This window comes from Arvicola amphibius, chromosome 4, assembly GCF_903992535.2.
Source record: "Arvicola amphibius chromosome 4, mArvAmp1.2, whole genome shotgun sequence".
In the NCBI taxonomy this organism is placed as follows: Eukaryota; Metazoa; Chordata; class Mammalia; order Rodentia; family Cricetidae; genus Arvicola; species Arvicola amphibius.
In genome coordinates, this window is record NC_052050.1 from 146,399,989 (window position 1) to 146,471,577 (window position 71,589).

At 46.2% G+C, this 71,589-nt stretch overlaps 1 protein-coding gene across 10 annotated transcripts; it reads left to right on the forward strand.

Moving 5' to 3' along the window:
• Positions 1–667: 667 nt before the first annotated feature.
• On the forward strand, positions 668–45,843 carry Ido2 (indoleamine 2,3-dioxygenase 2). 10 transcript variants are annotated; one of them, XM_038327581.1, is made up of 10 exons: positions 668–992; positions 13,457–13,552; positions 19,725–19,844; positions 22,476–22,594; positions 24,155–24,169; positions 25,407–25,506; positions 26,700–26,817; positions 34,720–34,771; positions 40,723–40,871; positions 42,076–45,843. In XM_038327581.1, the coding sequence occupies exons 1-10, from the start codon at positions 873–875 to the stop codon at positions 42,420–42,422; spliced, it is 1,236 nt and encodes a 411-aa protein (XP_038183509.1). In that variant the 5' UTR covers positions 668–872; the 3' UTR covers positions 42,423–45,843. The 10 variants fall into 10 exon arrangements, with proteins under 10 accessions (XP_038183509.1, XP_038183517.1, XP_038183511.1 ...); XM_038327580.1 differs by having other exon boundaries at positions 691–992; positions 42,073–45,843; XM_038327586.1 differs by having other exon boundaries at positions 975–992; positions 19,722–19,844; positions 42,073–45,843.
• The last annotated feature ends 25,746 nt before the right edge of the window (positions 45,844–71,589 follow it).

Genomic DNA, 71,589 nt, shown 5'->3' on the forward strand with positions numbered 1-71,589 from the left:
CCTCCCTCCCTCCCTCCCTCCCTCCCTCCCTCCCTCCCTCCCTCCCTCCCTCCCTCTCCCCCTCTCCCTCTCCCTCTCCCTCTCTCTCTCTCTCTCTCTCTCTCTCTCTCTCTCTCTCTCTCTCTCTCACACACACACACACACACACACACACACACACACAAAACAAAGCAAGCAAACTATGGAGCGATCATGTTAGCAACTTCTTTACTGTCCCTCCCTTGTGTATACATATCAAGAGGTCTGCCCTGAAATCTTACACATACAAGTAACTCTAAACTGACTGAGAGGTTGTATTTATCTATTTATGTGTGTATATGTAATGGCAACAAAGAAAAAGAGGCCATGAATTAGAGAGGGAGCATGGGAGGGCTTGGAGGGAGGGAACCAAAAGGGGAGATGATAAAGTTTAATTTCAATAAGCACATAAATTTTTAAAAAGAAGAATGTAGTAACTCCATATCAATATAAATAAAGATAAAAAGCCAGTAAGTTGTAAGAATTCCTCAGGAACTGAACGCTTGAGTGTTGGGTGTGGATCTGAGCAACCACAACTGAGAGTCAGGTTAATCTTTCCCTTCCCAGAGTTCAGCTCTTCATGTCCGGGTTTAAAGGAAACTTTCTCGTAGTTTATGAATAAGGCAGGGAAAGCAGGGAGGCTCTTAGAGTCAGTCTATTTGCTTATGTGTTTTAATTCTTAATCTTCACTGTTTACCTGGCGTTGTCTGAGAACAGGTTTGTGGCCATCCTGGAATTCAACCTCTGGGCAAGGTTCTTCCCTGCTGCCGCCAAAGCAGCACACAGCTGGACTAAGTCAAAAGCGGGCAGCTGGGACATTTCTCCTAGTCAGTCATTTTCCTCAGCGCAGGCAGATGGATACCTCAGGCGAGAATATGGAGCCTCAAAGGCAGACTTTGAAGCCAGTGATGCCTCTGTCTTTGGGAAGATACCACATTTCTGAGGAGTATGGCTTTCTACTTCAGAATCCTCTGGTAAGGACCTCTGTGTCCCGGCTGGCCCAAATATCTTGATCGTTTGATTTTATTTTATAGGAGGTTATTGTAAGGGTCAGTATAATACAAAGTCACCAGCCAGAGGAGGATGCTGGAAATACGGTCCTGTGATTCCCAGGGGACAGCACAAAGATCAGCAGTGTTTGCCTGCTGATTCCTTAAATATATCCCATATATTTAATGTATATAAGGAATCTATATAGTGAAACCTGACTCATCAGAAGCAAAGGTGTGATGTGGGTTCTCCTCTGTATGTTGTGAATATATTTTATTACAATTAGTTAATAAAAAAGCTGCTTTGGGCCCATGTGCTGTCAGAGAGAAGGCAAGTAGGGCCCTGGACAGCTAAGTGAGGCACATGACCTCCCCCAGGGTGTAATGCAGAATAATGGAATGGCCTCACTGGAGATCCACTCTGCTCTGGAGACAAGATTGCCATGACTCCAGCAGAGAGAATGAGCAGCTGACGTGCTCAGTGCACTGTGTTGGTACAAATTAGTTTATCTTGCTTGCCGGCGGCAACAGAGACAATGGGGGGGGGGGAATCTTTGGTGTTTTCAGAGCTGATAAAAAAGATTTGATGGTATCAGGAATCTCTGAAATAAGGAAGGAACTTTGGAAAACACACGGTCCTAGCTTTCAATCCTACTGCGCATGCTCCTATTTACCTGCCAGTTTGTATCAGGCTGTTCTCATTTAACGTAGTCTGAGCTTGGAAGATGTGTCTGGGCAAAGTCCTAGTGGCAAAGCCAAGTTTCTTGTTATCTTTTAGAAATTGGCCATAAGTGAGTATAAGGCTGTTCATTTAAAAGTCTAGGGATTCAATGTCGTGGTCACTGTAACTGATAAAATCAGCATGGACATCCTGCCTCTAGCCAGTTCTTCCCTTAATGTTGTTTAAAAATACCAGGAACTCAAATACCTATTGCAAAGAGACTTCTGTTTGCTCTGATTTGAAACAGTGCATCACTGCGTAGCCCAGGCTGGCCTCTAGCCTCAGCTTCCTCAAAGCAGGGATCACTGACAAGCTTCCTCACTTAGTCTTTTAATGTTACTGGAGAGAGCAAACTGGTGGGAAGAACTAAGTTCTCTACAGAAAGCTGTTACCTGTGACCTCAGTCCCTCTTCTGCAAGCTGGCCGGGTAGAGGGGTATTTGTTCTAATGGGGTAAGAGGGTCTGTACCTTTAGGCCAGATCTCACAGCCTAAATTAAGCCACGCCTTCCTGCAGCTCTCTCTCTCTCTCTCTCTCTCTCTCTCTCTCTCTCTCTCTCTCTCTCTCTCTCTCTCTCTCTCTCTCTCTCTCTCTCTCTTTGGAACAGAGCTAAAAAGCAGTCTGTACTCTGACAGGCTAGCTTTTGTTTGTTTGTTTGTTTTGTTTGCTTGTTTGTTTGTTTGTTTTTGAGACAGGATTTCTCTGTAGCTTTGGAACCTGTCCTGGAACTAGCTCTTGTAGACCAGGCTGGCCTAGAACTCACAGAGATCCGCCCACATCTGCCTCCCGAGTGCTGAGATTAAAGGCGTGCACCACCAGCGCCTGGCAGACGTGATAGCTTTTTTACTATGCTGGCTCCTCCAGGCTCCTTGTCACACAGTCTATGCTAAACTAAAGCACCTGACACGACTTCCCAAAGTCCCATCAGGTTATTAAAAGGTGCATATCTTCTTTGTTCTGAGAATTGATTTGAAAGTCCTCGGGAGATTTCCTGAGGGAGGGGCTCTGAAGGTTGTGTCTCCAAAAGGCTCCTTTGTGTCACCAGCCACCCCATCCCTCTCATAGTCTCTCACGGTCTTTTTTCTCTGTCTCTTTGCCTCCTTCCCATGTGTGTGTGTGTGTGTGTGTGTGTGTGTGTGTGTGTGTGTGTATGTGAGTGTGTGTGTGTGTGTCTGTATTTGGAAGGCAGGAGGCTCACAAGTTCCAGGCCAGCCTGGACTACATTGCTAGACCCTGTGACCCTGTCTCAAGACAGAAACAAACCAAAAGGTCAACCAAAGTACCACAAAGCACACAGGACTGTGCATGCACGACTTCGCTCCAGTACATTCCCATCCTTCCAAGTTCACGGGAGAGGAAGTGCTGATGAGACATGCCCTTGGCATCACTAAGACTGTGGGCTGAGTCGGAAAGATAACAGTGCATTCAGGGAAACACCAGGTCAGGCTTTTCTATCGCTTTCCTTTTTATAAATATCGGGACTAGAAGCGTCAACTTCTCTTCCCATTTGTTAGGAAGGGTCTATGCTGTGGTTTGGCGGATGGATATCCCCTGAAAGAAATCCCCAGTCTTGCTCACACAGAAAAGAAAAATTCCTGGCTCCACCCTGTAACTCGCTTATAGTCCAGTGCTTTCAGTATGATTCTTTTGTTTCTCTTTTAATTTTCCTTCTTTTGTGTGAGGGTTTTAAATGTCTTCTCTGGTAAAGGAGAAGAAAGGAACTTTGATTAGAATCAGGCTCTGGCTGACCTAAAGGACAAGACAGACTCACTGGACAAATAGTGTCACAACACATTCAACACATCAATTGAATGTTGGGAAAGAGTAGTGGAGGGAACCCAATTCTCTGCTCCAGGGCAGAGCCAAAATCTGTTCTTCTCAGGCCAAGGGTGGTGAGGAGGGTACCCTTCAGGCATCTCTTTCAGGGGGTCTTTGGGTTTCCTTACAACAAATCCTTACCAGGAAGTCTCTCTAAACTAAACATAGTTAGCTAATGGATGAGAAGGCAGTCTGGTTTAGGGGCGGTAGATTACGTTATACAGGCCCTAGCAGAATGGTTCTGTAAACCAAAGACTTCCTATTTTCAGTGTCCCTGTGGAAAATCGCTCCTCATATCTATGAAATGACACAAAAATTCTTTGATAAGACGTCTGTTCTCTGTGCACGTCAGGGAGATGAAGAACGCAAGATCAGTTTGCCAAAGAGGCAGCAAGAGGCAGGGCTGCAGTCTGGCTGAGAGTCGCAATGCCAGGCTCTGGAAAATGACCTAACACCCTTCATAAACACAATGTGACTGCTGTTTGAGACATTCCCTCGCACAGCACTAAGGGCAGGGTAGATGAGAGCGGTGGTTCCTGAACGGGGTGTTGATACCATTAGGGGAGTTTTCACAAACAACCCAAACGTTGAGCCCCTCCCACCCTGTTTATTCAGGCTCCAGATTCATGATGGGCTATCGCGATGCAGTGGATGGCTGACTGAGAGAACAAGCTAGACAAACCAGCTATGAAGGTGCCACAGCCAACAGAACCACCTAGAAGGGCTGGAAAGTAGTTTACATGCAAAACTAACACCAACTAGATAAACCGATAATAAAATCCTTATTGTAGATATGCGAGCGAGAACAGCCAGAGGCACCTGGAATAGCCCAGAGCAGAGAGAGAAAGAAGTGGATTGAGCATGGCCAACAGACTTTACATGGCGAGGGCTGTCTGGGAGAGAGGGGAGAAGGCAGGGTATTGAGAATAGGGAAAGCATAGCGAGAGAAACAGGAACAGAGCAGAGCTGGGCTAGGGGACAATTAGCAAGAATAGCAAGGTCATAGGGAGAGGGCAGGGGAGCTGCGAGCAGGAGGGAGTTTAGGGTAGGGGCAGGGGTGAGAAGGGCTAGGGCACGGGCATGGTCTTTGACGTGGATAACAGGTTCTTGTGATACTGAAGGGGCCTGGTGCCACAGGTGATGTTCCTTCTGCTGGAGGTAAGGGCAGAGGCTCCTTCAGGCAGAGGGGAACCAGTTTCTCAAGTTCTTGAGGAATGTTGGCTTTTATCTCACCACCAGAAATCTTTCTGTAGTCCAGGTTGAGCTCATTTCTGGATGTTTGGACTGCTTTTTTTGGAGTCTGGGGAATTGGAGTTCCCTTTAGACTTGACAGTCAGAAGACATTGTACAGGTACCACCAAGTAGACAGACAGACTGACAGGCATGGCCTTGAGGATACCCTCCAGAAAACAAACACGTGCCTTCACCTTCAGAAGAAATTCTAAGCACTTGGTTGAAGCATCGGGCCACAACTGGTTGGAAGAAAGGGTAGAAGATGAATTGCCACGGAAGACTGTACTTTTCAGACAAGACAGAAAGGAGGAACTAGCGCTGCCCTGCAATGGGAGGTCAGCACAGATGGCCTCTGGAGCACATCTGACTCGGGACGCTGGGGCCTTGAGTCACAATCAATCCAGAGTAGGTGTGGAGGCAAAGAGGCCAGATTGCATAATGGCTGACATTGACCAAGCCTGGGATGCACGCGGTAATAAAGGGGACTATAATGACTGAAGTGTGGGTTTTGGGGGCTGGTAATACTGCAACCAAAAATTTGGAGAGACAGCGGAGAAATAGGCAGTCAGACCCTAATAAAGAACAAAACAAAACAGAAAGAAACAAACCTCAGGACATGACTGCCCCTAGGTATGGGGGAGGAGAACGTTTATTGGAGATTAAAGGAAGAACATAGGTGGGGGCAGAGACATTTAGGAGAGCCCAGAGTGGACATGGTCCTGTGCCCTGTGAAGAGACGGGGGAGGGGAAGGAAAGGGGAAAGTAAGGGAACCAGGTACAGCAGCCAGGAGGCCCCAAAGAGAGAACTGGTAATCAAAATGGCTGAATTACATAGGGAAGGTCATCGGGGGGTGGTGGGAGGACAGCCTATCCCTTAGGCTAAAGAGAATTTAGGGTAGGGGGCAGGGTATGGGGGGGCTTTAATAGGTAGGCACTGAGGAATGCTGGGGGAAGCTGGTAGCTAGGTCTGCTTTGATATGTTAAAGACTCACCTCAGACATTTGTCCCAGGTTTGAAACCTAACAGTATTCTGCTGTCTTATAGTATATAAAAGATTATAACACGACCACATGGTCCTTGGCCTGGAACCAATTGCTCATCCTTGAGCAGTTGAACTTACTGTCACACAGTACTTTTGCCCTCTGGAAACAGCCATTGGTAATGAACTTGACTCTGTCTCCTTGCCTCCTGGCCCATTTCATCTTTCCCACTCTGGCCCGGCTATAATAAAAGGCTCTGCGTACAATCAGAGTGACTCACTCAGAGGGTGTTCTAATTTGTGTTTGGTTTCTGTGATAAGATGCCAACCAAAAGCAACTTTGGGAGGAAGGGGGTTTATCTGGCTTATAAATCCCTATGGCAATAGATTACATAGGAGGAGTTCCCGCAGGGCTCTGGATGCAGGAACTGAAGCAAAACTTGAACTCTTACTCTCACGGTCAGCTACCCTTTTATACCTTCCAGGACCAACTGTCCAGGGGGTGGCACTGCCCACAGTGGGCCAGACCTTCCCACATCAATCGCTAACAAGAGAATGCCCTTGCCTATCAGCCACTTTGAAAGGGGCAATCCCTCCACGAGGCCCCCTCTGACGTGTGTCAAACTGGCAAAAACTAACCGGCACAGCTGGCGGGCATGGTAGCACATAAGCCCAGCACTCAGGAGACAAAGGTAGGCAGATCTTCATGAGTTTTAGGCCAATCTGGTCTACATAGTGAGCTCCAGGCCAACCAGGGCTACATAATAAAACCTTGTCTCAAATAATAATGATGATGATAATAATAATAATAATAAAAAGGAAAGAGATTAAGAAAATATAATGCATGACTCGTGGCTATAATGCTTTGTAAGGCATTTGATTGTGTGTTAGCCCGGCAAACACATGTCAGCATCCCTTCTCACAGTGACACTCTTGGGCTCTCTGAATCAAGTCCACGATTCTGGTTCTTCAGCACTAACGATCTAAGTGTATTCTTGGCACACATTTCATATTGTATGTAGAACTTTGTAAAGGTTTTTTTTTTTTTCTTTAAGTTTACTTTGAAAGATAAGTAAGCATAAGACAGGTCATTTATTGCAATGAGGAAAGAAATGTGAGTCGTCTGTGTGTCGTGGTGTGCACCTGAAATCCCAGCACTCTGCGGGCTGAGGACAGAGGCTGTGTCTCCAACACCAAAAATAAAGGAAAAGGAAGGGTGAAGAGAAACACACACACACACACACACACAGAGAGAGAGAGAGAGAGGGGGGGGGGGCAAGGGGCCAAAGACTATTTATCCCTGTTCATCCCATATCTCCATCTCTGTTTTTTTTTTTTTTTTTTTTTTTTTTTTTTTTTTTTTTTTTTTTTTTTTTTTTTAATGAAAGACAAGAAGCATTTAAAACTTACAGTTTTCTTTCCTTGGCACCAACTCTGTATCCTACATCTCTCCCCTCCCCTGTGTGTTTATTCTGAACAAAGACTGGAAGGTTTCTGTGAACTTGTGTCAGAAGGGGTTTGGCTGGGCCACCAAACACATGAGCCACACAGGGAGAGGTAACCTCACCGAGCCTTAGCCTTCGCTTCTCTATTCCCATTGCTGTATCAAAATGTCCTGAAAAAGGGGACGGAGGGAAGAAAGGGTTCATTTTAGTTCACAGTTCAAGGGTACAGGTCATCCTGAGGGGAGGCTGTGGCAGCTTGAGCTGGAGGTCATGCAATATCTGGCAATGTTGCATCCACAGCCAAGAGTCGGAGAGAGATGGATGCTAGCTCTAGGTAAGGGTCTCCTCTGTATAGAGTCTAGGGTCCCAAAGGCGGAATGGTGCCACAGTTCAGATAGGTCTTCACCTCAGTGAGTCTACTCCAGATAACCTCTTACAAGTGAGTTTGTCTTCCCAGTGATTCCCAGAGCCTGTCAGACTGACAATCAATATTAACTGTTTTACTTTCCGGGTTTCATTGTGGGAACCGTGGAACAGGAGTCTCATTATACAAACACAGATGGACCAAAGGCAAGCATTGGTACAAATAGAAATAATGTAAAGAAATGGCTTCGAGAAGAGAGGAATTTTCCAAGCATGGTTTTAGACCAGGAAAATGAATGAAATATAGGTCTGTTTGACGATTCCATTACAAATGGCCATTTAAAACACACACAAAATCTAACGAATGACTTGGAATCACAGGCTAGGAGGCTAAGGCAGGGGGATTCCCCTGAATTTGAGGACACCCTAGCTGGGATACATTGAGTTTCAGTCTAGCCAGGACTACACAGTGGCATTTTGTTTCAAAACAGAAGGAAGAAACAAAACTCCAATGACTAAAAGCTGTCAAAGGAGTTTTGAACTTGCAGAAAACTAGAAATTTAAAACTAGCATAGTAACAAGTTGATAATGATCCGGGTGCCGCACAGGTCATAGCACACCAGGAAAAACACGACCCACACTGGAACCTTCCAGGCGGCCTCATTCTAGACGGGAGGGGGGGGGGCAATAACGGAGCAGAGTTTGTGCTTTTTCAATGCCCCGTTAGCAATTTTGACCCCAAAGACCATGACCTTGCCTTCTCTAGGAACTGGGGAGCTACTAATAAGACTGAACAGCCATTGAGAAGCAAAGACTTTTAGTTTTGGTAGGAAGGGGCGATGTGAGAGGCAAACCCACAAGTTAATTTCATGCTCTGTTATCATTACAGGCATAGGATCAAAGAGGTGGGGCAGGGTTGGGGATAGGCTAGTAACTGAAAGGCATAATACTGGGAGAGATTTTCAATTCTTTTCTGATACTAGATGGAGAGAAAAGGAGAGGGAGAGGGAGAGGGAGAGAAGGAGGGAAGGAGGAGGGGAGGGAGGGAGGGAGGGAGGGAGCGAGGGGGAGAGAGAGGGAGAGAGAGAGAGAGAGAGAGAGAGAGAGAGAGAGAGAGGGAGAGAGAGAGAGAGAGAGAGAGAGAGAGAGAGAGAGAGAGAGAGAGAGAGAGAATGCAGATGCCACAGCGGGGCTTCTGGAGTTCTGGAGGTCAGTGGACAACTGTCCCAGGAACTGGTTCTCTCCTGCCACCTCATGGGGCCCAGGATGAACTCAGGCCCTCATCCTACCTGTGGGGGCACTGGTCTAGCCTTCTTTTTCTAACTTCTATGGCTCTTTCTGGCCATTCCCCTAGCAACTGTTAACTGTGATGTTACCGAGAGTGTCATGGGGCTTGGGACGTAGCATTTATTATAATGAAGTTAGAGGTGTTTAGTAGCCGCTCTGGCCCTTTATCCAAGACCCAGCTAGTTTTGATCAACCTACCTGAAGAGTCACCTCCAGCTTACAGCTCCCTTGTTATAAAAAGGAAACGAAATTAGAGCTGGGCAGAAGTTCTCCAGGTCAGCTAGGCAGTTCTGAGGCTTCTCTTCCACCCCCTGCACTGAAAGCACTCTTTATTTTTTGTTTTTGTTTGCTTTTTAATTAATTAATTAATTAATTAATGTTATTCCTTGCTGTTGCTGCATATATTAGGCAGGTGCTCTTCAATGAGCTAACACTTCCCATCATGCCCATCTTCATAGAGACCTTAGGTTTTAGTCAGGGGCTAACCAGACCACATTCTATGTCATCTCACAAGTACTAACAGGCCCCATCATGGGGAATTTGTAGGTGTCTGACAAACTTCCAGGGCCTTGTGGATTTCAGAAAATTCCAAATCCCAGAAGCCCCAAAGGTCTTTATCTTCCTCTCTACATAGCCTCTCTGCGTAGCTGATTCTGGACTCTCTGATGCTGTGTGGAGACATAAAACAGTCTGTCTGAATTTGTAAAAGAAATTTCCCCGGACAACCAGACTTGAGAGGAACTTGGAGACCTTAGACCTCAGACATCAAAGGGCTAAGGCATATCCCTCAGGGGGAAAAAGTTTAATTAATCAATTAAATGAATGCGACAGGTACAGTACAAACTGACATCAGAGAGGACGCCTGCGCCCTAATGAGACCCTTGCCTGCTGCTATTGTCTCCAACGCTGCAACATGAAATCCTGCAGTGAAGAGTAACTAACATAATTCTGGGCTTTTCTCAGTCTCTAATGGAAAGGTTGGCAGGCAGAATGCACTTTAAATGACTTGTAGTACTGTTTGAGAGGGTGTTCAGTACTCTCCTGGGGAAGAATTGAAGAGGCCAGGGAGCCTAGCAACACCTGTGGTTGAGGGAGGCATCTCCTCAGGCAATGTCAGCCTTAGCTGGGGGTCACTGGCTGCAGGGCTCCACTAGAGTGGAGTATGTGTCTGGGATGAGGGCCAAGTGTCTGTGGGTTGGACAGTCCCCAAGGGATACAGTTATTGTGGTCTCTGACCACACTTGGACGGCTCCCTGGCTGTGTTTGTTTGCAGGAGTCCAAACACAAGACGTTGGAAATGAAGAGAGGCAGCAGCTCTCTGGGCTCTAATGGGATAAACAGGCTGCAGCCTAGAGTCTCACTACTAAGAAATAAACTATTTAAGGTTTCTCACAGAAACTAGGAAGGCAGAATCAAGGTGGGCTTAATTTAGCTCGGAGTGGAGGATTCCTTATTTAGGTGCCAAAGAAGGGAAGGTATGGGTAATACTGACAGTTTTTCCTCAGTCTTGTTTACTCCAGGGGCATCTGAGTCCTCCTGACTTCACATGTGTGCTTTTCTGTTTCAGGGTAAACAGAAGGTATGCTAGTCTGTTCTAAAATGTAAGGATCATACCAGTGAGATGAAATAAGTCACCAGTTCACAGGTCTATCCGCATAAATATCTCTCTCTCTCTCCTCTCTCTTTCTCTCCCTATCTTTCTCTCTATCTCATCTCTCTCTCTCTCTCTCATCTCTCTATCACCTATCTAATCTATCTATCTATCTATCTATCTATCTATCTATCTATCTATCTATCATCTCTATCTATCTATCTATCTATCTATCTATCTATCTATCTATCTATCATCTATCATCTCTCTCTATCTATCATCATCTCTCTATCTATCATCTATCTAATCTATCATCTATCTATCTATCTATCTATCTATCTATCTTCTATCATCCATCTATGTCTATCTCTATCATACATCTATCATCTATCTATCTTCTATCTCTCTGCCATCTATTTATCAGTCTTTATCTATCTCTGTCTCTTTCTCTAGTACTAAGGGTGAGAGTCAAGCTCACAGTCCTAGGCAAGTGCTCTGCCCCTGAGCAATCGACTAGCCTCTGCTTCTATTCCTGCTATTCTTTTCTTATATCGGTTTCAACTCAGCTGCCTTCAGCTTTGCCCCTGTAGCTGTCTCCCAGAGAATAGGACACCATCAGTGACCATCAGTGACTTCTGCCCAGGACAAAGGCTGGAGTGGGGTGAGGGTGAGTGGACCAGCACAGACTCTGCCTCCCAGAAGTAGGCAAGTCATAGACAAGTCATGAGGCTAATGACTGAGTCTGATGCCAGTCTTCCCCAGCAACATCCCCATATTTAAGGAGCTACAACCACCCTTCCTGATGTAGTTCGATTCAAGGCTTCCAGTTTGGAATTACTTCAGAGTCAGAGAAAGAAAAGAAATGACTAATTGAAGTCCAGACATTTCAGAGTTTATGGCAAGATGTTGGTAATACTGCAGTTGCAGGTTGACCAGGAGTTTGAGCACAGAATCCTGGGAGATGCAGGTGTTCATGGGAAAAGCCTCTCCCTCCCCCCCGCCCAAGTGATATGTGGGTCTCTTGTTGATCTCTATTTCTCCAAATGTGTACTGTAGAACTTCCTGGCCGTGTTGTGATGATGCTCAGGGTCAGCCCCCGCTCCTCTCCCTGATTCTTAGCGCAATGCTTACCCCTCTCTAGTCCTGCCAACTTGTTCAACTTCATTCCAGTGAGCTGAGAAACTGGGTCTCCAGGAAACCAAGCCTCTAGCTCCTGCTTCTGTTTCTGCCAGGATGCATCTCCCTCCTGCCTCCTCCCTCAAGGATGCAGCTCCCTTTTCTCCAGGCCCCTTCTTCCCTTCTCCATGCCCTGCTGCCCTTGAGTGCCCCCCTCTCCTTCTTCCCATTGCTCCTCCGCTGCACTTACTTAGAAGACCTCTGGAAAGCAGGTTCCCTTCCACTGACATGGTTCCTAAAAAGTTCAGCCACATATTCGCAGAGTTCCCTAACACAGGAGCATTTAAATCCAGCTTCCGAGACCCTGACTTCAAGTTCTACAGCAGCAACAACAACTGGAGAAACTAGCTCGCACTTCCTTCTGATGCTTTAAGGGGTAGCCTTATTTATTTATTTATTTTTGGTGGTTTTTCAAGACAAGGTTTCTCTGTAGCTTTGGAGCCTGTCCTGGAACTAGCTCTTGTAGACCAGGCTTGCCCCAAACTCCCAGAGATCCGCCTGCCTCTGCCTCCCAAGTGCTGGGATTAAAGGCGTGCGCCACCACTGCCCCATTGGGTAGCCTTATTTTTAATTCTATATCGATGCCTTTGATCTTCTGATTATTGCCTTTCCTCTCTTACATTCCGACTTCCGTGTGGTCTCTCTCTATGGCTCAGTGAACTTTCAGAACTTTATCTATGCCGGCAGAGTCAATTACTGTAGCTGCCGTGTAAACACTCCCCGGGGTGCTAACCTAGACTTTTTTCTTCTTTCAGTTTGCATAAGCTTCTGAAGTGCCTGCCACGCGCTCTGGTTTTCCTTTTAGCGACTTTCCCTCTGAACCTCACACTGCTTGGCCGACGGCTTTACTTTCTACAGACGTGTAAGCTCCACCCTTTGAGAACTAGCTTTCTGCCTGCTCTGTCTTCCACTTGCATTTCCTGTTTGTGTCCCCACCCGTCACACAGCCACTCTGTTCACCAACACGGTCTTCAACTCATTTCTCCGTGGCTCAGTGGCCATACGTGAATTAGGACAACCGGTTCACTGAAAAGCCACTGGGCTCCATCCAGGTTTGGCAAACATTTTCTGACGGGCCACGTAAACTTCCTTTGCACAGCAGGCAGCTTTTTTTGCTGCCGTTTCCCAGCTCTAGCATGCAAATGTTGCCACAGACAAATGGGAGCGGATGGGTCTCGGTGCAAACTGACTCACGGAAATAGATGCCTCCAGACCAGGTGGCTCAAGAGCCTGTAATTCTAGCTGTGCTGGTGGCTGAAGCAGGAGGTTTGCGAGGTCAATGGCCGCCTGGGCAATTCACAGAGACTTCCTCAAAATAAAAATAAAACTATAAACTTGAGGGCTTATATCCGCAACCCAGTACTCACGAGGCTGATGCAGAGTATTTTGAGTTCAAGGTCAACCTGGGCTACATAGCAAAACTCTGTCTCAAAAGACTAAAAATACAAAAAAGCAAAAATGAAGAAAAGAAAAAAAGTCACTTTTGGACTTCAAAACCAGGCCCTATGCTCATGAGTCTGTGAAAAAGTCCCTTTTCATTCCCTCAGCAGGTGAAGCATTAACCACTTCTGCTCTCTGCAGAGTCCCAAGCCCTTATACCCACAAGAGCGTGTGGTTTGCATCAGGACCCGGTTGCCTGCACTTCCCCCTCCCTTGCTAAATGATGTGAGCACAGATTCTTGTCATCTGGATATCTGTGCGGCTAGTCTCTCCTCAGGCTAGGCTTGTAGTGTGCTCTGTTTGCACACGTGGGCTGACTCGAATTCTCCCAAAGAGCATTCTGAAGCTGCTGTCCAGAGAGATCTGAAACACTGAGCTGTTTCTCTTTGAAATGCAGAAAGAACTTCCCGATCAGTACAGGCCTTGGATGGAAATTGCCAGTGAACTTCCTCACTTAATCGAGAGCCACCAGCTCCGGGCCCACGTGTACAAGGTACATTGTTTTGGTCTTCTCTTCACACCACCCCCTTGCTGTCACCCTCCTTTCCTTCCCCGGATTTGTGGGAGTTAGGACCATTGACCGGGCAAAGGGAACCGATCATTGTTGCTGAGATTGTTCTCCTTAGCTCGCACAGAACAACACCTGCAACATACCAAGTCCTCATCGTGTTTGCGTAAAAAAAGATCATAGATGAGCATTTAAAATAAATGAAGGGGAAATAGGAAGACATGCATGGCCTTGTCTCTGCTCACGTGGTGGGTGATCTGCCACCTCTGAGTGGCAGATCTTATCGAGTAACATAACATTGATATAGCGTGTGATATACTGGCTGAATCAAAGTCTTTCTGACTTATAAATTCAGGGTCAGTCACGGCTCTGGAGAAATAATGAAATCCATAAACATCACACTACAATTTGCATGCACATATATGAGGTACATCTGTGACAGAGTGGGCAGATACAGAAGAGTATGACTTCTCGGTCCCAGGAGAATTGGAGTCACGCCCCTCTGGAAGGCATACTAGGAGAAAATGCTTTGATTCAGAAATTTCATAGTAGGCACAAAACCTGGAGAGATCCTCCTAATCTCGCTCCCTTGTTTGAGAAATGGAGAAAGCCTTCGTCTTATTGTGGTGAGCATCGATGGATTTTGTAAGCACCCCTTCACAGCTCCTGCCATATAACATCACCCCTACATCTGCATGGGACCTCCCCCTTTTATAGCTCCTGCCGTGTGACAGCACCCACATCTGCATAGCACCCCCACATCTGCACGGAACCTCCCCTTTCTTGTCCACATCTATAAGAAGCAGTCGTAGGATTTCGGAGCTACGAGACAGCCCTCCACCTCTCAGGACCTTCTTTGTTGGTATTTAACGTCTGATGGTGAGCTGACTGAAAAGTACTTATCGAATGGCTTCACGGGACAATCAGAAATCAGGATGGGCATCTGGCCCCAGTAACACCCTAGATAAACACCCTCCCTCACCCAAACCCGGTCCTCACCCAATGAAGCTGAGGGCTGAAACCGACCCATGCAAGAAAATACAACTCCAAGTTATTTTATTTTATTTTTGCACAAAGCTCATGCAAAGCCTGCTGGGAAAGGGCTCACAAGAGGTGGCTCTCACACACTGTGGACACACTACCCTAACAAAGACATCAAAGGAAGGAAATAAGATGGAGACTGCTATCAGCAAAGAACTAACGCTGACCTATGACCCCCGAGAAAACCTGCAGTGAGCATACTACCCCAATCAAGCTGTGGGCTTGGAGCATGTACACACCGTCCCCCCAAACTCCTCACAGGATGTTTCACCCTGAAAGGGAATGCCTCATGCTTCTGTCTGCAGCTGAAAACCAGAACCCACAAACGTGTTAGATGTGCATTGGCGGGGAAGGTCTCCCAATGGGACGAAACCCACAAACCAAGGCTTCTGTCCTCGCCCACTCTCCTTTAAACTGATTATCTAGCCACCAGCCACAGGCCAGCTCTGTGTAACAAGCAAGGTACCAGCATCAGTGGAGATGTTAAATACGCATGTTCTTTGCTGCCGCTAGTCCATTTGTATGACTCGATCTTGCAAAAATACTCACTCAAAAAAAAAACAAGACCAACTTAAGAATGAATACACAAGGCTGTTTGTCGTAGTCATTTTAAATAGCGATAGCAATAAAAAAATAAAAGACGAAAGGGTAAAAGGCGGAGCCCCTGAATCTCCCTTAGCTCACATGTTTGTTATGTAAATGAAAACGCACAGCTATTAAGAGGTCAGACACACGCATGTGTCTCTCTGCCACTCTTACACATCTTTGCCGTATGGTTTACCGAGTGACAGAGAGTGTCTGGTAGGCTATATGTGAACAATTATTGAACATCTACTCATGTGGATATGTGCTTATCATTTATAGGTATGTAAATGATAGAAATAGAGACATAGCTGTTTACTTTCTGAGAGGGTCTTAACAGTAGCCCAGGCTGGCTGCAAATTTGAGGTCTTCCTGTCTCAGCCTCCCGGATGCCGGAACTGTATGTGTTTCTTCAAAAAAAAAAAAAATACTCTTTCCATTCTGCATAGAAACAAATATCCTATCTTATGCGCATTCATCCCACTAGATGTTGTAGCAGAGGATGCTTTGCAATAGGCGAGAGAAGTGCTGAGAGCAAGTACCCGGTGTGTCTAAGGAATACTCAATACTTCAGTGCTGTGCACAAGTACCTGATGTGTCTAAGGAATACTCAATACTTCAGTGCTGTGCACAAGTACCCGGTGTGTCTAAGGAATACTCAATACTTCAGTGCTGTGCACAAGTACCTGATGTGTCTCGGGAATACTCAATACTTCAGTGCTGTGCACAAGTACCCGGTGTATCTAAGGAATACTCAATACTTCAGTGCTGTGCACAAGTACCGGGCGTGTCTTGGGAATACTCAGTACTTCAGTGCTGTGCACAAGTGCCCGGTGTGTCTCGGGAACACTCAGCACTTCAGTGTTGAGGTCAGCAGAGAGGCACAGCTGGGTGGGAGAGCCCTTGAGTATCTACTGCGCTCTGAGGGAAGAATATTGAGATTAAATTTGCCAGGTTAAATAAATAATTAAATAACGTCTTATGATATTTGGTTAAATACACAATCCAATAATGCCCTTAGGAGTCAGTGTACCCACAAACAGCAGTAATATATTTTCCACTCAGTGGGAATAATTGGCAGTTCAAAAATATAATTAACACAAGACCTCAGACATTGGGCCAGCACACTAAATTTCTAATATCAGTTTCATCCCAGGTGCGGTACAGATGCCAAAGAGACCATTTTCTGATGTTAAAGTATGCTTACACACTTGGTATGCACAGATATGTATGTGCCTGGCATTTTACAGCCACTCTAAATGATTTGTAAGTTTAAAAAGGTGTTTTTTACATCCTGGTATTGGCATAAAGACAGACAGGAGGACCAGTGGAACCAAATCGAAGACCCAGATATCAATCCACACACCTACGAGCACCTGATTTTTGACAAAGAAGCAAAAAACATAAAATGGAAAAAAGGAAGCATAGTCAACAAATGGTGCTGGCATAACTGGATATCAACATGCAAATAGATCCATATCTATCACCATGCACAAAACTCAAGTCCAAATGGATCAAAGACCTCAACATAAAACCAACAACATGGAACCTCATAGACACGAAAGTGAGAAGTACACTTGAATGCTTTGGTACAGGAGACCACTTCCTAAATATAACCCCAGCAGCACAGGCACTGAGAAAAACAGTTAATAAATGGGGCCTCCTGAAACTGAGAATCTTCTGTGAAGCAAAGGACATGGTGAACAAGACAAAATGGCAGCCTGCAGAATTGGAAAAGATCTTCACCAACCCCACATTGGACAGAGGGTTGTTCTCCAAAATACACAAAGAACTCAAGAAATTGGTCATCAAAATAACAAATAATTCAATAAAAAAATGGGTACCAACCTAAACAGAGAACTTTCAACAGAGGAATCTTAAATGGCTGAAAGACACTTAAGGAAATGCTCAACATCCTTAGTCGTCAGAGAAATGCAAATCAAAACAACTCTGAGATCCCATCTTACGTTTGTAAGAATAGCCAAGATCAAAAACACTGATGACAACTTAGGTTGGAAAGGATGTAGGGTAAAGGGAACACTCCTCCATTGCTGGTGGGAGTGCAAACTGGTACAGTCCCTTTGGATATCAGTATGGTGATTTCTCAGAAAACTAGGAAACAACCTTCCTCAAGATCCAGCAATACCACTTTTGAGTATATATCCAAAGGATGCTCAATTGTGCCACAAGGACGTGCGCTCAACTATGTTCATCACATTTTTTTGTCATAGCCAGAACCTGGAAACAACATAAATGCCCCTCAACCAAATAATGGATAAGGAAAATGTGGTACATTAACACAATGGAGTACTACATAGCAGAAAAAAATAATGACATCTTGAAATTCGCAGGCAAATGGATGGATCTAGAAAATATCATATTGAACGAGGTAATCCAGACCCAGAAAGACAAATATCATATGTACTCACTCATAAGTGGCTTTTAGACATAAAGCAAAGAAAACCAGCCTACAATTCACAATCCCAGAGAACCTAGACAACAAAGAGGATCCTAAGAGAGATATACATGGATCTAATCTACATGGGAAGTAGAAAAAGACAAGATCTCCTGAGTAAATTGGGAGCATGGGTACCTTGGGAGAGGGTTGAAGGGGAGGGGAGAGGAAGGAGGATATGGGAGAAAAGTATATAGCTCAATAAAAAATTATATACAATTATAATATATAATATATTTTATTATCATTATAATATATAATATATAATTATATATGATATATATGTGCATTTTAGAGACACCATTGCTTCTTATGAAGATTACAGTTGGACAGTTAGAGCTGTCAATAAGGCAAGTGAATGGCAGCCTTTCTTAAACATCAAGTTTGCACAAGCAAACCAACGTGGAGCTAAAGAAGCAGCCTTTCCAACAACAAACAAATGCTAGGAAAAGAAGTAATTAAAATAAACTCTCTCTCTCTCTCTCTCTCTCTCTCTCTCTCTCTCTCTCTCTCTCTGTGTGTGTGTATGTGTGTGTGTGTGTGTGTATAGCAATCTCTAGTTTCTCTCCCCCCAAACACACACACATGAAAATGTCGTAATGAAACCCGTTTCTTTGTGTTCTACACAAAACTGAGATAAGAGCAGAGCTGACTTTGAAAACGAACGGTGGAAAATTCTGGAATGTGTGGTCACTACGTTCAGCTCCGGAAGATAAAGGGTGTGTAGTCCCTAGCCATCAGTGGCTGTTTGTGACGGCAAAGGGATTAACTACAAAGATAGTGTTTCCCTTTCAGTTCCTATAGTTTCTTTTTGAATCATCTGTATGTTTAGAAGGCGAGGCCAGCAACTCTGCAATGTTCAGAAAACATTGTTCCCAAGGACATCGTTCCTTTACTGAGGCTGCCCTGTAGGTGCCTTCTTCAACAGCTGAGACTCGTCCGAGGACAAAGTGAGGAGACAAAACAGATTTTCAAGAGTTTGAAAGACTTCTATATTGATTACATGTTAAATATATGTTTTATACAGTGACTCAACAAAGTACATTTTTAAAATTAATGTTACTTCTTTGTTGCTTTAAAAAAACTGGCTGCTGGAAATTTTCAAATAAAACCTGTGACTCATGATTCAAGGGAGCTGGGTTGTGGTCAGTCCGCAGAACCACTTCATTCCTTCCTGATTCTGTGACGTTAGCAAATGCCTCTGCGACAGTCTTGTCCTTTGGATCCTGCATGGGGGTTTCAGCGTCATTTTTCAGACACTCTTTATTCAATTAAGCGTCCTGTAGAGAGTACCAGGTAGCTACTGTCGTCATTGGCTGCACCACCACACCACAAACCGCAGGCAGACCCTGCCCCCTAGCGGCGGGAGGAGGAAGGGCTCTGCACCCCCCTCTCGGTCCATCCCACCCCTAGGGAGCCAGGGTCCTGAGGAGTTTCAAGAGGTGCCCACCTTCTGAGGCGCCTGTGGGGCAAAGGGAGCGAAGTGCAGAGTGTCAGAGGGATGAGCGGATGAGCAGATGGCACCCGGGTTAGATAAAGAAGCTGGCGTGGCTCGACTGCGTACTGGCGCCGCTTTCCAGGGTGACCTTTCCGTGTCACCAGAAGTTGGGGTTTCCCACGAGAACGAGGTGGGGACAGAGCTGGGTGGAAAGCCCCACCACTTCATCTTGCTGGGTTGTGGGTAATTTACCAGGGCCCCGAGCAAGCCTTATACCCAGCTGAGCCATGATTTAGTAGGGAGTTTACATTCCCTAGCCCACTGGATCTTACTCTTCTCAAAGCTGTTACAAGGTTAAGGGGTTTGAGAAGCTGCACGCGGGGGCGGGGGTACTTAGCTCAACCTTGATGCTTACTCTGCGACCTTCAAAGCAACAGATGGAGATCGGGTTCTGGCACCCTAGGACGGGGCATCTCCCACATTGCATCGTTGCTGGGTTAAGTGGGTGTGCACGAAGCTATTTAGATGATTGTTGAAAGCCAAACGGCTCCAATAGCTGCAGAACCCTCAAGTCACGGAACCCCTGCCTTAGTCCCTCACCCTTTAGTCTTCAGCTGCTGATCTTAACCTCTCTTCAGTAGATGCCCCTCCTGGACTGCAGGTTCCTAAAGGGTCATCGTGAGCAACGCCTCGCACACCTGGTGCTGGCCGCTATCACCATGGGATTCGTTTGGCAAGAAGGAGAGACCCAGCCCCCAAAGGTGAGGGGTAAGGAGAAGCCTATTAGGTGATCCTCGGGTCCCTGCACCAAGAATCAAGCCACCAGTCCGAAGTTCCACTGCACAGACTCCAGAAAATTCGAAGTAGGCAAGGGAAGGGTTAGGACTTCTCCCCGCTGCTATAGAGCTGATTTTCTTTTAGACTAATGGCCAGTTCCAAAGGCTCTTGACACCCCCATTCCAACAATGTGGGACAATCTTCCTTAGATCCCAGGAACTCATAAAACACCTTGAATATTTTTTTTTATTTTCAAATACATTGGTTATCATGATTTTCATAATCACCCTATTGTCCAGTCACCCAGAGAGCTGTCCCAAGTTCAAGGTCAATTCCTTTGCCCAGAGCAGCTGGAAGACAGTGGGAAGACCAGAGTAACTGATTCCGCTGAAACAGATGGCTTTCCCCCAGTGACACATAGGGATGTGGTCACTCCTTTATTTCCTAATACCACTTTCTGCCCAGCAAGCTGTTCATTTATCAGTCCTTTATCTAGCTCTGTGTGACTTTCGAGTTTCAGTCTGTCTGTTAGGGCATCAAACCCCAGTTCTCGAGCTTCCATTTTCTCTTTCTTTCTTTCTTTCTTTCTTTCTTTCTTTCTTTCTTTCTTTCTTCCCCTTCCTTCCTTCCTTCCTTCCTTCCTTCCTTCCTTCCTTCCTTCCTAAAAGTCTATTTATTTTATTTAATTATTTTTTTTGAGTCAAGGTCTTACAAAGTAGTCCAAAATAGACTAGGACTTTCTTTTTAGTCCAAGCTGTTCTCAAATTCATGATCCTCTTGCCTCAGCCCACCAAGTGTTGGGCTTATAGGCACGCGCCACGCTGTCCAGTTATGAGCCCCTCCTTTGTATTGTTTGTGTTGGCTGACAGTGCTGGGATAGAATCCAGGGTCTCTGTGTGCTGAGTTAATACTTCACCGTTCAACAGGAGCTCCAGATATTTCCTCTTCCCTTTTCCTCGGTTTCTCTTTCCCAGAAATCAAGGTGTGGCTCTTATTCCAGGATCGCCCGTGTGTGAGACGCCTGAGCGATGCTTTGCCAGGCACATCACATCTCTCGTCCCACAAGGAAACGCCGGAGACTGGGAGGAAAGGACAGCTCCTCTCGATTTCAACACGGCAGCATATTGTATCTCATCTTCAGAGCTCAAGTGTCTAATGTCCAGTGTTGAAGACTTGAAAACCTAGGCTTGTGACATCTTAATGAGTTCCTTTGCCATATGCTCCCTAAACTGTTCTTCTGAATCAGGAGGGGGGCTCAAGAAGGGGTGAGGGAAGCAACATCCAGCCCCCAAGGCCACCCCAGCCTCATGACCCTTACCTATATCTTGTAAGTCCTTCCTGATCCTCCAGCTGAGGGACCACTTCACCTCTTCCCATCCTCTCCAGCCCCTGCCTCCTGCAGAAGCGTGCCATGGAGTTCCACGCTCTGCAAACTCCGCAATGGTACCTTTCCTACAACACACTTCTCTCCCAGCTCTGAGGAAGGAAGAACGGCAGACAAAGATCTATAAATTGTCCTCGGTCCCAGGCTGGGGAGCCGCTCAGTGGGTAAATGACTTCCAAGCAGGCCTGACACTGGCACTTTGGTCCCCAAACCCTACGTGAAAACTGGCATGGCAATAGTAAACAAGAGAGCACTGGGTCTCACACAAGGTGGAAGGTGAGGGTCGGCACTTGAAGTTGTCCACGGACTTCTGCACGTTCAACTTGGCATGAATGTGCCTACATTCACCTATCTCTGTTTCTCTGTCCATGTCTGTCTGTCTGTCTCTGTCTCTCTGTCTCTTATTCTGTATCAGTCTCTCTCTCACACCCTACATCTACATTTCTATTCCATTTCTGCATCGTAGGCATCAATGCCTGTATCTGTATATCTGCATATCTACCTACTATCTATGTACATGCTATCTATCTACCATCTATCTATCTATCTATCTATCTATCTATCTATCTATCACCTATCTATCTATCTATCTATCTATCTATCTATCTATCTATCTATCTCTATCATCATCTATTTATCTACCTACTATCTATCTACCTACCTACCTACCATCTATCTATCTATCTATCTATCATCTATCTATCATCTATCTATCTACTATCTATCTATCTATCTATCTATCTATCTATCTATCTACTATCTATCTTTCTTTCTATCTATCTATCTATCTATCTATCATCTCCTATCTATTTATCATCTCTCTATCATCTATTTATCAATCTATCAATCTATCATCTCTCTATCATCTATCTATCACATATCTATTTTTATCTGTCTATCATATATATTATAATCTATCATCTATCTAAAGATCAATTTACATTGCTAGTTCTTAGGTCTGTAACTAAACATTTTGGTGATGCTCTGCTTTACATAGTCTTCAGAGGTTCTGTGCGCTGTGTGTACATATGCTCCATTTCTGAATTTTGCATCTCTTGCCATGTGTTCTCATAGACAGCATTCCCACTGGGTCTCTCCCAGGAAGTGTCTGTAGGGTACAGATGTGGACTACTCAGGGAACTCATTGGTCCCCAGGTTGCTTATCACAGCCAACTGTGGTGACTTCCTCTGCCAATAGAATATACAGATTGTCTGCATTCCTGTCCTGAAGGTGCTGCCAAGAACTCTTGCCATTCCTTTTGTTGAAGTCTCCAGGAAGTTGGGGCTCCCTCCCATCCTGGTCCACTCTGACCTGGTGCTGACAAACTGGACCAAAAGGAACCCAGAAGGGTAAGGAGGGAAAGGGTTCTTTAGACACCAACGGACAGAGATTCAGGATTGGGAGGACCTGGAACTTCAGCTGTCCTCAGATAAAACGGCTCACGGGCTTAGGGCTGCTTTATAGTGAGCTGTGTGTTCACACTTATCCTTTGCTCTAGGGCTCCATGAAAGAGTGGATACACACATTTAAACTGCAGATGTTCCTTCTTTGTGGGCTCTAAACACATTGGCCTCAGATGCTTTTTCCTGTTGCTTCCACTTCACATCTGGATTTCTGAATTTCAGCCTCCTGTGTAACCACACTGTGCTGGGTTTTTGGTTGTTGTTGTTGTTTTCTTTCCTCCCTCCCTCCCTCCCTCCCTCCCTTCCTCCCTCCCTCCCTCCCTCCCTCTCTCTTTCTTTCTTTTCTCAGCCCGTGGTGTATTCCCCCTTCTGCCCTCCATTCCAGTCAGGTCAGGATTGGCTGTCCAAGAGTGATCAATGTGGTTCTGAACGAGTGATTCTAGGTGTGTGGGAATCTGCTGTATGCCATTGATTCCGCCTAGTCTAAACCACTTCACAGCTGAGTTGAGCCTAGAAGCGTTTGTCTTCTAACTTTTAAACAAGCACCAAATCCGTGGAGACTTCATTTTCATAGTGAAATTTATTTCAGCTTGTAGACCCAAGACAGCGTCTACTTTTGTGATAAATTAAAACCGCAAAGGAGAAGTTGAGCTGGACAGAGAGATCTTCCTTGGCATGATGGTATAGGTAGCCATGGCTTGATCTTTGACCAGTTCTAAAGTAATAAAAAACTGGTACACATTGAAAGCTATCAAACCTAGCCTAGGATTAGTCAATTGAGATGAGTGAGATAATAAATATTATGGACATGGATTATTGTGGTGACTGCGTTGCATTGACTAAGCTGGGTTTATGATTCAAGGGAAAAGGAAAAAGAAAGTTTAAAGGGGAATGTGTCTGCTCTGGGCTGAGAATAAGGTAAAAAGCAACCACCCAACAAGTGAGGTGCAGGACCGGGGCTCCCCAGTCGTCCTTTTAGATGAACGTATTCCTGACATCTTCTAAGATGTCTACATAGAGCTTAGGGCTTTGCAGAAATGAAAGAAAGAGAAATGAAACACTCCTGAAGCAATTCAATATCAGGTCAAAGCGGCTCATGACGATGTCAAAGAGCAACACAAACAGGGTCTCTAGAATTCCAGGAGAACAGTGGGGAAAGCTTGGCGAGGGGACAGATGCTGATCGAACAGCTGGGTAGGATCGGAGTAACTAACCTGGGGCTGTGGCGAGGGCCAGCTAAAGAGCTGCAAGAATGAGCGCGCACCTGCGCAGACACAAGGCACTGGCACCGAGAGCTGAGATCCTGTGCGCGCTGTCACTCAGTGGCTCTTTGTCCAATCACAACCCGTGGTGTACTAGGTGCACGCCCATGAGTATGTTTGCACGGGCATTGCCTATGAGGGTGTGAGCCTGGGTACCGGGGACTCCAAGAATTATTTCTGGTCACCAACCGAGTTGTTCTTTTCTTGTTCTCTTTGTCATTGCCGATAACCGGAATGTGACCAGACCATGGGAAATCAGGTAAGATGTCCCCATAGAACCACTGGGGCCTTTCAAGGCTTTTGAGGAAACAACAGGGGAAGCGTGGCAAGTTCTGTGGATAGCACAGCATCAACTAAGAACTCATGAAAAGGCAAAGAAATATGTTAAAAACTCAGTAGTCCGAGCATTAGCTCTGAGAAAGGCTACCTTGTAGGGGTAAAGGAATTAATTTTTCATAACCATATGTCTACAATAAAAAGTGCAGTGTAAGAAAACAGCGAATTATGACTCTGTGGCGGAGCCTAACAGTCTCACAGGGCTTTCTCATCTGTGTACCATGTCTGTGAAAGGCCAGATGCAAGCAGACCACAGTGATAGGAAAGTCCCGTTGAAAGCCCTTGTCATCCCGTGGACTGGAGCCCTTGAGGGCAGGTCTGGTCTGCAGCCAGAGGCTCCACCTTCCATGGGCAGCAAAGCGGGCAGGGAAGCCACTCTTGCACCGTGTGTGCATTCCCCTCAACTCTGTGAAGGGTACAGGTGGGAGGTGAAGACATCGTTCCCCAAACTGACACACCTCTGCTGAACCGATGGCAATGCGTGACCCCCATCTGATTTGCTGTTTTGAGGTTCGAGTCTTGGCTTTGCTCATACTAGCTGGAGATGAAGCAGCTGCCCAGAGCGACTTCTTTGGGTTTTGTAGATTGGGTTAGATATGAATCTGATGGTCAGATGTCAGGTTGAGTAGAGATGGCCCCTCTTGATAGTCTTCCAGCCCTGTTCTGTGGCAACATCTCATGCTCGGTAAGAACTCGATCTAGCCAGGTACACAGCCATAATCTTCATATCTGCCAGGCAGGGGCAGGAGGATCGTGAGTTGGAGGACAATATGCAATATGGTAAGACCCCGCCTCACCAAAAGGGGGAGCAGGTTAGGCTAAGTTCTTAAACTATACTGAATCTGGCCATGAATAATCATTTATATGCCCTGAGATAAGAAGATAAGCTGCCTTATTTCCCGGAACCACAGCTGGTTTCAGTACCTTAATCGGGAAGAAGGGGTTCACTTTGATCCCTCTAGCTCCAGGACCCCTTAGCTTTAGACAAAAATCCTGAAGGACCAGAAACCTCTTGCTAAAATCTGCCCAACGTGGTGGGTTCCCATGACTCTTCCACTGGGGTAAAGGTCAAGGATCACCAAGGCCAGAGTCTTCAGGTTAGGGGAGCTTGGCTCTAGCTGACATGGTCTGCCTCCTTCCTGGTGGCCTCTTTCTTCCAGTAACCTGGAAACCATCATCTCTTTTCCCGGGGGAGAGAGCCTGCAGGCCTTCGTACTGGTGACCGTTTTGGTGGAGAAGGCAGCCGTGCCTGGCATTAAGGTATCCTCTCGCTTCTCAGTCTCTCACCTTCAGCCAAGCACTGTCCTCTCCCCGTGGTGGTTTCCTCCACAAGGACAGACACAGGTCTTCTCCTACTTGGTCAAGCACGAAGGAAGGGATCTGAGTTCTAGTCTGTGGTGTCAGCGTCCCTGTAGCACGAAGCGAACCATTCCTCCGTCTACGCACAGGCACCGTGAGCAGGGTGCGACGGATACCCGCTGAGCTGGCTGTCACAGTTCGTGGTCCCACAGCAGCTGGGAGTCACATAGGTTAGAGAGAAAAAGGCTGTTCTGTGAGGAGAAGGTGAAAGTAACGCATGCTTGAAGGGTCAGGCAAACTTCCCCTCAGAAATGGCAGCTGAGGGCGCGTGTGTGCATGCATGCGTGTGTGTGTGCGTGCGTGCGTGCGTGTGTGTGTGTGTGTGTGTGAATTTCTTACAAGAGAGTAACTCTGTGAATATGCAGAAGAAATGATCTCTTCCAGAGTGCAGGCATCATTGAGGTCACCCAGGTGACCCAGCCCTGGGGGCTGCAAAATTTATTTTTTCCCTTTTCAGGTCCCATGGGTTCTAGCGGGGCTGGGTATATAGACAATAGACAGTGAGACGGGAATTTTCATATCTCACCTTTATCTCTAGATTAGGGTGGTTTATGGTTTTATTGGACGCCTGCTGTTCAATAGAGTGTCCAGTCAGGGCACATAATTACTTCAGAATCTTTCACTCTCAAAAGTGAAAGTCAGGGCCGGGGTATAGCAGGAACTTAGTCCCAGGTTCCAGCCACATGCCCACACGGTAGTGAAATCCTGTGGCCATTCCGTCCTCATCCACTTGTCTCGCCCACTGGTCCCCTGGAAGATTCAGCAGCTGATGCTAATCCATCGGTTTAGCTGAGATCAGTCTAAGACAAGGAGAGCATCTGGGCCGACGGAGCTGTGAAGCTGGGAAGTCTACAGAAACTTGTCCGATGTCACACAGATCTGCGGGGAGGATCTCCCAGCTGGGGAGGCCAGATTAGGAACGACCATGACATGGGAAATCCAAAGCGAGTGAGAAAATACTAGCATTGAGGGCCTTGATGTCAAGACTTGTGCTCCAGAGGTGTGCCAGAAGTGTGGGCCGTTGCTCTGTGATCTGCCTACTCCTTGGACTTTAAGGGAAAGTCGCGTATTGAGAAAATGGATCTCATTCCTAGGCCCTGGTTCGGGGAGTGGAGGCCGTTCTGCAACACAACCAGGACACCCTGCTCCAGGCCCTGCAGCAGCTGAGACTCTCTATCCAGGACATGGCTAAAGCCTTGGCCCAAATGCATGGTAAGAAGCATGGGTGGAGCCTCCAGGGGCCTGGACCTGGGCGGGGCCCTAAGTGATGATGGTACAGCTCTCCACAAGATGGCGCTAGTCAACCAGAGAATGATTTTTTTTTCAGGCGGTAGAAACATTTATGTTTTTGCAGAATTGTTCTGTATATTTTCCTGTGATTGGCGTAGTTTGCCTTCTTCAGGGTCCAGATACGTCTTTGGTACGCTGAGCTTATGCAGAAGCCTGGGAGATTGGATGGGGTTACAAGGGGAATATTGGTTGGTTGTGCTTCAGCCTCTTTGGTTAGGATGCAGGGCGCAGGGCGCAGGGCTGTCCAGTGGAGGTGTCCGCAAACCCCTCCAGATTCATTTCCTTTTCCTCTCTGTGGCTTCTGAGACACCTGAGCCTTCCTTTAGTCTTCTGTGGCCAGTGCTAGCAGGAGCTGCCGAAGGAAGGCGTAACTGGCAACCCTTCCCTGATGGACAACTCTGTTCTGGAGGTGCAAACCATCTGGCTGGCTCTTTTAATCTTCATGAACACAGAAATCTATCAATTGTGCTTGCTGGGTGTTTAAGGGGGGTTCGAAGGAGGAGTGTGTGGTCCCTTTGTGTGAAAGACAGGGCCAAACATCCTTTCCCCTGAGTCCTGACTTCATGGGAGGAATATTTCAGGCAGTAGTGTTGACAGGGCACAGGGTGGGAAAGAAAAGTATTAATAAATGGGGTTATCCCAGGCTCTGCGCTGTCCCCCTGGAGGCCACAGGGTCACACACTTCCTGTCCACTCCCCAGTTCCGTGGCTTCAATCTTAAAGCTCCCATGGATGTATCATTTGGTCCCCAAAGTGCTCCCCAGTTGGTGACATGCATTGCAGCTTTGCCAAGATGCCCCCGGGTCACCACTCTTAAGCACCCCCAAATCCTAAGTTGAACACTGGAGTACTTGGCGAAGGTTCTGAGACTCTTCAGTGAGTCACATTGTGTGCTCCCGAGATGCACCGTAGTGTCTTATACCAGCCTCATCGGAACTAGTTTTTGAGCCTGCTACAGGCCCAGAAGGACCTTCATGATCTCTGCAGGAGGTCTGAGGACCTGGGGAGCTCTCAGATGGACCCCTTCCCTTTGGCCCTGTTTGATCCCAAAAGGAATTTCCCCATGCAATGGGATTTTCAAGGTCTCTACATACATGGAGGAAGGAAGGGACCCTGTGTCCACACTTCTCCAAAGATGACAACAGCACCCTCCACAACACCCCATGAGCCCCTCACAGTGCGGCCAGATACTCCTCTCATCTCAGGATGGAGGATGTGTCCCTGCCTCTGACATTCTTTCAACCAAAACAGCAGTAATGAGAACATCAATCCCAGAAGTGGCCAGTGAGTTCCCATCTTGAGTGCTGAGACATCATGGGGAACATAATCCTGGCGCCACCAAGCTGAGTGACAATGGCAGGTCACACGAGGAGGTTGACACACGGCTAAGGACGGAATGGGCCTTCAGATGAGTCTTCCATGCTGAGCCTACTGTGGCCCTTCAGATGGGTCATCCATACTGAGCCCACTGTGGCACTGTGGGACAGAAACAGGCCACCACTCCCTTGCCCTCTGCAGATACCTTGACACTCAGTGTCACCCGGATGGGACTGGCTGGCCGTGCCACAAACAGTAATCATGAAAGAGAGATGCTACTAATAAGAACAAAGGCTGGGAGGCACAGGCAGGGGTTCGTGCCAATTCTCTGGACAGTGTATCAAATGTAGTTGTTAATTTTCGTGTGTGATACGGACAACTTAGCTGGGTGGGTCCCCTCTTCTTTCAGCCCCCCAAATAGAGTCTACCAGACAATCCAATTATTCTCAGAGCCCGACTTCAGCAAGCATCCTGGGTTTACTCTCCCTCCCCAAGCATGCAGGCTCCGTAACAATGCCTTTTGTGGACATCAGAGGCCCCACCTCACTACAGGCCAAGTCCCCAGGCCTTTGCCCAGCTTAACACAGCTGTTATTCACAGTGCTCACAAACAGCTGAAACAATAAAATTAGACCACTGTTTTCATATTCAAACTCCCCATAAGGCCACCAGAGTTCTGAACATGTCAGCCATAGGCGTCTCAACCTGTCGTCACCCGCTTCAGTTTAGCCCTGTGTACCTGCGTGACTGTCTTGGGAGGGCTGACTTAACCTACGTGACCCATCTGGGTGGGAATTTGGGGGCCTGTTGGACAGCCAAAATATTTTCAGGGTTTCACTTCCAGGCATGATTCTGCAGCTAGCTAGTAGGTCACGCCACTGAGAGTCAACACTTCCTTAGAGAGTTTGAGCTGTGTAGTTTTCTCCAGAAAGTATTTTATTTACTTCCTTTCCTTCCTTCGGTGTCAGCAGAAGGTCTGGCTTCAGTCTGACTCACTTGACAATTTTTTCTATTAGGCACTGAGAAAAAGCTCAGATGTAAAGCCCCAGCTGTGTAACATGAGGTGTTGAATCTCTGGGATAGTTTGAATGTAACGGGCCCCCACAAACTCATAAGTGTCACTATTAGGAGATGTGACTTTGTTGGAGTAGGTGTAGCCTTGTTGGAGGAAGTATGTCACTGTGGGGTGAGCTTTGAGGTCTCATAGATGCTCAAGCCGTGCCCAGGGCTTCAGACCACTTCCTGTTGCCTGCCAGTCAAGATGTAGGACCCTCATCTCCTTCTCCAGCACCACATCTGCCTGCATGCCACCACATCAACGATAATAGACTAAACCTCTGAAACTGTAAGCCACCCCAATTAAATGTTTTTTCTTGATAAGAGTTGTCAAGGTCATGGCATCTCTTCACAGCAATATAACCCTAACTAAGACAGAACCATCCCCAGGACTTGAGCCAACAACTGGGAGAGGGGTTCATGCTTATACCTAGTGCTGAGGAGGGGACAGGAGGATCCTGGAGCTCACGGCAGCCAGTGTAGTAGAATCTGTGAGCTGCACTCAAATAGTGGCATTTCAACTGTATTTTAATAAATAAAGACTGCCTGAAGATCTGAGAGTAAAGCAGTCCCACTGGTCAGCCTTATGGACCAGGTTATGGTAACACACACCTTTAATCCCAGGAGCCACACTAGTTGCCAAAGAAACCAGATGGTACATGCCTTTAATCACAGTGGTGCACGCCTTTAATCCCAGCCCTGGGGAGGATTATAAAATGGGAGGAAACAGCTCTCAACCCACACTGAGATTCCAGAGGCAGGATCACCATTTCAGACTGAGGTTGAGGTAAGAGTCAGGGGCTGGCTGTTTTGCTTTTCAGATCTTCAGGTTGAACTTCAATTTCTGACCCTGAGCTTTTATTAATCACACCCCACACTCTCAATGTACTCTGCCTCAAAGGAGGTGGGGTAAGGGTGACACCCAACATTGACCTCTGACCTCTGTACATTAGGCATACACTTGCACACAGGCATGCACACACATAGGTAGAACTTTTCCTTTAATGGGAGCGAGCAATCAAATGTCCCCTCTGAGAAAGTGCTGGATGATACCCCCTGAGGAGGGAGGCGGGTGGGGCTGTAATGTGAGCCTTTGCTGTTAGACTCTTCCAATTTGATCATCTAATTTTGTCAAAGAACTTTTGAGTTTAAGTTTGTAAACTTATTTTTTTTTCCTAAATCCATTTGGAAAATTATCACATGGAAATCCCCTGTTAGTTGAAATCTAATAAAACTTGTGTTTCTGTTTCTAAAGTTGGCCTTCACTGGTGGATTGATTACTTAGCCTGCATATATCCAAACTATGTAAGCTGCTTCCTTAAATCCAGTTTCATTGACTTAAATCTACTTTGATCATGTTTAAGCAGCATTAGGTATGCAAACGTATACCCACTGTTGTGGGTAATTCTTTTTTTTTCTTTTTTTTCTTTTTTTGGTTTTTCGAGACAGGGTTTCTCTGCAGCTTTTTTAGAACCTGTCCTGGAACTAGCTCTTGTAGACCAGGCTGGCCTCGAACTCACAGAGATCCGCCTGCCTCTGCCTCCCGAGTGCTGGGATTAAAGGCGTGTGCCACCACCGCCCGGCTGGGTAATTCTTCTTTTGTCAACCTGACTCAAGCTAGGTTCATCTGAGATGAGGACCCTCACCTGAGAAAGATGCCTCCCTCAGATGGCCTGCAGACAAGCTTGTGGGGAATTTTCTTGATTAACGGTTGATGTGGGCATGCCTGGCTGCTGTCAGAAAACAGGCTGAGCGAGCCAGAAGGAACGAGCCAGTGGGCAGCATTTCCCCGTGGCTTCTGCTTCAGTTCCTGCCTCCAGGTTCCTGCCCTGACTTTCCTCCGTGAACGGAATATAAGCTATATGATGAAATAAACCCTTTCCCTCCCCAGGCTGCTTTCATCAGGGTTACAGCAAGGATAATAATACACACACCCAAGGCAGCTCTCCATGCGCTGAAGAGTTTTTAATCTTAACAGACGACTTCTAAGGGGTATACTGGGTCAAGCCACCTAAAAACATGCCAGCTAGAGGTTTGGTTTTGTTTTCTGTATTCCTGGGGATGGAGTGCAGGTCCTTGAGCATGCTCAGTAGGTGCTCACCCAGTGTCCCTCCTTCATCCCCAGCTTCTGCAGTTCTCTCTGATTTGGCTAGCTTTGATTTGATTTGCATCAATCCAGTTGAGTTAGAAGCCTGCTTTCCTTGGTATCCTCCATTCCCTCAGCTCTTACACTCTTTCTTCCTCCTCGAGAGGAAGCATTTGATGGAGACATCAAAATCCATTCAGGGCTGTGTGTTCCAAGGTCTCTCGCTCTCTGCGTAATGTCTGCTGTGGGTCTCTGTATTTGTTCCCATCTACTGCAGGAGGAAGCTTCTCTGATGATAGATGGGCGAGGCACTGGTCTTTAAATACAGCAGCATGCCATTTTATTGCCGAGGGCTTTTTCTTTTTTCTTTTCTAGACCAATATTATTTGGTTTCTCCCTAGGTCCCTGGGCTATCTAGTTTTAGGTTTTTGGTTACCTAAGCAGTGTTGGGTATGGGTTCCATTTTGTGGAGTGGGCTTTAAGTATCAGATATTGGTTAGTTGCGCCACAAGCTTTGTGCCGTGATTGCCATAGCATGATTTGCAGGCAGGACACAGTGTAGACGAGCAGATGGGTTTGTGACTGCCTGTTTATGGTTCTCCTTTGGAAGCCTGCAGACGACCTTCCTGCACCAGGGACGCTGGCACACAGAAGGCTCTTTGTAGGCACCAGCTTGACTTCTCCACGCTCACCGAGTTGTGTTAAGTGTGCTCTTCAGCAATAATGGCTTGTCAGTTTGTGGAGAGCAGTCTGTAGTCTTGACAACAACATGGGTTGTTTGGGGGTGCCCATGGGACCCCTTTGACCAACAACTCAATTAGATGTAACCCAATCCCAGTACTGGAGGATTTGATGACAAGAGATGTCCACTTGGTGCTCTGTGTCCCCTATTATTTGGTGATTTCATTTAGATCGTCTTCTTATATGTCTGTATTTTAGGAAACTTCTATTGTATTAGGCTTCTAAACTATCTCTCTATGACCCTTAATTTTAACTGTTTCTGTCTTCCCTCCCCCACTGTCCTTTTCCCTCCCACCCTCACTTGATTCTCCTATTCTTGTCCTTTTCATCCATCCATCTGTAACTACATAGTCTGTTTAGTTCCTTGGACTATACCTAACCTCTATGGTTCAGCCAATCGTAGCTTGGTTACTATTGACTTGTCAACTAATATCCACCTATAAGTGAATTTATACTATATTAATCTTTCTTCTTCTGGGTTACCTCACTCAGGATGATTTTTACCTGTGAATTTCATGATTTTTTTTTTTTTAGCAGCTGAGTAATATTCCATCGCAAAAATGCACCACATTTTCCTCATTCATTCATCTGTTGAGGGACATCTGGGTTGTTCTCAATTTCAGGATATTATGACTAGAGCAGCAATAAGCATGGTTGAGCAAGTGTCCTTGTGGTAGGTTGAAGTGTTCTTTGGGTATATGCCCAAGAGTGGCACAGTTGGTCCTTGAGGTAGATCAATATGTGATTTTAGCTGGAACAGCGTTTCTTTTATAAACTTTGGTGTCCTCTGTTCAGCACATAGATGTTAAGAACTGCAATTTCCTCATGGTGGATTTTTTTTTCTTTTGTGTATATAGTGTCCTTCCCACCTCTTCTGATTAGTTTTGGTTTGAAGTCTATTTTGTCAGATATTAAAATGGCCACACCAGCTTCCTTCTTAGGTCCATTTGGTAAGAATATCATTTTCTACCCTTTTATCCTTTGGGGATGGCTCTCTTGATGTTAAAGTATGTTTCTTGGAGGCAGCAGAAGAATGGATCCTGTTTTTGCATCCATTCATTCAGTCTGTATCTTCTTACTGGGGAATTGAGGCCTTTAGTCTTGACAGTAATCAATAAGCCGTGTTTGATTTCTGTTACTTTGTTGTTGTGGTTGTGGTGGTGATGGTGTGTGTGTGTGTGTTGTGTGTGTGTGTGTGTATGTGTGTGTGTGTGTGTATGTGTGCACATGTACGTTTCCCCTCTTTTGATTTGCTAGTCTGGGATTACTTATTCCTTGTGTTTTCTTGGGTGTGGTTAACCTTTTTAGGCTGGAGTTTTTTTTTTTTTTCTAGTGCCTTTAGCAGAGCTGCGTTTAAAGACAGATATTGCTTAAATATGGTTTCCTCATGGACTGTCTTACCTTTTCCATCCATTCCTCATTAATTCGTACAACTTTGATTTCTTTCTTCTGGCTAGGAGCTCTAATACAGTACCAAATGGAAGCATTGATCCTTCTCTCATGAATCTCTTTTAAAATATCCACTGGATATGTTTTACATTTTCATGTAAATCCTGCTGTGTCTATCACAAGGATTGCTTGGCTTTACCGCTGATACAGTAAGTTGTGTCAAATAGCAATTTAGTACACAGTATTACTCCTTTTGCAAAGAGCTGCTTGTAGTACTTAACAACACAATGAGAGAGCACCAATATCCAGGAGAGGTCCCAGAAAACATCTAGCACAGGGGACATAGTCACCTTGAGAAGAGAGGGTATGGCCACACTGATGAGTGTCTTAAAGCATTGAGGCCTGACATCTCAAGCCTTGTCAGCTTCAGAGAAAGTAGACAGAGAGAAGAGACAAAGAACTGGACTCCATGTGTGACAAGAGGGAAGGGAAGGGAATGGGAAGGGTGTGTTATTAGTTAAGCCTTATCAAAAGGTATATCTTTTTCTCTCAGAAACCAAGAAACCCAAACATTAATCTGGGTAAGATAAATGTGGTCTAGTCTCCAGAAGGCAGAGGGACTCAGTAATGTCGCAAAATCAGCTTTTCAAAGCAGATCAAAGACGTTTGGAATTAATAGAGCCATGATGGCAGACTTCCTTAGGTGGGAGTCCATGCAGAGTGGAATTGCTCCTCCCCCAAGCATGGCTGTCCATGCTGGCCAATGAGGCTTGGAGCTAACTGAGCCCTGTGGACCTGTGGTGACAACTCTCCGAGAAACCCTCAGCTGACACAGAAACTTCTGGACACTGGTCATTTGCTCTGCCTCTCCTGTAGAAAGGCGGGTGGTCCCTGCTCTCTGCTTTCCTCTCCTCAGTTTATCATAGTCTCTTGCACATCGTGTCTACTTAAACCATTGTGTTTTCAAAGGATGGCCTTAATCTCTTGCTGGTGGTGGTGAAGAGCAGAAAATAGAAGTACCGCAGGCGGAGGAGGCTAGCACACGAAATGGATTAACAGCCCCGTGAGGGCCTGTGCCCTCTGCAAGGGAGCATTCCAACTATGCTCGCTGCTTCCATTCTGGGCTCTGCATAGATCAGATAGGGGTGGGGGAGCCCCAGGAAAGCAGTGGGGTTCAGGCACATGTGGCCAATTGCTTTTTTGCCTCTGGTAAAGTTCGTGTTTGATTGTGTTCCAGATTATGTAGACCCAGACATATTTTACACGGTCATCCGGATCTTCGTCTCTGGGTAAGTACAGTGCCGTTGGTTTCCTGCCTGAGACCTCGGTACAGTTTCACAAATTTGTGTGAGGGTGGACAGACAGGAGCTTTCTAAAGTAAGAAATACAGCAAGCGACCAAAGCTGGCAAAGTCACCACCTGGGTCCACTCTAGGAGGACAGACCCCCCCCCCCCCACGCACCATCAGAAGGAAGAGGACTCCATGTCTGGGTACTTAAGTGCAAAGGGATTGTCCTTAGCCGCTGGACCAGGACCACGGATCTCTTAGAAGCCTAACTTGATGACAAGGGCAAAAAAAATGAGAGATGGGGTGGGGAGAGGGGAAGAGGAGGAGGAGAGGGAAAATGGAAAGGAAGCCTGAAAAGTAATTGTCATGTTTTTCCCCTTTGCCCTTTGACCTCATGAGGTCATAGCATCCAGGAATCCATCTGGAAACCAGGGTCCAGATCTTGACCCTACTGAACTGTCACTACCTTGCTCTTAGACTGCCTGGCCTTTAGAACAGTGGGGAATACAGTCTCATTGTTTTGCTGTGTGGTGGCAGGAATAGTCCAAGGCCCTTGCTAGACCTGATCCTGGGTACCCTTGTTTTATCTCATGGCTCTAGGATCCCCTACCTCTCTGTCTCTCTCTCTCTTTCTGTCTCCCTCTGTCTCCTTCCCCCCCCCCCACACACACATCAAGCAGATTTCTTCTCCCAGCTATCCCTGACTTGACAATCTAGTTCACCAACTACCAGAGTCCAGTCAGTTTTTAATTGTCTCTGTCGCATGGGATACCGTTGAGAGAAAGAATCAAGAGACAGATGAGATGCAAATCCATTATTGCCATGTCCCAGTGGAAGAAAAGCAAAATGGATACATATATAATATACTTTCTTCAAATTGAAGAGCGGTAGGACACTTTAAGTGGGGCCTGGCTTGGGAGGTGAACCCTCCTGAGGGGTAAAGATTAGAAACAAGATTTTCAGGGAGTAATGTGAGAGAAATACAGTGGAGAGTGAGCTGCCGGGCAACAATGTAGATTCTAAACAGCCCCAAAGGCTGAGTGTTGAAGGCTTGTCTGCCAGTCTGTGGTGCTGATGAGAAGTTGTGGTGCTGATGAGAAGTTGTGGAAGTATTGGGAGGTAGAAGACTCCTGGAAGGAAATTATACCCGTGAAGGGCTTGGGGGACCCCAGCCCCAAGGTCCCCAGCCTTGCTCCTTCATGTTCCCTCCACCCTGATGCATCCCTCAGTCACAGCCAGGTGATGAGATCAAAGGACCAAGGACCAAACCTCAGACCAAACCAGAAGAGCTTCATGTTCTGATAGGTCGATTCTTTCAAGTGTTTCCCCATGGCAACCATTTTGATCTAAGGGGCAACAAAGGCCTCTCTTTATATGAGACCCTACAGCAGGCATATACTAGACGGGTCAGTGAGCCAGACCTCCCTAAGTGGTTCCCTACTCTGGAGCCCCTGTCAGCTCTCTGTAGAACACCTCCATATGTCCAGAAGCTTTAAACACCTGGCTGTTTTCCCCAGTTCTGTGGGCCCAAAGTGCAGGCAAACTCTGTTATGGCCTCTAGAGGCTGAAATCAAGGTAATTGGAGGGAGGGCTGGTCTCTCTAACCATGAGGTTGTTGAGACAAAAATCTCACTATGTAGCCCAAGCTGGTCTTGAACTTGGATTTCTTTGCTCAGCCTCCCTTGCTCTGTGGTTATGGATATACATACACCAACATACCTGGACCAGGAGGCTTTAGCTGAGAATGTGACCGCAAACTTGCTTCCCAACTCAGTGCTAGTAGATTAGGTTTTGCTTTGGTGTGTGTATGTGTGTGTGTGTGTGTGTGTGTAAATGACACCTGGACTGCTAGAAGCCTCCTATATTGCCCCATCACCACTACCAAATGTCGTTTCTGACACAGTGGCGGTACTTGGAGTTTTTCTAGAACTACACATTTTTCTGACTTCTCCTTTGACCACCAGGGATGAGTCAGGGAAATTCCCACATGAAGGTTAAATTGATTGGGAGCCTTAATTGCATCTGGACGGTCCTTCCGCATTGCCGTATAATAGATCACACTGATGGGAACATCTCATAGTATGAAGTGTTCTAGGAATTCAGTTGGAAATCTTGGGGAACTAATTTTAGAGTCCTACCCACCAGTGTCTTTCAAAGGAATCCATTCTACTTCCTCCTTTCTCAGAGCATGATAGGAACCAGAAGGTAGCTTGGTTTTCATCAAAATAAGTGCAGGGTAATGATACTTTTTATCTGGTGTCTGCATAAAGCCTGTCCTCTGTTTTTCTTCCTGAGGCTGTTTCCTGGATGGCTGAGAGGCTGGACCAAATCCTACAGTGTAGCTATAGTTTCAAAAAGCATCCAGAATGTTGAGAATTTACAATAGACTTGTCTTTAAAATGTCAGTTTCCCCACTCTGCATCCGCCTTGCTTTGGGTCTTTGGTTTCTCATTTGCTTCTTAAAACACATTTTAAAAAAAAATTAGGAGAGGATTTCATATAGAAACAAGATGTGTTCCCTTCAGTTCCCAGCCCAGAAAGACCAGGAACTCCTCTGGGGGAAAATGCCACCTCATTTTTGCTGTCTCTTTTGACTTCCCCTTTCCTTGAAATCACTAGAAATAACACCAGCAAGGCTACAAATAACCTTACCATAGAGACCGGAAATGAACATGACCCCATCCCTTCCCAAACATCAGCCCAGCCTGGGAGTGCATGGGAGAGCTGCTCACCGAGACAGCAGAGTCTCACATAGCCGTGGAGTGTGAAAGCAGACCCACGCCCCTTGTGATCTGCCCTCTGTGCTGCAGTTTCCTGCATCAGCTTTAGCATGGCTGGCTACAACGAAGCCACTCCAGTGTGTGCTGGAGCTGGAGGGATACTTCCTGATGTGTTCTTGGCCTCCGCCATATTGGATAGTTCCCTTAGGCTAGCTGGACCCTTTCAAGAACTTGGCTTGAGTCTTCCGGTGGTATCATACTTGAAGGGGGACTCCCGCACAGTGGGGGCTCCTCCCCAGACCCCGATGAAGCACAGAGCATGCCTAAACACCTGTTTTTACAGAGAAATCTTTTATTAAGCAAGGAAGAAAAGTTAAAATGGCTGCTTTTTGACCCAGGCAGTAAAACAGCAGCAAATGATCTTGCAGGTGTAGTTTTAAGAGGAGAAGAGAGGGGAGGTCTGACTTAGAATGGGCTAGGAGGTAGTGGCAGAAGGCATGGAGGATGAGGGAAAAGGGTAGAGGAACAAGGGGAAGGGGGCAGGGGTATTTGTCCAGGAGGGACAAAGGGCTGCCTCTGGATAGAGAGGAGACAGACTGGCACATAGGCAAATGGGGATTTATAAAGGTAAAGGGGGACCCTGTGTTAGGACGAGTTAGCTATGTTTGCCAGACAAAGGGGACTTCTGATTGCTGGATTTCACTACTTTGATAGCTGGGCCTTGGTAGTCAGACTCAGGAAGAGGGATTGGCCAAATAAGGGAATGGACTTGGGAGCTAGCTTCAGGAATGTAATCTAAAGGGTTTTCGGCAGAGGAAATGGGAGAGAGGGGCAAGGCCTTGCCAGGGCCCACTCACCGTGCTCGAGCTGGCCAGAGGCCCTTCAGGACTGACTTGCAGAATGCTCCTTTTTCATTCATTCATTTCATCAAATAAACACACAGTGAGGGCTTCCCACATTCCAGACAGCGTCGTACGTGCTGGAAGCAGCAGCGAAGAAGAAAAACAAAGGTCTTTGTGGAGCTGGGGACTTCAGGGCAGGAAGAAGAGGCTAAGTAGACAAACCTAATCAAAGCAAACATCTTACAATGCGTGTTACCACACGGGGCAATGCCAGGTAGGATGTAGGGTACTAGGGAGAGACTACTAGGTATCTTGTTTATTGGGATCTGAAAGTACCACATCCCGGGTGACACATGAGTACATATACCTGGGCAGTGGAGCAGGCCATGCGGATTCTTGTTCCAAGCAAAGGGAACCATTGCTACGACCTTGAGAAAAGAGCAGGCATGAAGAACAGGGTCAAACATGCCAGAGAAGGTGAAGGATGCATCATTGTGGAGGTCAGACAGCATGGGCAGGACTGGCTTCCTTTGGGAGAGACACAGTCAGGGGATAACTAGCGATGTGTCTAGGGCTTCAGGTTGTCAGTTCAGCTGCCGGGTGGGGTGGGATGGTGGAGAACAAGGTTGGAAAGGAGGCGTTCAGTGGTGGACCCAAAGGGAAGCAGCTGAGGCGGAAATGAGGGGTGATCATCTTGAAGATGAGGCAGGAGCTGGAGGGGATGCATCCTGTGGGTCCTCACGCAGACCACAGAGACATGGGAGTATGTATGTGCACGCAGCGACTCTTCACACAGATCAGAACGAGCACTGGTATGGACTAGGTTCATTATCCCCATAGCAGCCATGTCTGCAGCGTTTCTTGCTCAGAAAATGTCCTTCTCCCATTGCACTAGCCCTGAAAGTCTTTGCATTGTGCGCAGACCTCTCTGAAGCCCGTTTAACTCCCAGAACAGGTACAGGAAGCAGGTTCCCCTACAAACTAGGGAGAAGCTTGGGAAGGCTTGTCCATTGTGGCTGAGCCATGAGAGCTGTGGCAGGCATTCGTGCTCCCTGGGGTTGCTAGGACGATAAATGGCTGGTGCTTACTGGATGTTTAATCTGTTCCAGGCAAATAGTGTTTGAGTTAGTTCTTACAATGACCAACAAGATAAATATGAATGTCAATGCAAAACACAGCTCTTACCTCAAAGGACTATGAGTTAGTTTATTCTTTGGCCAAACAATAGTGGCCAAAAAACACAGATTCAAATTGTTCCCAAATAACATGGCCCAACGTGGAAATGAATGGAAGAGCTTTTGGATAAAGGACAAAGAAAGTTACCAACCAAGGGATTTTGTGGGTATATTGATGGGGACCTCAGGTCGGCGAACTAGAGGAAGACAAGGAAAGCGCCATACATAGGTCACACCCAGATGGCGTATGATGGCACTTTCAGCTTTGGGGTGGTAGAAACTCTTTGTCTACTGAGTCAATACATTCCAAAGAGTCATAGAGATACCGGGTCAGACAGGAGAGGGTTAAAGATAGCCCAGTGTCATTTGAATCCTGATCTTCTAACTCTCTATGACCAGCCAGTCACTTAGCCAGTTAATCAATTAGTCAATTAGCATCTTTACCTCAGGCACGCCTCCCCCAAGAACTTCAGTTTCTACTAATACCACCCAGATGAGGAAGCCAAGGCTCTGAGAGGTTAAATGTGAAAAGCCAGGCCTACCAGCTTACACAGCGAGGCTGAGCTGAAGTCTGTATCTTCCCAGGATAGAGTCCCTGTCCCACAGTCTGCAGGACACCTCCCCTTCTTGTGTATCCTCCCTTCTGCCCTCTGTGCTGTGCCTCCTTCCTGAATGTGACTGCCCCAGCTGATAACCATAGAGATTCATGGGACAGTTGACCCCAAACAGCCTCCAAATATGGCAACCTGGCTCCTCGGTGCATTTTAAACCTCAGAGCAGAGTCTGGAGAAGATCCAGGATGTTGGGGGATGGGGGAGTCAGCACATAGTTGTTGAATATATGGGGTCCACGCGTCCTCCTTCTCTGAACACAGTGACTTAGAATGACAGAGACACCACTACAAACATGCTACTTACCCTGTGACCCAGATGCTTTGTGGGTTGGCAGAAGAGGACTCACCCTTCTTGATGGAGGTAGACATCTGGATGGCAAAGCTCTTAAGAAAGGACTCCAGATGCACAGCTTTGGAACTCAAGTTGAGTGTGTCAGGTCCTGTTCTGCTGGGAGCCTGGGAACTGGTGAGATTTGCTCTCCCTTCCTCAAACCACAGTTGGTGCCATGCCCACTTCCTCACTCCTCACTGGCTCACAGCAGAGAAGACGCTGTGCCCTTACTCTTTTTTTTTTTTTTTTTTTTTTTTTTGCTCTTGCCTAGGTGGAAGGACAACCCAGCCATGCCTGAAGGGCTGGTCTATGAGGGTGTGGCCATGGAGCCTTTGAGGTACTCAGGAGGAAGTGCAGCCCAGAGCTCTGTGCTTCAGGCCTTCGATGAGTTCCTGGGCATTCGGCATTGCAAGGGAAGTGGTAAGCAACAATCTGGTCTCACATATTCTCTCACGGGGAGAATTAGGCAGAACGGGGAGGCATTTTTACCAACTTATAAAACTAGGTGTAAAGAACAACGTACTGGAGTTTGTCCTTGCCTAAACCACCAGATGGTTGTACCTATATTAGTCAATGTTGGAGCTTCGGATTTCAGAAGGATCCTGGGTTCATTTCCAAGTCTTAACACAAAGTCTCGAACAGTGAACACCTGGGCTGGTCACTGTCATATGGGGCTTGCTTGGGTCCTTAGTCTGTAAACTCAAAGGCTAGGTCCTTGTGTGGCCCAGTCTGCATCAGCCAGTCATGGGCCTGAACTCTTCTAGTGCCCTTCCCATGAGATGGCCCAGCCTCCTGCTGAATCCCTCTGGGCCAGAAGAGGGAGCCCATCGATTTGAAGCCTCTGAAGGAGTTATTGCTTTACTTACCAGCACAGAGCTACACCCTTAACAGCTACAAACGGTATTTCGTGCTCCCGAACTTTAACTTGGATCAGGACCAAATCGAAACTCTCTTGTCTCATCTGCGCTGTTTTCTGGAAGAGCCAGAGCTGTTCCGGGACTTCATCATTTGACGTTAGTTACTGACTCTCTATAAACAAAAGCATCACAAACAACAACAAAAACCAACAACCGAAGCAAACAAACAAAACCTCACATTAGTTAAGGCCGCAGTGAGTTTTCTAGTAAACACTTGAGCTTTCAGTATTTTGGCTTCTCTGGGTTTTTACTGAGATACCTGCTTTCCAATGTCTTCTCTATGCCCTTCGTAACTGGTTCCACCTGTGCAGCTCCCCCAGTGCAAGAAGCATCTAGCAAACAGAATTCACCAGGGTGTTCCGGCAGTCAGTGTAAGGGTTTGTGTGCATGCATGTAGACATGCCTCATGACCCTTAGCAGGAAATGTCATGTCATTCATGTTTTGGTTTGGTACACCCCGGCTCATAGATTCTTGTCCATAGATTTATTATCTGGGAGATGCTTGCTTCTTTTTCTTGTCTGCATCTCTTGTCAATATCCAGAAATGTACATTTGCGTATTTGGAAGCTATAACAAAAAGTCTGACTAGGCTGAACGCAAACCCTATCCAACCCTTCTGGTACCAGTGTGTCTGAATCTGGAGCAGCAGGCAAAGGCTCCTGAATGCCTTGTGTTAAGGTTTTACTCTGGGCTGTTTCTTTCAGTAGGCTTTCTGCACAGAATGAGAGACTACATGCCGCCTTCCCATAAGGCCTTCCTGGAGGACCTGCATTCAGCTCCTTCGCTGAGGGACTACATACTGACCTCTGGCGCTGGGTGCTGCCTGATGGCCTACAACCAGTGTGTGGAGGCGCTGGCGCAGCTGCGCAGTTACCACATCAATGTAGTGGCACGTTACATCATCTCCGCTGCTTCTAGGGCCAGGAGCAAGATGCTGAGCCATCCCTCGCCCCATGCCTTGGAGGACAGGGGCACTGGGGGAACTGAAGTGCTAAGCTTCCTGAAGAGCGTCAGGGAGAAGACCGTGGAGGCCATCCTGCACCCCAATGCTTAACAGTTCACACCCCACATCCTTGTGCTTAGCAGGTCACACCCTGCATCCTTGTGCTTAGCAGGTCACACCCTGCATCCTTGTGTTTATGCCCTGTGGGAGTTCGAGCCAGGACCAGAGCTCTGCCTGAACCCAAGCATCCTTTTGCTCCAAAAACCTCCATGTTTTTTGTTCATAGGCTCCTGCTTCCACCCCACCCTCAGCCATTTTGTTTGCTAGAAACCTTTCTGCCCTGCCCAATCCCCCTGCCTCATAGCCGAGAGCTGGTCATGTCTCCATTCAGTGGGCAAGTCAGAGATACCCAAGCTCAATTTTAAAAGAATCAAATTGCCTTTGGGCTTCTCAGCTCATCTTTTCCTCCTCTCAATCTTTTTTCCCCTTCCCTCTCTGTTCCCTCCCTCTCTCATCCCCCCACTTTCTCCTTTCTTGTCTCCCAGTGTTTACTCCTTTTTCCTCTTCTTCCCTCTGTCCCCATCCCTCCTCCCCTTCTTCCCTCTCTTTATCTTTGACCCAGGATCAAACTATATACTCCAGACCAGCTTCCAGCTAGAACCTGTGATCCCCCTACCTCAACCTTCTGAGGTTATACATATGTACTAACTGCCGTGAACTCTTTTCATTTATTTTCTTTTGCCCTGCTGGAAATTAAACCTAAGGTTTCGTACACACCAGGCAATTGCTGCACCACTGAGCTCCAGTCCCAGCTCTCTGTGTTTCTGATTTTGAAAGTCTTATGAGTTTCTTGGGCTGGTTTTGAGCTTTTTTTTTTTTTTTTAGCTCTTGCAAGACTTAGTGTTTGAGTATCTGGGATAAGCCAGTGAGCCATGACGCTGCTGCTGACGATGATGATAATGATGGTTGCCCCCCCCCCCGCTTCCTCTTTGTTTATTTTTGGTTTTGAAACAGGTTCTTACTATGTTTTAGCTCAGGTTGCCTTCGACTCAAGGCAATCCTCCAATCTCAGCCTCCCCTGCACTGGGACTGTAAGCATGGTCCACCACAGCTGGCTGTAGAGGCTCATAATTCTCTAAGAACCCACCATGCTGCTGTACAGAGCCTTGGTCTGGGGACCGTCTGTGAACAGGGACAGCCTTCTCCTCCCTGCCCACGCTGAATTCAACACTGAGGGTTAGATGCTCCAGTGGGGACATGTGGGTGAGGGTGCTGGGCATACAAACCTAAATGTCACCAGCATGGGGACTCTCTGCGACTGAACTGGAACTGATGTATCTTCCCCACATGGTGGAGTCATTGCGAATTCTATTTTAATTCTCTGTTCTATTTTTAGGGCAATGTTTTTCTTTTTCCTAGTGACACTGGAATTTGTATTTGAAAAATGCTTTAATTGACCCTTTGAAACTAAGTGAGCCAAATAGGAATAAATAGAAGGCCCACATGTTTCGGGTATAAATAAATGTAGCGGTTATTTTTGAAGTTGCTAGCTCTAGGTCTTACTCTACCTGACAGCAGACACCTCAGATTTCGCCAGTTTAAAGCCAGTTTCTTTAACTAGGGTTCCCCAACGTTTCAAATGCATATGTGTACACACACACCTGCACCAGACTTTCCTTCCATTGTCCTGTCTAGGAGGGGAGCATCAGTGAGGACCATTCGATCATTGCCCAGCCTCTTCCAAATGCTTGGCCCCTGTGCGGATCCAGATCAGGTGGACCTAGCAGCCCGGTTCATCGTATCTAAAAAGGCTTTCGGTCTCCATGGTCCTGCCATTCCATAGTCCCTGCCACCATAAGGACACATGAGATTGGCTTAGGGTTTCTACTTTTCAGTACCTGGGGGAGAGATAGAATGCTAGCTCCAAAAGAGGGCTCAAGTCAGGTCCTGCCCCAAGGCACTGGGGCTCTTCCTGTCTCATATCCCTTGGGCTCCATCCGGCAAAGATTGGGAGGCACACCTGACCATAAGGACTTTTCAGAGACCCAGGGTCACACTCCTCTGTCACTGCTCTTGCTGCTCCTCTTCCTGGTGTAGGGCTTAGCAGCGCCCTCGTCTCTTGTTCTGTTCAGAGCCTCAGCCTGAGCTTATAAAGACTCAAAAAAATCCTTCCTCTCCACCTGACATCCTTGTCTCCTGCTGAAGTCTCTCTTGCAGCTCCACATAGGGGCACAGATGTACTTGTTTATCTCAAATGTTTCTCTGGGTTGAACCATGTGCGTTATGGGTCCAGGAAGTATCTAAGAGGGAGACTGGTTACCTCCATGTCCCCGCCCCTTGCTGTCCCCAAAGAGTGGGGCCTTCAAGGTAAGACCTAGATTCCCATTCCATGGCTCTCATTTTTGAAACAATGTGATTGGTTTTCAATCAGTCCCACAGAGAAACTGATCCTTGGTTTCTTACTCATTATGAAATGAAGATATCAAGTCTCGGGATGGATAGAAAAGAAGGGATAGAGTCTGGGGCAAAGTGTGTTGTAAAGTCTGGGGCTTGGGTGCATTTCTCAGGGGTGTTGCCCCTGTTACCAGTGCAGGAGACAGGAAGACACTGGTTCTTCACACATGGTTGGAGTGAGTTTTACTTATTTTTAAGAAGAGTACTACAGACACAGATGATTTTAACATCCAGACAGCAAAACCATTAAAGCCACAAAGCTAGGCAGCAGGAGGGTGCTTACAGCTCCGGTCTGCCTTGACTCTGAGCTAGCTCTGAGCTGTCCTTCAAGAGGGACACGGCCCTCTCAGCTGTCAAGGTGTGAAGTCAAGGCAGCGAGTCCCAAACCGAGTCTTCTCTGGCTCATTTGGAAACTGCCATTCACTGTTTCCAAATAAGTGTTGAAGTAAAGCCCCTCCGGGAAGACAAAAGGGGAAGGAGAAGAAAAAGAACCAACACTAACTCCAGCTGTGCATGGACACAACCTTCTAAGGACCAGCATCCTCCTGTCTCCTGCATTGGTGAAGGAGCAACAGCCTAAGAGGGTCTTGTGCACACAGTTCTGACCGTGGGGGCCTATCCCTGTCTCCACGGATGAGGGTTCACCCTTCATCAGTGTCCTCAAAACCCAGAGGAGGAAAGAAGGGGGAGAGGTAAGGCAAGGGAAGGGAAGACAGAAAAGAAGGGGGTTGGGACTTCGAGATTATATTCCAGATCTGATTGAAGTTTGGGATCGGGGAGAAAACATTCTGTACCTGCCAGTCAGTAATCGCTCCCAGAACGAGGAACCCATCCCGAACGCAGTCCTGCCTATTCCCATGGACAGATGTTGTATTTGCTGTGCTAATGGAGGAGACGCTTGTCTTCCTTCGCTCATTTAACAGTAAACTTAATAAAGAAGTCGGATTTTACTACTTTCTGAGACGCGATCGCTAGTTAGTCACTGCAATTTAGCATCTGTTGCCTGCGAACATTAAAAACTGATTTCTTGAGTGTACGCATCATCAAAAAATAAATGAGTTTTTTTCTTTTTCGCGAAGTCATTTGCTTTATAAACTCGCCAATCTTTGAGGCCGCGCACCTCTGTGCAGAGCTGGCATACCAACCCCATTGCACATTTACCTTTAATCGTTCAGATGGGTTTGTTCCCTCTGCACACAGGTACCTGTGGGCTGACTTACTGTGCTTTGAAGGAAAGCATGTGCACGAGTCTATCACCTCAGTTGCCCCCATGGGCTGCAACCCTCTCACTGGGCTACATTGCTTTGTAGCCGTGAAGTGTGTGCAGAATTTATATGCCAGCATCCCTTTGCACTATGACCCCTAGCCAACACTAGATGGGGTGGCTGTTGGTTGTGCCAGGAGTCTTGGGTCAGAACTACTAACATTTTAAAGCCAATGGGGCACAAAGCTTTTCTTGCCAATATATTCTAAAAATCATTTATTAACTCTGCAATACCTGCTATTTTATCATCTATTGACATTATTTCTAATACACAAATACTTTTATCTTAACTTCATCTGTCAATTAACATCAAAAGTCATAATTACTAGTGTGACTAATCAAACGTACAAATAAAATACATTTGTGAATGTTTGCTGTCACCTTAGTTTTTCAGACATGTAGGAAATACTTAGAAAAATGCAACCACAGCATCCAAAACGTGAAAGATGAAATCCACTGTGTCTCAACACAGCTCAGCAGGGAAGCCACTCTCAGAGTGAAAGGCTGGTCACACTGGGACGCCATGTACAGAGGTGGCAGGCTTTAGTCACCTCTCTCAGGGAACAATGCACGGTCCACTGCTGGGAACCAACGGTCACTGCTGGCAACACCAACACTCAGGTGGGGAAGGTGACAAGGACCACGCAGGTGGATAATGTATGCCCAATCCACTGGTCACTTTTAGCCCTCAATTTGGGACCATAGACTCGTTCTTTAATCCTTTGCTGCAAAAACCTAGGGCATTAGAACGTTGACTAAGTGAAACCTCTCGACAAACTGGCTTAGACACCCTCATGGTCTGAAGAGCTCCAGCCACCCACATCCACCAGCTTCTAGACTGTGCTCTGGAGTGTGGAAGATCAGGATTCTTAAAGGAACGGTCTTAAGACAGCTCCTGGAGCTCATAGTCTACTTCCTGGGTTTGTTCCTGGTTGTGCAATTGGTACTGACCCAGTGAGTGTGGCAGGAGACACTTTTCAAGAGTGAAGGATGGAGCTTGGCCAATGATGGGAGATGCCCACGTGGTCAATGAGCAGCCCCTGCATGCATGCCACCTAACAGAGCTGTGTGGAGAAGGATGCCGAGCCGGAGAACAATGGCGGCTGTGTCTCCTGCTTACACAAAGCCCCGGGAAGTCTGAGAAATGTAATTCTGTGCAGAGGGCCTGCATCCGCCAGCGAGGGCTCTGCTACCGAACCACACAGCCTTGCCCAGAGAATGTCTTTCATCTTATTCCCCTTTTTTTTTTTTAGCACCTTTCTTCACATTTTGAATTGATGAAATTCAAGAAATCAGAGAGAGAGAGAGAGAGAGAGAGAGAGAGAGAGAGAGAGAGAGAGAGAGGGCTCATTGGTCAAGAGCACTTACTCCACAAGCATGAGGACCTGGGTTCAGGTCTCAAGCTCTCATAAAGATCCTGAGCATGGCTCTGTATGTGTGTGTGTGTGTGTGTGTGTGTGTGTGTGTGTGTGAGATCACAGAACAGCAGGGTGGAGATGTGAGGATCCCCAGAGCTCACTGCCCAGTGATACTCTGTCTCAACCATGGTCCTCCCACGTCGTTTTCACGGGCACACACAGTCATTCATATACACAGTCCTCTCTCACGCAAGCCTGCACAAAGACAAGCTCAGAACCTCAGGCGTGCTAAGCAGGAACTCTGTGCCTGAGCTCAGCTCCCAGTGTTTAGTCTGAGAATTTTAATTTGAATGTGGACATTTGGGTCACGTGGAAAGTAATTGGACTTACTGGGTACTGTGTTGCACTGATTTGTAACTGTGAAGTGTGTGTAGAGTTTATACGCCAACATCCCTTCCCACTATGACCCCAAGTCTAAGCAACAGAGATGGGAATGGCTGTTGAGTGTTTCGTTTTTGCTTGCAGCTCTGACTACTTACCACAAGAGGGCAGTAGCAACCTGCAAATCTTTATGGCGCTCTCAAGGGCGCTGGATTCTTGTGTTTGTTACAGGCAAAATTTCATATTTTTAGAAGTCTTTCCTTCCCTCCACGGGAGCACTGGGAAGACCTTGAGGAGTTATTTCACCCCAGGTGCTGCCTTCAGCCAGAACCGCATTAAATCAGCACAGATGGCTCTCTGTGGGCCCCAAAGCAACGGTAGTCTATTTGTAAAAGCTAAACTTAATAATTATAATGGCATACAATAGATATGATACAGGAAAACTATGATAGATTTACTTTAACTGGAAAAGAGTTCTCCCTGTCTCCACGATAAGTGTTATCTGAGTTTCCAAGAAGCTTTAATGAAGGCAAATTAGGAAGAGATTAGTGATAAGACCGGTCATCGGGGAAAAGATCGCTGTTGCACAGGAAAAACCACATGGGTGCCTGGCTTAGAGAGAAAATGGGTGGGGTTTTATCTAGAAAAAGAAAAAAAGAAGAAGCAGACAGTGGCATGTGCATGAAGTCTCTTTCTCTTTGCTCTCCCCTCACCCCCACTGTGTGTAACTCAGTGAGACATGCGACCTGTATGGATCCCCTACTATGTAAAGGCCAGTGTGTGCCAAGCCTAAACATGTTCCTCTTAAACATGTCCTGAACCCAACTCCATCTCTGGATGGGTCCAGGGCACTGAGAGACTAAGACAGCGAGTTGGTTATCCTGACTGCTCCAAGTCCAGGCTTCTTCTAAAATACCAAATAAGTGTAAAAAAATACAAATTCGTGTGTGCATGCGTGTGTGCGTGTGTGTGTGTGTGTGTGTGTGTGCTGTGAGCCCATGCTACTTCTTTTGTCAATTCATACCCAGTGATTAATAACGACAGTGACCAGGAATTTCAAAATTCTCCTATAAAATAGCCCATCTAGACTAGGCCTGGCCGGCGTCCTGTGGCTGCAGTATAAAGCCTACTCAAGATTCATGTCTGCAGGTCATGGTATGCAGTCCACATGGACACACTAACTCCAGCCTTCCTCCCTGCATCACCCACCATGACGAGAGTCCCAGTTCCTCCGCTGGGCACCGTTGGGGCACTCTGAGGGCCAATTTCAGGGTAATAACCGTATGACACAGCAGGACACGCTGTCTGTGAGTGGCATCTGTCATTGACCTGGATCAGACTATATGTGCTGACAGTTACAGACACGTTGTGTAACTGGTCGCTGTGTTGTTATGGCTGCTTGGGCTTCCTAGACTCACCGTTGAGGGCCTGGAAGCCAAGCTCATTCTTTTCACTTCAGGCCTAAAGTACAAAGGAGCCCCCTGTGTGACCCTCCAAGGCTTGTCAGCAAGAAAGGCATAGTCTGTGAAGCCTATGGTCTCAGAGAGAAGAGCTGATTTCCCTGCTGCTTTCTTATTTTTAGGAAAATGGTTTTGACACTGATGGCTGCCCAGGCTACCATGGAAGGCTGTTCCACCCTACATCAAATTCCAGATCATATAAATTACGTGTGTGTGTGTGTGTGTGTGTGTGTATGCGTGTGTATGCATGTGTGTGTGTGTGTGTGTGTGTGTGTGTGCTAGTGCATGCATGTAGGGGTTCATGGAGGTCAGAGGAACATCTCAGGCATCCCTCCTGAGGCTCATCTGCCTTCTTCCTTTAGCAAGGGTCTCACCTGGGAGCTCACTAATTAGACTAGACTGATTGGGCCAGCCTGGTCTACAAGAGCTAGTTCCAGAACAGGCTCTAGAAACTACAGGGAAACCCTGTCTCGAAAAAACATATATATATATATATATATATATATATATATATATATAGAGAGAGAGAGAGAGAGAGAGAGAGAGAGAGAGAGAGAGAGACTAGACTGGTTGTTGGCCGGTGACTTCCATTGTCCCGCCTCTCCAACACCAGGATTAGCAGTGTTTGCTGCCATGACCAGCTGTTTGTTTTTCACATGTGTTTTGTGGTATATGGACACATTCATGTAAGTGTGTGCACACTCACATGTGTGTGTGGAGGCTAGGTGATCATAGAGTGTTTTCCTCAGTCACTACCACCTTAATTTTTGAGGCAGGGTCTCTCATCAGACATGGTTCTGCCAGGCTGGCCGGCCAATGAACTCCGGGGCCACACGTTTATACTCTGCCTCCTTCCCTTTGCCCCCATCTTGTGTTGGTTGATAGCTAGGTGTATAATTACGCATGGCTTTGCATGTGTGTGTCGGAATCTGAACCCAGGTCCTCATACTGTGAGACAGACATATTCTGGACCGAGCCATCTCTCTATCCCAAACTCTCTACTTTAAAAATCTAGCCCGAATCGTCTGTTTTGGAGAAGTATGTATGATTTGGAAGAACTGTGACTACCGGGGCGTGGCTCAGTCATGGAGCCTTTGCTCAGTGAGTGTGCCCTGTTCCAGTCTTAGCATCGGCAAAGCACACAACAAAACAACAATATCAACACTTTCGGAACCTCGGAGCCTGACAGCCAGAATTAGGGTCCCAGAGATAGTCCCCCAAGGCCACTGGCGCAGGAGCTGCTTTTCTGGGTGAGGACATACAACATCTTGGGCCCATCAGGACTGCTGAGACCTAAACATCTCACTTCTGACCTCCTGGTCTTAGTGCTTCCGGTCTCCCAGGCTGATGACTTCTCTTCTGTGGAACAGCATCTGTTTCTGTAGAAGGCAAACAATCCCAAGAATAGCAGCCTGCTCCTCTCTCTTATACAGAATTACCCAGGGATGTCATTAACTACCCATGGTGTCATTAACCCAGCTTAGGAGGACTCTTCCGCCTCCTGGCTCAAGGCTATAGGAGCACTCGTCCCTCGGCAGACAGAAAATTAGGGGGCAGGCCATCATCCCTGCTTTCAAGAAGTCCTCTTTGTATACTTTTGCTTTGCTGTCTCTTACTCTTGTGGACGTCGTGGTTACAAGGGAGACTTCTAAGTGTAATCATTTACGAGAACAGCCATGCACTGGGCAAAATGTTATGACTTTTAAAAAGTGTGCATGTGTTTGTGTGTGTGACCACTGAATGGCAAGTCCTATTTATTATTACTTTTTAGCATTTATTTTAAATTATACAGTTGGGGGGAGGTCTATGCATATGGGTGTAAGCACCTGCTGCTGCCAGAGGCATCAAATCCCTCTGGATCTGGACTCATGGGCAGTCGTGAGCTACCAGATGTGGGTGCTGGGAGTCGAACCCTCATCCTCTGTGAGCAGGACCCACTCTCAATCCCCGAGCCATCTCAGTCCTCCACTTCCAAGCCATCTTCCTGTCCTCTTTCTCCTTCTCCTCTTCCTCCTTTTGTTTTATAAAACATGTTCTCAAATATGTAGCTTAGGCTAGCCTCAAACTCACAACCCTGCTGCCTCCGCCTCACGAGAGCTTGAATTACAAGCACGCATTGCTACGTCCTGCTCTACCTAGTTCTTCCGTGGTGCAGTTTTCTCTGTGCCCTTTAGATTCTTCAACCCTTCCCTCAGATAGGAGTCTAAAGCACCCTGGGTTACACAGGAGCCTGGCCTTGGAGGAAGGCCTTAACATCACCTACTGGATTTGCATTTTGATAGCCCTGAAAGCTAAGGGTAGTGGTTACACTCCACTAATGGAATTCCAAGGCAGTGCTTGGCCTCAGGGCGTCCAGCTCCTCTCTCTGGCTGGCCAGTGCACACTCGGGGGTGTGTGCCAGCCTTCAACCCGCAGCTGTTCTGAGGCGGAACCCGGTCCTTCAGAATGGCTGCTATCAAAATGGAAAGAAGGAAGGAAGAAATGAAGGAAGGATGGATGGAAGGAAGGAAGGAAGGAAGGAAGGATGGAAGGAAGGAAGGAGACAACACTTTCAGTTTCAGAATAAAAGCCAATGTTATTGGTCAGTGAAGAGCATTGTAAAAATTCAAGAAATTGAAAACAGAGGCAAAAGATACAGGAGGAATGGTTTTCTCAAAATGGCAATGTTTAAAGCAGTGATTCTCAACCTGTGGGTCACAACCCCTTTGGGGGTCAAACAACCTTTTCACGGGGCTCACCTAAGACCACCCTGCATATCAGATTCATAATAGGAGCAAAATTACAGTTGTAAAGTAGCAATGAAAATAATTTTATGCTTGGGGTCACCACAGCATGGGGAACTGTGTTAAAGAGTCGCAGCGTTAGGAAGATTGAGGACCACGGATCGAAATTCAGTGCTGACTCTATTGACCAGAGGTTTTTTTTTTTTTTTTTTTTTTTTTTTTTTTTTTTTTTTTTTTTTTTCCTGGTACCTCGAAGCAAATTGATTCAGCGCATCCAACAAGCAATGGTTTCCAAATGTCAAAAGTTAATGAGAAAAGACAGACTTGGAGATGTTTCATAAAAATCAGGATTCTCCTGAAAAACAAGTAGAATTTATATAGTGGAATACCCATGTTGCCTCTCTGCCTCTGGGGTCACTCTGCCATAACTCAACCAATCCTTGCTTTCTTCATCTGTGAGGTGACCATTTCAACTAAGCCCAACCTTATTGCTGGCTCACAGAGGAGCGTGCCCTGGGGCATTCAGAGGTTAGCATCAACATGGAGTCATTGTAAGCCTGGCCAGTCCTTGGCCATACAGGCTGATCTTGGCCTAATTATGTTTAAACAAACACAACAGCATGATAATAGAATAAGGAAGGTTAGAGAGCTCATGCTATAACCAGGACAGTTATCACAGAACATCCCCCCTAAAGCCTAAAACCAAAGTCCCCCTAACAGGGGATCCTGACCCAGCCGCTGCTGAGCTGCCTTCCCTCTGTCCCAGAGGATCTGGGACAGTTGTGAGAGGTCACAGTATTGTAATGCCGCCCAGTTCAGGACCGTAGTGTGGGGTGAGCCCAGGGCCCCCTCAGCTCCATCCCATCTTTTTCTGACACCTGGACTTAGCCCCACCCCAAACCCCACCCCTGCCTGCCCGTCTCACAGCTGCCCTTTCCGCTCCTCTAGGCCTCCTCCTCCAGTCACCTGTTTATTTGTGTGTCCTTCATAGCTGTGTGTCCCGTGATGTCGTTGCACATAGCAGGGGCCATTTCCTGTTTATGGAGTGAAGGGAGACATGAGGAGGTGGAGAGGTGCTTTGGGATTGGGGCGCCCTGACTGACAGTCTACTCGGGACTAAATACAACCCAGACTTTTGACATAAGTAGGGGGTGGCAAGAACCACTTAAAAATAAAAACAAAAAACAAGAATCCGCTTATTTACAGTAACCACCCCAAAGTCTGTAGCGAATTGCCAGGGACAAAGGACTTCCGGGGTCTATCCTCCAGCCCTGTTTTCTACCTGGAACATCTTATGCAAATCTCTATCAAGCATGCTCTGAGGACTGAAGCCTGAGGCTAAGAGAGCATCCTGGCCAGCTGAGGAGAGAAGGGTTTCGGGTCAGAGCAGCAGGTAGGCAGAACTGAGGCGATGTTTTCACACACACACACACACACACACGCACACGCACACGCACACGCACACACGCACACACGCACACGCACACGCACACGCACGCACACGCACACGCACACACACACACTACCTCCACGCGTTTCCACTGCAAACCTATTAGGCAAACACCACTCTTATCTCACTTTGGCTCAAATAAAGCTCAGGGGAACTAGACGACCCGCCTGCGCTTAGCAGCACAGAGGCAGGCACCTAGATTAGCCCGGATTGTTCAGTCTGATGCAATGTTCTCTGCTGTTCCATAAGCAACGTGCTCTGCTTACTCCATCCGGACACAATTGGCAAAAGAGCAGGAATTGCAAAGGATGGGGAGAGAGAGAGGAAGTGTGTAATGCGCCAGCATGAGCTGGTTCCCCATCAGTGGAGGGCTACAGCCCTTGAGCACCGGCTTCTTGGAACTTTGACTCCTGTCCCTCCGTGCGAAACCCAGGAAGCCAAGGCAGGTCTTAATTGGTCACTACCATAAAGGCTTGGGTTGGAGATTTCCTTGCATGAATCACCCTCAGGTGGCCAGTGAGTCAGGCTACTTCACTGTAATCTCTAATTCGGTTTTCAGTCATAAACAGTTCCCTTTACTTCAGAAGTCGTGGCACTAGAAGCAGGCGTTTCAGGAGTTCCCTCACAGTGGGAGAGGAGCCTGAGAAATGAAAGCCAGCCTCGGCCTCCTTCTCAACAGAGCTCACAAGTGTCACACCAGTGTTCGGTCCCGATGGTGAGGTCACCTCCGGGGCTCCTCTAAGGTGGAAAAGGAGGAACTGCAAAGGACATTTTTAACCGGTCCTCTGGGCTCATGAACCCAGAGGTGGGCTCACTGTTATCTGTTATTTCTGTTATCAAGACAGAGAAGTGGAATTTTTTAAAGATAATACTTTCGCTCTTTATTTACATATATGTGTCTGCATGAGTGGACGGCAAGTGTGTGTAGGTGCCTGTGGAGGCCGGAAGGTCGAGTTGGATGCCCTGGAGCAGAAGTTACAGTTGATCGTGAGCTCAGGATGTGGGTGTTGGGGACCAAGTTCAGACCCTCTGGAAGAGCAGCAAATGCTCTTAAACCACTGAGCCATCTCTCCATCCTCAGAGGAGCTGAGCTCGAAGGCTTTGCCTCAGCTTTCAGAAGGATCTCTGTGGTTGAGAAAGCAGAAAGGAATTTGGTTTGTGGGTTCTTTAGGGCCTGCCTCTAAGTGCATTTGTCTCAAGTAATCTTTGGAGCAGGGACAAATAAACACCATCTATATCTGTATGCTGGTATTTACACACATGCTCATGTATATCTAAGCACACAACGTGTGTCAGACCATCTTCCCAAATGGGAAATGCGTTCACACTTGAATTTCCTGCAAGTTAAAAAGTTTCAAAATCTCAGGAATAAAAATAAGTTTGACAAGTTTCAAAATGCCATTCACCGTCTTACAGGCCAGATTCCTGGCCTGTTTGTGTTCTTTTCACTCTTGGTTTTAAGAGTAGCCACCAGTCCTTCCGTCGCCAAGGGTCCACACTTGGCTCTGTGTACAGCAACACAGCTTATATGTCAAACAATACCACTATAGTATTAAAGAGAGTTTTATTTATTTTCTAAAGCTTTTATTATTTAATTTTGTGTATGGAGATGTTTGTCCTGCATGCACGTCTGTGTGCCATGTGCAGGCCTGGCACTCAACCTGCGCCCGATCCCCTGGTTGTGAGGCATCATGTGGGTGCTGGGAACTGAACCTGGGTCCTCTGGAAGAGCAGCCAGTGCTCTTAACCATTGAGGCATCTCTCCAGTCCCTGTCTATCCACCAAAACAATCACTTTTCCAAGAGGGGCAGTGTGACAAACACGACTCATCACATCTACTTCCTGTTTCACTGGTGGCCACTGGGTTGAAAAAGAAAGCCTGGTGTTCACCATCATGCCCCAAAGGAAGAGCACATGCTGGATTATTTGGCGAACATGATTCTTGCCACTTCAACAGCAGAAAGTTGAATTCACACATCATCATTAAAAGCTAAAGCTGTCACCCAGTTGAAATTAGGAACTAATAGGTTCGTGTCTTATTTCTTGGGTCCTTTTGCCTTTCAACCTTCCTCCTCAGCTGTCATCCTCTCTTGGCCACCTTTTAAATGTTTTAGATGTTACCTGCACTCGTGGCTTTACATAAATATATGCACGCATTTTAAGCACAGATACACGCATGCATTATTGGCATACACATGCATACATTATAAGCGTATACATGCATACATTATAAGATATTTGTGAAATTCTGGGTATGAGCTTCTTGTCTGGAGTGTAGCTGGGAAAGATTCTCTCCCATTCCATGGTCTAATAGTTTCTTTTGCCCTGTAGGCACGCTGATTTCACGTAGTCACATCTGCTGGTTGTTGAACTGTGCCTCTGGGGTTCTATTTACAGTTCTTGTCTGCCCCAGTATCTTGGACAGTATATTTACCTCCAGCATTTCAGTGTCGTAGGGGTTTAAATTAAGATCTTTGGTCCACTTTGAATTGATTTTTGTACAGTGTGAGAGATGTGGATCTATTTCATTCTTCTGCATGTGGGCTCTCAGTTTTGCCAGTACCATTGGTTGAACAGGCTGTCTTTGGCCCGCTGCATGCTGGAGACACTTTTACCGAAACGTCAGTGGCCACAGCTGTGTTGGTCTCTCTCCGCTCCTCTATCCCATGCCTTTGGTCTGTCTGTTTTCATGGCAGTACAGAACTATCTTTATTCCGGCACTGAGCTCAGGTCTTGGTACCGCCACCTGTGCTCTTTCTCCAGCGTGCACAGATCTGAATGCTTTTCTTGCTTTCATTTTAGCTATATTTCTTGTAGAGAATGATAAACTTCACTTTGACATTTTTTAGTATGTGAATGCCATCTGAACACTCATATCCTCTACTCCATTACAAATAATGTTTGTAATGTTTCACTGTTTCCTTTCCTCCTTCCAATATTCCCCGTATGCTTTCAAGTCACAAATGTGTGGGTGTGAATATATATATATATATGTGTGTGTGTGTGTGTGTGTGTGTGTGTGTGTGTGTGATATGTGTGAATGTATACATATATATTCATTTACATATATAAACCAGGACTTTGAATATGAAAGAAAATATGTAATATTTATATTTCTGAATCCTGGTTACCTCATGATATCCAGTTCTATCCAAATGGAAGGATTTTTGTCTGTCTTTGCAGGTGAGTAAACTCACTTGTATATTTGCCATGACCTTTATCCATTTGTCTCTTGCTGGACATCTCTGATGACTTCACTGACAGATGTTGTGAGTCACGCAGCAAGATCCATGGATGTTCACGCAGCTCTAGTGTGTTGACTCAGTCGTTTGTGAATCTGCCAGGAGTGGTTTAGCTACGTCATAAGGTCATTGGAGCTTTAGGAGTTGTTTTTGTTATTGTTTTTGTTGGCTTGGTTTTTTTTTTTTTTGAGATAAGGTTTCTCTTTGTAGCCCTGGCTGGCCTCAAACTCAGAGACCTGCCTGCCTCTGCCTCCTGAGTGCTGGATTAAAGGTATGCATAGAACCCATATACTAATTTCCACAGAGGCTCCAGCGGTTTACACTCTAAGTAACAATGGGCACAACTGCTTCACCCCTCACACTTTACCAGCATTTGCTGTCGTGTGAGGAAATGGTCCAGATCAGACTCCAACCTGGCCTTCTCGTCCTGGGCAATAGAACTGCTCACTCTCAGTGAGTGTGAAAACTTCAGGTGCCCAGCGTGGTCCTCCAGAAATGCAGCCTTCCCGTTTCACTCTTGACCTTCTGTGCTTTTGTGTGGATGTCCTTTCTGGAAGTCCAGTTGTTTCTTTGTGTGGGACTCACACACAGTCCCTTTCTAACAGAATACTGAAGCGTGTGAGCATGCCTCTAGTCCCCTCTGAAGAACCCCACTGCTTTGTGCCAAATCCTGGACACCATGTGCCTGCTTCTACCTTTGCTGCAGGGTGCCCACCTGCTATGTCAGCATTTCAGAGTCTGTCTCAGGACGGCTTTTGCCTGCTTTGTATATTTCAGGCATGGGGACAATCCAGTTCTTCTGAGTGTTCATGTGGCCCCATAACTTGGTCCTATTTCAACAGAGTCCTCCATTTGAACCCATACCACAGAAAGTATCAGGAGTTGGGCATGGGGATCTTCACGGACTCAGGACATTTGGTGCCTGAGAGCTTCAGGATGATGAAGGTTTGGACTCAATTAGAAAAGGAGCAGGTCTGAGAACAAAGACAGGGAAACTGAGTCAAGAGAGTGACAGAGTAGAGAAGGGAGAGACAGAGAGAGAAAAAGACAATTTAGAGGTTGCTTTCCAAGTCATCGTTCCCCAAACCAGTGCTGCCTTTGGACTCCCCGGTTACACAAGCCAGTAGGCCACATCTTATTTACAAATAAAGCCTAGACATGAACTGCTATCTGCATTTGTCTGACTGTGTACCCACTTAACGGCTCAATGAGACCTCAGAGTTCTTCAGCCTTCTATGCTCATAGTTCCCTTTATTTTATATCTCCCTGAGGCAGAGTGTATTTCTCATGCTAGTCACACCCTTGACTCTCTTTTTGCATGATTAATGAGCTTGAGAGTCTTGCTTCTGATTGGCCATCGAGATCTTCCAGTCCAATACCTTGTTCTCTCTGCTATTCCCACTTGTCCTCCAAGCTCGGGACAGTGCCTTGTAGGTGTGTAGCAAGACCGGACACCCAGGCAGCACACAGGTGGCTCTCGAGAGCCTTTAATGCAGGCTGGACCGCTTGGGTCTTTTACCTTCCTAATTCGCAGAACCTGTGGTATGCTGGCTAAACCCAGGAGTGAAGAGTGGGTTTTACGTGGTATGACAGCTCAGGGCCTTTGAAACCTACTGGTTTTCTTAAGGCATCCCTGTGCTTACGGTTCCTTCAGTTCCCGCTCTGCAAAGATTTGTAAGGAAATTGGTTCTCTGCTGTCCTTACTATATAGTGGAGCGTGGTTCATGCTGTTTGACTCAACTCTCTTAGGCTATGAGGTCACCCTGAAGGAAGGGCACTAGAGGATGACAAAGCCATTTAAGTAAACTTTAAAAGGTTAAAATAAAATGTATGATGAGGCACGGGAAGTTTATTTCCTAAATGAGACTGCTCTAAAAGAGAAAATGCTCCCAGCTCTGTTCCCAGGAGTCTACCCACTTATAAGACTCTCTGCCCCCAGAAACCAGCACAGCTGAACCACACAGCCTGTGACTGTAGGAGATTGGCATCTGGGCTCAGCACAACGGCTCCGAGATGCCACAGTGCGGCTGATGTATCAATAGTTCGCTCTTCCGGACCGCCGACTAGTATTCTGCGAGACTGGGGAGGCGGTTGGCTTTAATCATCCACCTGCTGTGGGCATGTCAATCATTCTCGCCTTGGGACGGTTACAGATGGAACTGCTAAAGAAGATTGCTGTGCAGATTTCTAGGTGAACATGATTTCCAGTTTTCTGGGATAATGCCCAGGGGCACGGGTGGGTGGGGAAGGCAAGTGTGTGTTTGTTCTTTCATGAAGCTGTAACCACCTTCCATAATGATTTTTACCACACAATTGACTCATCAGCTATGAATTCTTATAGTATATAAGTATATAAGCATATATATATGTAATATATTATATAACTATACATCTTTTTGTTGTATAGGTTAGCTTTGCAGCTCTTCTGGCCAGCATTTGGTATTGAAAAAAAATCAGTTTTAACTATTGTGACATTTTTGCTCTGACAGTCCATTGTGGCTTGAGGCTACTAATGTTGGTGATGTTTGACACACTTTAGTGTGTTGGTTTTTCACCCACATATCCTCTCTGGTCTCATATGTCTCATCGAATGGCCTTACCTCTACTGTTGAGTTTAGAGAATTCATTGCATGTGCAACATGAATGTCTTCTTGTATTCGATACAAATCATTTTCAGTTTTTTGGCAGCTTGGCTCTTCATGTCATGGTTTTTTTCATAGAACAAAATATTCTAATTTGGGGGGTAATCAGTTTATTGAAGTAGTTCTTTTATGGGTTATGTTTTGGTTTCGTGTATAAGAATATCCAGCCCTAGTTTCAAAATCTTGACATGCATTTTTAATAGAATATAATTTATGAGAAGTTATATTGCCTAGCACATACATGCTCAGTGTGCCTCAGAGAGCGAGGTGGACCACCAGAAACTCTACCAGAGTCACAGGGAAAAGCCACCAGGTTCTTGGCCTGCTCAAATGTCACCCATTTCATCAGAAATACAGATCAACACGTGAAGGGGGAGTTCCAGTTGTATCCAGAGTTCTATTAAATGTGAAGGCTTTATGAACTAAACCAATGATCTTTCTTATCCAGCCAAGGAGACTATGATAGCTCTTTGTACATAAAAATCACAAAACCTTCAAAAAGGATTATAAGTTCTGCATTTCACATTTAAGTTGATCCACTTTGAGTTAATTTTGCATGAGGTATGAGGTTCATATGGAAGCTTTTTCTTTTATGATCCCTCCCTCTATGCCCCTGCTTATATCCTGCAGTGGACTCTGTGAGAGTGGACCTGCAGGCTCATACATTTGATGCTTACACTAGGGAGTGGAAGCTTTTGGGAAGGATTGAGAGGTGTGGTCTTGCTGGAGGAGGTGTGTCACTGGGGATGGGATTTAAGGTTTAAGACATGACAGGCCTAGTCTCTCTCTCTCTCTCTCTCTCTCTCTCTCTCTCTCTCTCTCTCTCTCTCTCCCTTCCTCCCTCTCTCCCCCTCTCCCCTACCTCTGCCTGTTGGCTGTTGATCAGATCTAAAGTTCTCAGCTAGTTCCCCAGAACCGTCCTGTCTGCTTCCTCCTATGATGATCATGGAGTAACCTCTAAACTCTAAAACTTTAAGCAAGCCCCCAATTAAATGCTTTATTCGGTCATGGTGTCTCCTCATAGCAACAGAACAGTAACTAAAACACAAATTGGTACCAGGGACAAAATTATTGCTGTGACAGCCCTGCCCATGCTGCTGTTTGGGATAATACAGAAGACTTTAGGACTTTGGACTAGAAGAACAGTTGAATTCTTACTCAAGGCTTAAGGGACCATCCTAGTGGAAGCATGAAAAACAGTAGTTCTGAGGGTGATGTGGACTGTAGGGGCCCAGCTCAATAGGTTTTAGAGGAAACAAATATTATAAGCTGGCTTAGAGGCCGTTATTGGGATGTTTTAGCAAGGAATGGCTACCTTTTGCCCTTGTCCTCAAAAATCTTCCTGAGACTAAATTGGAGAGTTTTCAATGAGTGACATTGGCAGAAGAGATTTCAAGACAACCTAGTATCGATTGTGCCATGCGGTTATTAGTGATCATTCTCACACAGGGCAAGGAGAAACGCAAGAGGTGCAGTTTGAGGAGAAAAAGAGCACCAGGAAATGCAATGTTGGAACCAAGCCTTATGCTCAAGGAAATGAGAAGCTTAGAGAAAAGCCTGGTGCTAAGTGGAATACACAGAGTGGTAACCTTAGGCCAAGATCCTACCCAGGAATCTTGCAACCTGTGGAAGATAAAGCCTGAGGGGTTTCCTAGGTTAAACACCAGTGGAAAGCTTATGCAAATGTCATTCCGGGAGGGGGGCACTTGGCGATACACAGGTTAATGGAGATGGGTTTAATTAATATATAAGAGTTAGCAAATAAGAAGCTAGAGCTAATGGGACAAGCAGTGATTTAAATAATATAGCTTCTGTGTGATTATTTCATGTCTGAGCTGCCAAGCAGGAAAGGAACAAGTGGCCTCCTTACATCACACTTACAGTTAAGAGAGTGCCATGCGTCTCAAAAGAGACGTGGACTTAGGGACTTAGGACGTAAATAGTGCTGAGAATGTGAAGGCCTATAGGGGCTTTTGGGGTTGGTTTGAATGCAGTTTTTCTGTTCTGATATGGCTACAAGCCTATGGGAACCAGGAAAAGGCACACAGGGGTTTGGATACAAATGACCCCTATAAGCTAATATTTTTGAATGCTTGGGGTTTTGTTTGTTTGTGGGTTGTTTGGTTTTTCAAGATAGGTATAGATGTGTGTGTATCCCTGGTTGTCCTGGAACTACTCCATAGACCAGGCTGGCCTCAAACTCAGGCACCCACCTGTCTCTGGCTCCTGCATGCTGGAAATAAAGGTGTGTGCCGCCACTGCCTGGCTAGGACTTTTTTTTATGTTTTATAAGAGTTGCCTTGGTGATGGCATTTCTTCCAACCAATACAACAGTAGCTAAGACTCTTCCTGTCTCTCTTCCATCACAGCACCTCGCTGTTCCAGCATCGTATGTTAGGAGGACTGTCCTTTCTCCACTGCACTGCTTTCATAGCTTTGTGGAGATCAGCTGGTCCTCTTGGTATGAGTCTACTTCTGGGTTCTCTATTCTCTTACTCTCTTCCCATTGAGTTGATCTACGAAATGATCTCTGTTAAGAAAGAAAACACTTCATTTGTGTGTGTGGTGCATGTACAGATGCTTGCCTTGATGTGTTTGAACACCTGTGTGTGTGCAAGCACATGGGCACATGTGTGTGCATGTGTGGAGGCCAGAGGACAACCCTGGGAGTCATCTTCAGGAGCGCATCTTCCACCTGCTTTGAAACAAGATCTCTCACTAGCCTGGAGCTGACAAGTTAGATGAGGCTGGCAGGCCAACGAGCCCTAGAGATCTTCCTGACTCTTCTTTCCTAGTGTGAGGATTACAGATGCATGCCAGCTCACCGGGTCTTTTTACACGAGCTGTCTTCCCATCCTGTAGTATGCAATCTTGATCATGGTAACTAAGTGACAGCTCTAGAAATGAAGTTAAGTTATTCCTCTCACTTTTGTGTGTGCGTGTGTGTGTGTGTGTGTGTGTGTGTGTGTGTGGAGAGAGTGAAGGAGGGAGAGGGAGAGAGAGAGAGAGAGAGAGAGAGAGAGAGAGAGAGAGAGAGAGAGAGAGAGAGACAGAGACAGAGAGAGAGGGGGGGAGGGAGAGAGAGAGAGAGAGAGAGAGAATAGTCTTACTGTGTAAACTAGATAGCTGTGCTGTCCAGGTTAGCTTTAAGCCCATGATTCTCCTGCCTCAACCTGTCAAATGTTGGGTTTATAAGTAGGCATCTTCATGCCTGGATTCCACTCTATACTTTTCTATAAAATTGTTTCTAAATTATTCTATTTCCTTTTCTCCCTCATAAAACTTTAGAATAAACTTATCTGTATATACAAAGAAAACTTTGCACCAGTTTTGATAAATATTTTGCTAAATTTGTGTATCGCATCGGAAAGAGCTGACAGCTTTACTGAATCGAGTCTTTGAACATGCGAAGGCAGCATACATCTTCATTCATGGATATACTTTTTTTGGTATCTTTCATCAGTGGCATATCTGGGCAAGGAAATTACTTTACTCCCCTCAGTCATTTCTCTTTCCCTTTGTTTAGTAAAGAAGGCCACCTCATCCCAGTCTCACAGCGATAAGCAAGTCTACAGAAGCAGAAAGCAGGAACATAGTTATTTTATTCTTATCTCACCTGCAAGTCATGGGGATCTCACAGGCCTTCCAAGGCAAAGGTCAGTGGCTCTTCAGGGATGCCTGGAACCATATTAAGTTCATTGAGCTATCATAGGAAATTATGTATAATTATTAGGCAGGTCTGAGCTCCAAGTGCCACTAATTGAGTAGGATAGAGAAGGCAGTAACATGGTGCCTTCAGGTTGGGCTTGACTGTCATGTCCCCACAGTTGATGTCATAGTTCACTTCTGCCTGATCTCAGCAGTGTTGCGATCATAGCTGACTTCTGCCTAATCTCAGTAGTGCTGACGTCACAGTTCACTTCTGCCTGGTCCCAGCAGTGCTGACGTCATAGCTGACTTCTGCCTGGTCCCAGCAGCGCTGACGTCATAGCTGACTTTATCTGCCCCGTCTCAGCAGTAGTGACATCATAACTGACTTCATCTGCTCGATCTCAGCAGCGCTGAAGTCACAGTTTACAGCTGCGGGATCTCAGCAGTGCTGAAGTCACAGTTCACATCTGCGGGATCTCAGCCGTGCTGGCAGTCACAACCCACTTAGTTGAGCCATAACTACAGTGGTACAGGCACAATCCTATCACGAAGGAGGGGTCTCCTCCACAGACCTTTCATCATGTTTTATCATTGGCAAAACCAAGGAGCACTCACTACGCACAGAGCTAATTAGTCAGAGGATATATGCACAGAACCAACATAAACCCATCAAACTGTATGAATTTTAAATATATTCATTAATCCATTCTGTATCCAAGGACTCAAGACAAATATTTAACGTCTGATTAGTGACAGGCACTGAGCTGAGCAATAGGATGTGACTATATATAAGGTGAAAGTCACAGAGGTGCTTCGGTCAATCTGTCACTAACGAGTTTGCCTCTCTGTACCCGCAGCTCTTCCTGGACTCCTGTGATGTGTCACCGTCCTCAAGGTGCAGCCAGTGGCTGAGGGGGAAAGCTAAGCTAATGGCCATGTGGTGCCGATAAGGTAGAAGTCCTGATCACCAGGGAGTGGCCAAAGGAGGGCACAAGTCAGAGTGTGCCTTTCCCGGAGGAGGTGGCACTGCATAAATCAAGGACGTTGACCTTTGGATTTTGAGAACTGCCTCTTGTATAAACAAACATTTCTACAAGGCTGGAGAAACTGGTTTCGGAAACCTCTTTGGAAATAGTTAAGCAAGGTCATCTGGGGCCAGCTATCACCTGCATTTTGCCAATTGGGTGTGTTTTCTTCCCTGCTCGCCCCAGCCGATCTAAACAGGTATGTCTGGAAGTGAGTGCTCCATTGTGCTGTGGGCTCTGCTGGCCTCAGCCCAGGGAGCCTAGACAACCATGATGGTTTGCGACTTCTGTCTTCTCCCAGGCACGCTGGTCAGGTGTTTCAGCCAGTTCTGATAAACAAAGAGCATAGAGAACTGGCTGGCTGGCATAGAGGTTGGCAGCTGCTCTAGGTGTAGTTTCAGTGGCAAGCCTACCGTGGGTAATTGCCTCCAAGGAAGCGAGCCAGTGCAGCCACAGTAAGGCTCACGGCAAAAAGAAGATTGACTTCCTGATGTTTGGTGAACGAACAGATTTGTGATCTATCTAGAAAGATCCAAGGAGGGGAAAAAGTGGCATGATGGGGTGTTTTGCAACAATATTTAATAGAAGAAAGATAGTCCTGTTCTTTATTTTCATTCTGCTACTTGTGGGTTTGCCAGTTTTGGATCGATTGGTTTTCCTTAAAGAGAAGACCTTGAGAAAAAGAATGGATTAAGGTGGGGTTTTTTTTTGGGGGGGGGGGTCAGGCAGGGTTTTTCAGTAGCTTTGGAGCCTGTCCTGGAACTAGCTCTTGTAGACCAGGCTGGCCTTGAACTCACAGAGATCCACCTGCCTCTGCCTCCCGAGTGCTGGGATTAAAGGCATGTACCACCACCACCCAGCTTTGAAGGTGGTTTTTTTTTTTTTTTTTTTACATGATGTAATCTTTGGAAGCACAGATAAAAGAGCCACCGTGGTGTCCTAGGAGAAAAGCCACGAAAGGGTGTGTTTGGTGCGTGAGCTAAGAGGCAGGCAGAGAGAGTTCAATCCCTCCCTGCAGCATTTGTGTGAACACTTCCTTGAAACACTCCATCAGAGCCTGTGCTGTTCACCCAGTGATAGCCACCCTCATCATGACAGGGGCGGGGCAGGGCGGGGCTGGGTTGCTTCCCAGAGCAGTGTGTTGTGAGGTTTTTGTGCAGCTCTGATGCAATGCTCAAGGAAGACAACCGAAAGGAAGAACGGTCGGTTTCAGCTCAAGCTTTCAGAGACTTGCTCCACTGCGGCGGGGAGAGGGGCTGTTCACATTATAACTGGGAAGCAAAAAGGTGGAGGTGCAGGAAGGAGCTTGAGCAAACACTGCCCCAGAGCAGGAAGCTCCTACTTTTCATCACCTCCCAGTGATGACTTCAGTAGAAGAGATTCATGAAAGGACCGACGTGCCTAGGATTAATCCATTGGCAACCAACTCCTTAAAGCTATTAGGCAGCATTTCACAGTCAGAGTACAAGACACGAAAAACACTTCCAGCCTGTACATACTTACTTCTAGGTTGTACCAGTCTGTAGAGAACAAACACCTGTGTTCCTAAAGAAAAACTTAGGCAAAGGAATGAAGTAAAGGTGATGTTTGGGGGTGGCAAGTTTCACCCATCTGTCAACTGTTATGTCCATGAGGAGGATCGTCACAGTGTGGGTCTGCCACACTGTGGCAGTCAGCAGAAGGAAGCTGGGGCACAGCCACACAATTAGCATCTGGGGGGAGACACATGAAGGGGCACCTAGGGAGGAAGAGCCTGTCTGTGTATTAGGAAGCCAAGGCAGAGGATTCTGTAGTAGGAACAAAGCCTTTGACAGCAGGTGGCTTCGTTTCAGACCTTTGCCATTTTGCCTGCTCGCTTTAATGCTTTTAGACTTGAACTCTCCCAGCTGTTCGGGCCTTAAGAGCTGCCTCATCTCCCTCGCAGAGGCTTAAGGAGGAATAAGAAGATGCAGATATTTACATAAGACCAAGTATTGTTATGAACTGATCTATTTATCCAGTCGATGGCATTAAATACCGTAGGTAAGTCAGGCACTGCACTAAGCAATACAGAAAGGCGGGGATAGCTCCTTCTCATTGACTGCTGACTCACCAGGGGAATAGAAGCAAACAACAGCATAGCAGGCCAGTTTAACCAAGTGTCCCAAGTGCTGCATGGGAAAGACGGAGCTGTAGAAAAACACAGGACAAGAAAAGCTACCTGGAGGGAGTCGTGATGAGGCAGGGTCTTCAAGGGTTTTAAGAAGTGCAGAAACACACGCCATGTCTTAAGCATCTGCTGTGTGTATGGCTATGGCATTAAGATTCACAGTCCCAGGCAGACAAATAGGGAAAATGTGTTCTGTGTACACAGCAGAGTTTTATTACGCCGCAAAGAATGAAATCTTGTCACTTGCAAACAAAGAGGATGGGGCCAGAGGACACTGTGGTAAGAAAAACTAGCTAGTTACAGAGAGACAACTACCATATGTTCCCTCTCGTATTTGGAAGTTAAAAAAAAAAAAAAAAACAACTCTACCTAAGTGTAGAGTAGTGGAAACAGAGGCTGGGGAGGTGGAAAAGTGGGCTAGGTGTCTAAAGGAGGTTGGACCTGGATAGTGCACACTGTGTACACACATGCGTGGGATGTCACACTGCATCACACAAATATAAACAGTGGTATGTTAGTTAAAATGCAAAGTATATTGCTGGGTGTGGTGGACACCTAGACTCCGGGTACTTGGGAGACTGAAGAAGAAAGGTGAAAGGATGGTGAGTTCGAAGCCAGCCTGGGTTGCATAATGAGACCCTGCACAAAGCAACAATAAAAACGAAACCTCCAGAAAACAAACTAAAAATAACCAAAAGTAAAATACATTAAAATGTAAACCCCATGAAAAATGGCGACTGTTAGTTTTTCTAGATAACTACTGTGGTATTTAGCAGTTCTTGAGCCTGCAGGGAAATGGAGGTGCAGTGTCCACCGGCAACTCCCGACTGTGACCTGAGGGCCATGGCCTTATCTCAGGGTCACACAGCTCAGGAAATTGCCTCATCGGCTACTGCTACCTAGGTCTCTCGGCTTTGGATGCAGAGAGGGGACCTGCTGAACTCTAAGACCATCCCCCATCCTCACGTGTGTCGTGGTGCTGTTTGTGTTCAGTTCAGACTTTCTTCAGCAAGGACTCCCTGCCCCATCTCTCTGCAACCTCCATTCTATATGCTAAGTGAAACGTAACTGTGCCCAGGTCACCCCACATCTTCTGCAGAATGAGATGCAATGAGAGCTGGTCCTCGCCATCCAACTTGGCTGGCAAAACTTAGACTGTGTTACTTAACAAGAGCTGGGCACCCTCAAGCCAGTACTGTTGCATAAACGGATATAATGAAATGCCTCAGTCTCCGAGGGATGAAGCCAGCGGAGGGGGCACTGAACCACACAGAAAAGTCACCTTGCAAAGCAGAGACACTGGACCACTTAGTCCCTCAGATGTCGACATCAGAAAAATATCGAAATCACAGCCTCTATGTCCAGCTGACCAGCACCATCAGAGAGTTGACAGGTCTAGCTGGTCTCCTGTGTCCATAGCGGGCTCCCGTGTATCTGGTGTGTGTCTACCAGATGCTTGCATCTGGGAAGTGTTCATGAGTGACTCAGCCAGTGACTCTCCACCCCAGTGCACTTCTTGCTTCAGGAGAGGTGATTTCTGTGACATGATTTCTGAAGAGCCTTATAACCGTGGCTCCTGTGCACAAGCAGAGACACACGTAGGAAGAGGGGATAAGTGTCACGTGTGTCTTCCTCAGTAGTTTAAGATGGACAAAGATGGCTCTAGCAGGAGTCTAAAATGTGGAGCAATCCCTCCAGAGGATGGGACTGCAAGCAGGAGATTTCCTGAGAATCACAGCTCCCACACAGACCAAGGCGCAGAAGGGACTAGCAAAGGCTGCTTGTCTTAGTTAGGGTCTCGTATTGCTGTGAAGAGACAGGATGACCACAGCAACTCTTATAAAGGAAAACATTTAATTAAGGGTAACTTATAGTTTCAGAGGTTTAATCCATTATCATCATGGTGGGACATGGCAGCATGCAGGCAGACATGGTACTGGAAAAGGAGCTGAGAGTTCTATATCTTGATCTACAGGCAACAGGAAGTAAACTGTGTTAGTGGGTGTAACTTGAGCATAGGAGACCTCAAAGCCCGCCCCTACAGTGACATACTTCCTCCAACAAAGCCATACCCACTCTACACCTCCTCATAGTGCCACTCCCTACAGGAGTCATTTTCTTTCAAACCACACAGCACTCAATAACCCACCTCTCCCCAGCATGCCCAGACTCCTTTCTACAGCAGGGTTGCAGAACATATCATAGAGGGTTGAGCCTTCTTACATGCCCTTGGCATGTAGCATGGTGTGGGAATGTGGACTGCTCAACCATGATGTAGAGACTAAAGAGTGTCAAGCATGGAGGCTCAGAATTGTATTTGGAGTTAGATTATTCTGCATTCAAATCCAGGCATATAATCCATATAATCTTTGGAGGGAGGGGCTGTGACTCTTCCACTCCTTTCTCAGACATGGACAGTTGAAATGAATGAATGAATTGCACACAAATTGCTTAACATCAAAAGGGTTTAATACATAAAATGCTATTATTACTGGAAGTAGGTTTAATGGCAAAAGCACAGCACAGAGAGATCTTTGCCAGAAGAAACATTTCAGTGTTGCTATCATCAAGGATCAGGCTGGCAGAGCCAAAAGTGACATGGGACACAGAGAATGCCTGCCAGTCTGCTAAAGAAACCAGCTTGAAGGAAAGCTCAGTGGCCAAAAGAACAACAATTTTAGCATTGAAATAATGGTGACAGAAACAAATGGCAAGCCACCTAGAATATGAATTCTCTGACATACATAAATGTCATAATGCATACAAATAATCAAGTAATAAATACATTAGTGACTAATATATGCCATCTGATAAAGACACAAAGTTGTTACCTTTGGAGGTGTTTCAATGGCAGTATGACTTACATAAACTTTTATGTGGGGAGGAGTTTGGGGGTTGAACACAGGGCCTTACATGTATTAAGTAAGCACTAGTCTAGGTTATGGTCTTAACTACTCTCTGTTTTATTCGACATACCGTAAATGCCTTCAAATTTAGTCCCTTTCACATACGCTTGGTCTTCTCCAATAAAGTGTCCATCCACAGGTAAGGGATAGCAAGTGCAATCATCTTCACTGTCAATTCGATTTAACTTGAAATTGCCCAAGAGACCTGCCTCTGAGGAGATCAAGGAGGGTGTTTCCAAAGATCTTCACATGAAGAGGGAAGATCTATCTTGGATATGGATGCCACCATCTAATGGGCTGGGGACCCAGGGCAAATGAAAAGGGGAGAGAAGAGTCTAGAAGAACACCATCATTTGTATCTCTCTGCTTGTTGACTGGATGACTAGCTCCTCACATTCTAGTCACCACGACTTCCCTGCCATCACGGACAGCATCCCTTTCCCAAATGTGAACCAAACAAAGCCTTCCTTCTTCCCTTGGTTCTTAGCATGTGTTTGGTTACAGCAAACAGACAGTGACTAGTACAGTAAGTGTTGCTGAGGCTGTGAAGAAAATGCAATCTTTTGTAAAGTCTTATTAGGAATGTGAGTTAGTCCAGCAGAGGCAGGATAGAAAGGACAATTACAGTAACATGGGTAGAAAAGTCATATCTATGACTGTGATTCCATATACCATGGCCTATGTATGAATGTCAGAGGATCACGTGTGAGAAACTGTTCTCTATTTAACCATGAGATCAAATCTCAGGTTGCTACGTGTGATGTCATTTGCTTTTGCTTCTAAGCCATCTCACTGGCTCTAATTTTTATTTTTTCTAAGCTATCATTCGACTCAGTCTATCTGTATGTAAAGAAACCGCTGGCAGGAGCGCGCCATGGTCTGGTCAAGTCTTTTGTTGTGTATGAGAGAAAGAGAGAGAAATAGAGAAAGAGAGAGAGAACAGCCAGGGGCATCTGGAAGAGTCCAGAGCAGAGAGAGAAAGAAATAGAACCTCCAAGGCCAGGGGAATGGGAGAGAACAGTGGAGCTAGAGAGATGAGGAGAGATAGAGAATAGGGTATCTAGATAGAGAGCAAAAAGATAGCAAGAGATAGAGAGAATAACTGGGAGTATGATAGGTAGGTAGGTAGGTAGGTAGATAGATAGATAGATAGATAGATAGATAGATAGAAAGATAGATAGAAAGATAGATGATAGATAGATAAACGGATAGATAGATAGATAGATGGATAGATGAATGGATGGATAGATGGATGGATGGATGGATGGATGGATGGATGGACAGACAGACGGACGGACGGATGGAAGGATGGATGAACGGACGGATGGGTGAACAGATAGATAAAGGGACAGACAGACAGGATAATAAGTATAACCAGGTTAAAAGAAGGATAAATAGCTGGGAAAGGGAGGCCTGTGAGCTGGAGGGAGTTTAGGGCAGAGGAGGTGGTAAGAAAGGCTAGGATGTTAGCATAGACTTTGAAATATGTAGCAGGTCCTTGTAATACTGAGGGAGCCTGGAGGCCAGCATAGGCTTTGATGTGCTGATAGGTGTCATACCATACATAAGGGAAATGTTTCCTTTTGGCAGATGTGAACCAGTTTCACAAGTTTCTAAGGAATGCTAACTACCAGAAGTACTCCTAGATCCAGTTTTAGGTTTTTCTGGCTATTTGAACAGCCTGAGACCCAACACTATTCTTTACTCAAAGGTGTGTTCTTTGACGTTGAAAGGTGTCTTTGTAAGATCTGAAGAGAGGCTCCTTTTCTTCTTTACTTGTCAGTACATTGGGGCCTGAGATGTGGGAGTATTTCCCTGAGAACCAACCCAGTAGCAGACTCCAGCAGTTACAACAGGGCTGTTTCTGGGCCAAGTATAGTATCCCAAGAGACCGGCAGCCATTCCTAATATTGCTACTTCCATGGTCCTTGCTGGACTTCTGTGTGTGTATGTATGTAATATTTTTGACAATATTTTCAAAAGCTTTATATGAATACTAATACATAAGTATATAAAATATATGTTACATATATAATAATATATAATCAATATAATATTGTCTATATCAATATAAACTATTAATATGTAAAATAAATATAATAGAATAGAAGCATGTTAATAGAAAAATTATGTATTTTCACCCTTTGATATATATTCTATAAAACACATAAAAGTGCTCTTATGTAGAATATCATTCTAGCACAATAATACTAGCAGGAAATTTGAAAAACACCCAAATGCAGATCAACACTGAAATGAGTCAGTGAGAACTGCAGCAAGAAATAGAATCAAATGGCTACATCCATCTGGGTGACAGTCTCCCAAGAGCAGCGAGCCATGGACCCTTGAACCAAGCAAATTCACCATTACTTAGATTTGCATGACCAATGGTGAATTAATAAACTTGGCCTAAATATGTTTCATATTTGGGTGATAGAATTTGACCCAAATTGCCTCTACATGCAGCAAACTGCAACTTTGCTTGACACATCATAACTCAAAAGTGTTTCCTTGTAACCTGGCAACCGGGCCTTGGCCAACCATAAGGACTGACTACAGGCTGACAGCTGGTC

Bases quoted from the DNA above. Each gene is read 5' to 3' on its own strand.
- Ido2 (XM_038327580.1), top strand. From the start codon at position 873: ATGGATACCTCAGGCGAGAATATGGAGCCTCAAAGGCAGACTTTGAAG. The intron at 19,845-22,475 runs GTGAGGGGTAAG...CCTGTCCTGAAG, and splicing joins GAGAGACCCAGCCCCCAAAG to GTGCTGCCAAGAACTCTTGC. The intron at 25,507-26,699 runs GTATCCTCTCGC...TCTCATTCCTAG, and splicing joins CAGCCGTGCCTGGCATTAAG to GCCCTGGTTCGGGGAGTGGA.